Raw genomic sequence first — 72,089 nt, 5'->3', positions numbered from 1 at the left:
ATCTCTCACTATTATTATTATTAGTATTATCTAGAATATTAACTTATTCCAATAGTATGATCTCTTTCAATCAGTGCTTTAAAGTGACTAAATTGAAGTAAAATATGATGTAAATAAAAAGAAAATCGCTAATGAAAACTAAGTTCTAAGACAGGATAAATAGATTTAGAAAATCAAGAAATGAGATTCGACAAAGTGGCATATTTTGGCAGTCCTCCACGTGTGGTCAGTGTTGCATTGTTATGCATCCCAGTGAGAAGGAAGTCTTGAGCGTTTTCAAAATAATCAGTTTATATTCATTTAAGCTTATTCTGCTTTTAATTCTTATGTTATCTTTTAACGTTTAACAGGAACTTGAATTTATTGTCGTTAGTTTTCATATTTTTGATGATTGAAGTTCTTGTAGAATAGTGGGCATTTCTTGAGAACACTGTTGAAGTTCATAAAAGAAATTACTATGTAGCTGTGAGTCAAAAACAGGACACTTCTGTTTTTCTTTTTTAGAAAAAAATATAGACATTTTGCTCCTAGTTTGCGTATTCCTTGCTACACCGGAGAGTTTCTGAAAAACAGGGACAAAACTTTTGAAAACGGGACATTTGGTCTCCTGCATCTAAGATACAATGCGTTACATACTATTAATAATAGTTTGATTATACGTAATACAAAAATTTTGTGAATTGTTGTTAGTATGCCAGTGATGAAAGATGGAATTTGAGTCTGGATGTAGTACTGTTCAAGAGACAAGGGAATCACTATTGTCTCTCTAAATCAGTGTCAAAGCCACAACGTCCATAAATAACAACAGTCAAGATCATGATTTTGTGCATGACGTTTTCAATTTCTTCTTTAATTGTTCACTCAAATCTACTGTAGAGAAATGGAGGTACGTTTACCTTTTCATAAAATCTCGTATATTATGTACAGAGAACTTCCTGAACTTGCGTTTGTTAGAGACACTCTTTCAAACTACTCAACCGGTAAGGACAACTTTTCCAAAATTGGAAAGTTCGTTTCTTTTTTATGGTCGCGGAATACCTACTTATTCTTCAGTTACTTGGTACCAGCCAATAATATAATCAGGAAAGTTAGGAAATAAGGCATAGAAAAACGGGATATTGCACGGAAATACTACAATTTTAGTTTTTGAGAAACGATAACAGAGAAAGAAGTATGGTGAAGTATGGTGGTCGTGAAAATATCAAATTCTAAATTTCAACGGATTTTTTTTACATTTCATGGTCTTTACATAACACAAAAGTTACTTGTGGATGTTTCTCCGGTTATTCGTCCTAATGTATGTACCTAACCTGAGGCCATACATTTCAAAGTATTCGGACCAAATTTTAAACTCACGGTTTTTACAAAATTCTATAAGAGAAATTTTTCGTATGTTCTTTCCACAACTAAATGCAGGGTGCCCGAGAAGATGGTCATATTCTGGGAAATGATAGTATGGGTGATTCTAAGCATATATATGAACATGAGACCGGTTTTAAACGATAATTTAGATACGAACAGAAATAAAAACGAAGTAGAAAAACGTAAAGAACAAGAGTAACATGTAAAACATGAAGTTGTAGACATACTTTTGTAAGTAAAAACTACAAGAAGAGTAGTGAACTAATTGTTATTGCATTTATTTCTGTTGTAGCAGCAATCAGTACATCGTAATTCAGTAAGTAATCAATGGTCAAAAGTGGAATGTTAACAACGATGGTCAGTACTGACATGTACGATTGTAAGGAGGTGAAAAGCCCTCATAGCAAATCGCAGCAGATTCTCAAAAATGCAGCCACCAACATTAATGCACTTGTGAGCATATCAGAGGACATCTTGCGTTGCTCTACGAAACTCCCGATGATGTTCGCGGCGGATTAACTCAGCAGCATTCATAATGTGAACGGGCAGTTCATTTTTTGTATTCATCCTTTCCTTGTAAACCTCTTACTTCATCCACCCCACAAACAGAAATGAAAAGAGGTGAGGTCAGAAGAGCGAGATGTCCAAGTAACCAAACTAGGTCTACTATGACCAATCCATAGAATATGATAGGAGGCATTCAGATGTTCAATGATCAACCGACTGGTGTTAGTTAGTGTTCCATCATGCTGCAAGATGAGATTCCGTCTTGTATACAAAGGAACATCATCTAACTGATCCGTCAAATAAGCATGTAACAGATGAAGGTATGCTGCTGTGCATTTAAGCGTTTATGAAGGATAAAGTGGCCAACACCACACCACGTTTAAGTATTGCACCGGTTGCTGAAAAATGGATACGGATTGTCCGCTACGTGTGCATATGTGGAATACCGAGACGTATTGATATTCATCTGGTACTTGTGGTAGGGCTTCATTGCACCGGGGCAATTATTTCCTTCCATTCTTTCACATTGTCTGGTTTCACGTTTTGAAGTCTCTTTAGTACTGAGAATCTGTCGCATGAGAACCAGAGGGACGTAACTCCATTTTCGTAGGTTTACAGGCAGGCGAAGACAAAAATACTATTTTCTTAGAAAGATGTGTTTTTAATAAGATGGTAATTGAACTACATTACAACAGATGATCGACAAGGAGAACAGATGGCATTCCATTCTATTTAAACCAAATGGGGCTTTAAAGATTATGTCCAAACATAAAGAAAACGAAAACCGCACTTTTGGAGTTACGTTCCTCTGGTTTTCATGAAAAGTATTGTTCCAAACTCGTACAAAATGCAATATCCACATACTCCTATGTAGCTTACAATAACAGTGTATGAAAGGCTTCGGAAACAACCCAGATAATAACAGCTCACAGATGTGTACGTGTTCTAAATACACACTCTCCAGCACTGTAGCACTGTATATAGAATGATTTGATAAGTAGTTGTCAGGTGTGCTGCCACCTGTTGACAAATTTAAAAACTTAGTATGAAACAATCCTAATCGGCAATTATTATGACAGGTATGAGCCTCGAGAAAACTATTTAGTAATTCTCAGAAAATGTCCCTAGTCGTGACCATGTCCTGACTATTAGCTTAAGTATGCTGCTAGTGTTATATCAGATGTAATTTACTTATGCTTTTTTCACAGGTAGCCAAGAGAACATGTGGCGATTCCTTCCATTAGCAGACCCATTAGTGGACGTATTTGTAAGCAGAGATCTCGACAGCCGGTTTTCTAGCAGGGAATTAGCTGCAGTCAACGAGTGGCTGGAATCCAATCTTACATTTCATATTATGAGGGATCATCCTGTTCACACTTCCAAAATTCTCGGTAATTCAGAAATAATATAGCATCACTAACAACACTTAATTATCTAGACAACGAGAGAAAAGTTTAAAAGTTTCTGCCAATATAAATTGAATTGTTTTTTTTTCTTCTGACAAATGGTCGATAGTCAAAATGATGGTTTGAGGAAAACGCAATTAAAAGTTGGTATTAGTTTTATTCAACAGGACTTAAGTCACATCAAGTCACATAGATATAATAAGCACTTTGACAAAATAATTCTTTATATATTAGTGACGCATTTTGGATTTTGTTTCGGGGGCTATGCACAACACGAGGAAGCAGGGGGCAATTACCCACCTGAATTTGAGAATTAAATATATTTCAATCGATTGTCTACTAATATACTAGAAAAGAACGTGAAACTCGTATGTTGGTTGAGGATCTTACTCCCTCCTCTTCCCCAGGCAAATCTAAAATGACGCTCTTGCAAACACATGTTGAATATTTCTAATCTCATTTCAACTTAATGATTTCATTTTAGAAAAAAAATGGAAATATTCAGTTTTTATTTATCTGTACCTGAAAGAAAATGCTGAGACAAGTTGAAGCTGAAATATACTGGTTGCAGTTTTAATGGCAAGAATTACAGACTGGTGAATCTTATATGATATGATACCCACAAAAATTTAGCAGTGAATCTGACCTTTTATTATATTCATAGAAGAAAAAGGAAGCATCCTTTTGACGTACCTAATTTCAAGGGCTACTTATTCCCTCCTCTTTCTTTTCTTTAATTCAAACATTTATTTTTCTTTATAACTAAACGATGTAAAATATTCCTTTACTATAATAACTAAAGTCCCGTTATGTTGATATCAGTGCAAGTTGGTGTGGAACACCAGTTTCGCTTATAAGCTTCTCTCAGTTTTGGTGTTACCGACGACGGCCGACTTGATTCACAACTAGCAACGGTCGAAAGTATGATGGTAGCAACGAAAGAAAGTAACAACTAAGAAAAAGAAACAGAAGAGTAGAATGGACGAAAGAAAGAAAAAAGAATGCAGTTCTTACATGGAATGGAATCTGACAAATACAGTATTATTTCTGAACAAACAGCATAGGAAAATAGAAAGTCAGTGAAATTCTTAGAAATGGTAAGAAGGATTATTATTGTTGTACGTGGAATGCGAAAAACTAACAAATTCATCTCGAGGGGCTTGAGCCCGATAGCCCCCTAAATACGCCACTGGATATATATTACATACTACAACATATTTTGTGTTCTTTGCCCTTGTTCCAAAGAACAAAAATAAATAAATTAATAAAACGAAAAATAGTACTGAAATTCAATACACGTTGTACTGAAAACTACATGAATGTACAGAAAAGAAATATGTTACCACATTTACATGTAATTTACTAGAATTTACTTCATAACACAATCGATTCACTTCCTGTCTGTGGATAGTATGAAAACTCAATCTTGAATACTTCCACTTTTGCCAGATTAATGCTACTATAAGGAACCAGATTCAAGAATATAACTAGGAATGCAATGGATATACCCGATTGCAATGAAATGAGCTGAGCGAGCTTAAACTACGTAATCAGGAAGCGTTTTTCGGTGATTATTCCTCGATGGTACATCGGATTTTTGATTTCGACCTATGTTGTCACTCAGCACGACATACTCTATCAGCGTGCTAAGTTTGGTTGAGATCGGCCAAACGGTCTAGGAGGAAGCGTTTTTCGGTGATTATTCCTCGATGGTACATCGGATTTTTGATTTCGACCTATGTTGTCACTCAGCACGACATACTCTATCAGCGTGCTAAGTTTGGTTGAGATCGGCCAAACGGTCTAGGAGGAGTTCGCGGACAACCAAACGGCTAACCCGAGTATAAGAGCTTCGCTTCGCTCAGCTCAATTACATCTGGATTTCGTCTTTCCCATATTCTGAATGATATGTAGATTTCATTGAAAATCTTGAAAACAAAACAATGTACCAACGTTTGTGTACTTCATTTAGATATACATTCGGACCTGAAAGATGTCATTCTTAATTATTATTTTTTTTTTTTTAAGAAGAAGTTTCAACACTTCCGTCCAATTCTTAATAATATCCCGATCCATTAGACACTGAAAGGTGAGAGATAGAACGACATCCAATGGTAGCCAGAATTGACGGTAATCGGTCAGTAAATGTGATCGTAATTGTATACAATGTATATCGTAAATTTTCATCGCGGATTCTGTAGTATAAATTATATCGCAGGATGTCCCTGTTTTTTGTCGCAAAATCTGGGATCCTTAGAAATAGAACCGTCATTATCAACTATCTCATCATTATCATCTTCCTTAGCATTGGTGCATAATCGTGGGATATTAAACTACAAAATAAGCACCCACCAGTGAGTAAGTAACTGAGAAAATCTATGAACATTATGATAACAACCGTTAAAGAACTTCTAAACCCTTATGGCTGAAATTAACTTTTTTAAGCAAAAGTACTAATTTTTTTATTGTTCGTTTTAGCAGTTTGAATGCAGGGTAGTATATATTTAAATTATTTCTGTATAAATCATTACTAATGTACAGAAAAAAAGGTAGAAAAAAATATTGACTTCTATCCTGAGTTATCTCGTGCCATTTACTTCAATATGAGTACTAAAGAAAAATACAGTGTGTCTATAAAAGAACTCCGGGATTTTGAGGCAAAATATTTTAATTAAGTAAAAAACGTACATACATGTGTTATACATGATTGGAAAGCTTACATTTTCACGTTTGTTTTAACAATTTAATAAAGTTCAATATGAGCCCCGTTAGTGGCACGGCACACATCGTAACGGTACTCTATCTCTTGCCATGTCCTGGCCAGCATGTCTGGGGGGACGGTTGCCACGCAATTCACTATTCGTTCGATGAGATGGCGAACATTACGAATTTTCTCTGCATACACAAGATTCTTGATATGCCCCCAGAAGAAAAAATGTCCAATGGAGTCATATCAGGGCTCCTTGGAGGCCATGGAATAGGTCCCTCCCTTCCAATCCGTCTGTTGCCGAGCCGAGCGTCCAGTGCTTCACGCACACGCACACTTCCTGTTTCCCTGAATGCAGTTAACCATTGACGAAATTTATGCATTGTGGTAAATTTAAGCACATACTGGTGAACCTAGTCAATTTCTCGCTTACTCAGAGCTGGAGCAGACCGTATGTCATCTACACGAAGCAACTCACGCCTCTTTAAGACATTCATAATTTTGTTTCCCATGTAAATAGTGCAAAGAAAATTGTCTACGTCACTAACCTGTACAAGATCATGACATATATAAAATTTCAGTGTTCAATATTAAATCTTTTATGAGATGAAGGGTCGTGAAGGTTCAAACAACTTAAAATTTTGGCACTCACTAAAACCTATTGGGTACTTCTTGTAAACGTGGACAATTGAAATTTGGCACAAACTGCCCCCCCCCCCCCCCCCCGTTTTTGCCTTGCCATTGTAGAAGTCTATGTATAATGGCAAACATTGTTATATCATTATAATGGGCGAATGTTACTATTAAAAAATAAAAGATGACAAAAACCAGCACTTTATTTTGGCATTTATAATGTTTTTCACACACTTGCTCATCGATGCAGCTGATAACACTTCAATTTCTCGCTATATCTGCTCAGGTTTTTGATTTTAGAAATCTTCAAAGGAAGTATTCACAAGGAATAAGGGCAGATGACCCAGCTGGCCAGATCTGATAGCCATTGCTAGAGAAAACTCAACCTGGGAATTTCTCACGCAGAAAGCGATCATCTCGTGGGAGGTGTGGCAGGTAAATCCATCTTGTTGAAACAACACGGAAAGTGTATTGTTGAAACCACACGGAAAGTGTAAATTAAATTTGATATTCTTAAACCAAAACATTTACCCGTTATAATGATGTAAAACTATTTGTCACTCTTCCTCAATTAGGTATTCAGTAATCAAACTAAGTTCATCTCTTTTGCTGGGGCACCTCATACAAAAAAGAAATTTTCTCTCCAAGGAAGAAAATTAGGGAGCAAAGGCAAAGTGACATATAGTTACATAACATAACTCAAAACCTCTAAGGTGCTTCTTGTAGACAAGGGAACTTGAAATTTGTCACAAATGTAGGATTTGTGATGCAAGTAAAGGGGGGGGATCTGAAAGCTGGAAATCTACCCCTCCAAGGAAAAAAAATTACAGGGCAAGGGCAAAATTACATATAATTACCTCCTTGATTCAAAACCTCAGTCTTGGGAAGTAACGTAACGCACGTAACGCGTTACTTTTTAAGTAACGTTTCCTAGTAACGCGTTAAATTTTTTCCAAAGTAACTGTAACGGTAACGCGTTACAAATTTTTTAAGTAACGTACCTAGTTTGAGTTACTTTTTCGCGTTACATTTCGGATGAGTAACTACAATATATGTATACATTTTTTCGGAAACAAATGTTTCTTTCCTGTAAGTGAATTTCTCAGAATGGAACAATGGAGCATGAACGATGTCAGTGACCGACGATTCCTGCACTGTTCGTCTTTTCCAATTTCGCCTTATGACCTCTAGCAATGAAATTTGCACGTAAAACCTGTTATCACTTTTCATCTTAATGTAAGGCGGAACGGGAAATCTCGATGTGCATTTTCCCGTTTCGACTTACGAACTTTACGTTGGTAGGCTTGCAAATACATTCATAGATACAATTTGATTTGTTTATTTATATAACAAAATATAGTGCCGCTTGCTGCTTTCGGAAGATGAAGACAGCCTCAGGGAAATAACGTGTACTGATTGCAAGCACCTGGAAGATTTTGTCTTAGATTTTGACAGCTCCAAACCAATACATTCAGTGAGTGAACTACGAGTGCAATGGTACTGGTAGTCTGTTTTACTTTGTTTGGTGTTGTTTTTATAAAGATGGAGAACGAAAATATTTTATCGTTCGAACATTTGAAAGAATACTTTCTCTTAAAAGCTGAAGATGATAGTGAACAGAATTTAAAAGTAAAGTGGTGCCCCGGAGGGAAATATTTATCAACAACTAGGGTGTCATAATTAACGACATTCAGTAAGGGGTTAATATGAATAAACTGTGTTCTGATGAGAGGGCCTACTTTATTGATGGTATGTAATATTAGAGTTCTTTTAGATCAGTTTGCAAATCCTAAAGTCCCGTTGATTATAGAGTTTGGAACTACTAGCTTTAAAAAGCATGTATCGATTTTACAGTTATTGGCAAGTTTCGATTCACCCCCAGTTCATGTGTTCTCATTTTGTCAGTTGTAGTGTAATGTTTCTCTATATTCTGTATTTTTAATTTTACATAGCAACATTGTTATTATTATATAATTAGTTTAGCAGAATAATAATAAGCAACTATTTTTCTGACGCATAGGGATGGGCACAAGTCAAGCTAAAACTCGACTCGAATCCAAGTCGAGTTTCGAGTCGATTTAAAAGTAATATTCTCGAGTCGAGTTCCGAGCCAATTCACTGTTTTTGGCGTCGAGTTTCGAGTCGAGTAGAGTTTGATAAATGGCTCGATCGTTTTAACTTATTTTGAAATCATGGCCTGATTACACTGGAAAAGCGAAAACCATGAGAAATGTAAGCTAAGCAATAATATGGAATACTTTTAGTGTAGCTCACGAGAGGGGATACTGCTCGCATCTCGTCTCGTCTCGATAGCGAGACTACAAGAGATTTTTTATAACAAACTTAGCTCGGCTCGGCTTAACTGAGCCGATGGCTCGAGCCGGCTCGCTTGGGGTGAACCATCGGCTTGAGCTGGCTTGGTTGGGATGAGCCATCTTCTCGGTTCGACTCAACTGAGCGAAGGGCTCTAGCCGACTCGGTTAGATGAGCTGTTGGCTCGGCTCACTCCTCGGTTTGGGTCGATAATGAATGAGCTGTGAGCCGATCTGCTCGAGTCGTTGACTATTCTAAACCCGGGCCGAGCAGTTTTGAAGATATTTGGCCACTGACCTATAACTTTTAACAATGTTTGGCTTGAGTCCGAATACTCAACCTAGACTCCCAACCCAAATTCAGAAGCTCGTGAACAATGTCCTTGACTCCTACACTTCACGACTACCGAGGTTGGCATTCAACTATTTTTTTTAGTATTCAGATATAAACCGCCTATCTTTCATGTTTATACACAGTGTAATAATAATAATAATAATAATAATAATAATAATAATAATAATAATAATAATAATAATAATAATAATAATAATAGCGGTACTAATAGTAGTACGGAAAACTGAAGTAATAGGATTTTTTCACATATTCAAAGTTTCGGACCTAAAAGTACGGTAACGCGTTAGTAACGCGTTACTTTCGAAGTAAAGTAACAGTTACTTTTTTGAGGCAAGTAACGCGTTAGTAATGCGTTACATTTTAAGAGAAAGTAAAGTAACTTGTAACGCGTTACATTTTTACAAGTAACTTACCCAACACTGCAAAACCTATAGTGTATTCAAAACCTGCAGATATGAAAACTTGAATTTGGTACAAAGGTAGGATTTATGAAAGAAGGGGAAAAAATCTGAAAACTGGAACATTCCCTTCCAAGGAGGAAAATTCGGTGGAAACGGCAAGATTATAAATAATTACGGCATTTGGAACCTATAGTATAGCGCCTGTATACAAGGAAACTTGAAATTTGGCACAAACATAGGTTTCATGGTAGGCTATAAGTAAAAAAAAAAAAAAAGAAAAAAAAAAGAAAAAAAAGAAAAAGACTTGAAAATTCGTAATTTCCAATCAGTGGAGGAAAGTTAGGGGAAAATGACAAAAATTTCATATTGTTAGGTCACTTATGGAGACGATTCAAAATTTGTACGATACCTTCTGTAAATGCGCACAATTGAAATCTAACACATACACACACACACACACACAAAATACATAAGCTGCAAGAAAAGTAAAAAAAAAATCCTGTTCCAAGGGAGGATTAGTGAAATAACAAAATCACATTAACACTAACTTGTGAAAACGATTAAAAACTTACAGCGTCCTTCCTGTAAGCATGGAAACTTTCAGGTCTGAATCACTTATAAATAATAATTCAAACACGTAAGTTATAATAGGATATTTCCTGTAAACAAAGAAATTCAAAATTCTACACAAATGTAGGTATTTGTTCAAACAAAAAGATTTAAAAAATCTAAAAATGTAAACTATACCAATTTTCGGAGCGCAGATACGTACGTACTTAAAACTGGCACTGCATATTGGGCCACTGATTTTGTGTCCCATATGAAAACCAATAAAAACTTACAAGGCACTTCCTATAAATTAGAAAATTTGAAACTAGACACTGAAAAGTAATAATTGTATCACTACCACTATTTAATCCAAGAGTAAACGAACGCTGCATCTGTCGCTTTAGATATTATTATTATTATTATTATTATTATTATTATTATTATTATTATTATTATTATTATTATTATTATTATTATTATTATTATTATTATTAATTATTATTATTTTCATAAAGTAGAACTATTCTCCAAAAACATAAATATGTTCTGAGAACAAATTACCTGACAAAAAGTCTCTCGAGGCCATACTGTATAGAGATTGTTCTCAGCGCTAAAGTTGAGAATTTCATTTTCCAATTATCCGATTACACTTAAACTGGACATCATGTCAGATTTTTAAGCAGAAGCTTTCCAATTCTGAAAATCTGATAGAGTATCACGTCAATCAGGGAGCTATTTGTAAGTTTGGAGATGGTCTTGCTGTTCCATTAGAGGCGCCACATGACTCGAACCAATTCTGATCCACTCTGTCATCCTTTGAAATAATCCGTAATTTGTTAACTGACGTTGCTTATACTAATATACAATCTAAATAGATTTGTAATAACTCAACCTTACGGTAAGATGATAAGTTAGAACAAAGATTATGCTAAAATATTCTATTGTCATCGGAGCTACGTAGTTGTACAAAATTCTAGGACTCTAATTGATACGGAAGTGCGTAAAATTTAAGTTCTAAGTTTCTAAACCAGCGTTTCCCAACCGGTGTGCCGCGGCACAGTGGTGTGCCGCGAATGGGTCGCTGGTGTGCCGCGAGGAAATCGGAACAAAATTATTAATTCTATAGCAATCAAATTGCAAGACATACAGAAAAAGGTATATTTGTATTTCAAATTACTACTATGAATCTAAAATTTAAAGTTTCATACTGTGTTACTTTTCTGTAGAACATTTTTCTGTACATTTCTAATTTTGAAAAAAAAAGTATTTGTTATCATTGTTATGACCATTATTGCTTCTTTATTGTTGCAGACTATTTCGTAACTTGAAATTTTAAAATATTATTAAATCCTTCCGGCAAAGTAAACATGCATACGAATTACCTATATTTGTGTTTTAAAAGTAAAAGAGATTCGTTTGTTCGTTCGTTATTTAGTGATCCTCCTTCTTAATGAAAGGTTGGATAGAGTTTTCGAAAAAAAAAAAGTGTATTTTTAACAACTTGAGCCCTATATCTGATTGTAATTGTTTTCTATTTTTAAATTAAAATGAAAAATAAGCATAATGATTTACCACGGGGAAAAAACAGTGGTCTAGCTTTCTTCTCTGTGAGAAGGATGTCAGTAATCAGAAAAAAATACTACAGTATTTTATATTTTCAAAAAAAAAATAATAATAATAATAATAATAATAATAATAATAATAATAATAATAATAATAATAATAATAATATGTGTGCCGCGAGAATTCAAGTTACCCTGAAGTGTGCCGCAAGTTGAAAAAGGTTGGGAAACGCTGTTCTAAACTAACAAGTAAACAAACAGAAAAGTAACTTAAAGCACTGTGAAAGTAGAATATATCAAATACATAAACGTAGTGATACGACGTGAAATATTGCAATTCTGATTGAACAACTAGAAAATTGATAAATATGGAATGTGTGAATGTTTGTATATTGCATACTAGAAACGGGCTTCCAATTTAAGAAGTAAGATTTTCTCATCATCCATTTTTGGATTGATTAAGTTTCATCTGTCAGTCAAGTTTTGTCTTGTACAGTTCAACTACGTAATTTAGAAGTTTGATCGAGCCTATTTGGGTTACCGTAGATTGTCACAAAGATTGAAAACCACTGAAGTTTTGTTTCAATATTGTTTGTTGTAAAGCAATCATGTTCCGTGACATACATACATATATATATATATATATATATATATATATATATATATATATATATATATATATATATATATCGGCCGCCACTTCTCCCTCAGAGTTCAATTCTCTTATCCAAAGAAAGTCTCCAGACGTCTGTCCGTAGTATCGCAGACCATTCATAAAAATAAAATACTACCGCCATCAGTTCCAAACTTATATCTACATTGTAATTCTCTATGACTAGGAATTCCACATAAAAAAAACACAGAACGTACCTGTTTAAGAGTAAGTATAGAAGGAATTAACATTTGTTAGGTCAGACTTGTTGCAATTACTAAACATTAAAGCGATGTCGCTAAGATCACTACCTGTAATTACCAGAAATTCTATTAAATCACTTATCAAATTTATTCAACCTATGATTGTACACGACGTGAATACTTTGAAAAGTACTACAGCACTCTTATCTTAATATCACAGTATATAGTAACATGAATCAAACTACCCATCTCAATTAGAAAATCGACATAGCAAGTAAATATATTTTACTGTCTTCCACCAGTCGACTTACCTGCCACTAAAACAGCAGTTATCTGTTACCTCGTAATCCTCACTATTTAATGTCAATGTATAAAAGTTACAAAATTTTAATTTGTGTTTAAACGTTCTAGCTGGAATGTGGGGTGCAGTGGTAAAGACTAACAGATCGCAATTTACGAGCACATGGGAGCAAATGTTAAAAAGAGGAAGAAAAGCTGGATGGAAAGGATTGGATCAGGCTATCCTTGCGGGTATTCTTTGGCCTGTAACGATTGGTGAGTAGCAGTTTAAATTACTACGTATTTATTAACCAATTTTATGCGTTAACATACTCCTAAACTTTACAGAACTTACTTACTTGAGTTGTGTACTAAAGTTTCACAGATCTACATATATGTGAATCTGTAATTAAAATTTGATAATAGATGTTTACTCGCTGACGCTCGCTGGGGGCTTCGCCCCCACACCACCGCTCATGGCTTTGACATGGACTGTGTTAATTTGTGAAAAAGTAGTGTAGATGAATTTACATCCTTTTACTGCAGAGACCTCTCACCAAACACACTTCAATTCAAACTTCATTATTTCCTTAATATCATCTTGAACTGCTAGTAAACAATGTATTCAAAATCCTTTACAACCGTTAACAATGATTTAGCGTGGATGAGCAACGTAGAACTGGGACATGCTCAAGAAACTTCGTATATAGACAATAAGTAGGCAGAAAACTTTAATTGGTTTATGTAGTATTGAATTATCCTCTTTATTATTTTCATTTTTAGTTCTTATTGTTTGAAGCTATTTATAATATTTAATTAGATATTCTTTAGAAAACGCATGTAAAAACGAAAATACTTGGTTCGCGCAATACAAACAAAATCTTCTTTCCTAATACAAAACAATCGTGATAGGGAAAAAAATCAGACAAACAAGGTTTTGCCGGAATCGAACCCAGGCCGCCTATTTAGTAAGCGGATGCGTTACCTGTGAGCCAAGCTACTGCATTCAACATGGCGTCTTTTCCAACGATTTGTTGCTTCACTTAAGCTGCCCTTCATCCTTAATTATATACCGTACATAAGCTTGATTGATTTACCGTGAGCACAGGTTACAATTTTCACGGTTACAAACTTTTGACCCGCTTATTGAATCGAAGATGAGGACTTGGCCAACATGATCGATTTTTTTCCCTTACTTACACTTTAATCTGCACATTTGAACGGAATTTCGTGTTTCCACCATATCTGCAAGTAGGCTAGAATTAGAGCTCCCTTGAGTCTTTGAATAGACAATCTTACACCCAAAATGACTATTTTTTCAACTTTAAACACCGTCTCGCAAACTACACAACAGAATAAACGTGAGTACGAAATTTCGACTTTGTAGTAACAGCCGTTTCAAATTTCACATTTTTTCGACTTGAGCTGCCAAACGAAAACAAATTTTAATGCTGTTTTTTCAAACATAAACGACGTTTCTTTCTTCGCCGTTCCCGTTACGCACACCAACACGTTGAACATGTGTGTGCAATTTGGTGTTTGTATGTTTTCGGAAAGTATGAGAACAATTAACTATGACAGACTATAGATATATATCACAATAATAATTCCCTACAATTATACAATTTACTCATCAACAAATATTAAATAAACACCTGGAATTTCACTATTCCTTGCAATTACTTCATTTGACACCAAATACGAAAAGTCAAACGCAACGTTTCTCAAATAAAAATATTCACCTATCAAACCAAAACTTATTAAACTTTCATCTACGATCCCAATTTATATATGCAAACCATCTTTCATACAAAGCTAGAATGAATAATCAAACAGAAGTACTCACATATTTGACCTAAGGAAACACAACAATTGAAACATTATGATCACCGACAAACATCCATTCTTGGAAACAATAAGAAAGCAACAGACAAACGATCATACGAAAATATACAAACACATCAATCAAACACTGCAGTGCCTCTCCCAATTATTAATTACATATAAATAAAACAATACTAGCATACTGAATAACTCAAACTGCCACTCATTTGACACCAAATACGAAAAGTCAAACGCAACGTTTCTCTAATAAAAATATTCACCTATCAAACCAAAACTTATTAAACTTTCATCTACGATCCCAATTTATATATGCAAACCATTTTTCATACAAAGCTAGAATGAATAATCAAACAGAAGTACTCACATATTTGACCTAAGGAAACACAACAATTGAAACATTATGATCACCGACAAACATCCATTCTTGGAAACAATAAGAAAGCAACAGACAAACGATCATACGAAAATATACAAACACATAAATCAAACACTGCAGCGCCTCTCCCAATTATTAATTACATATAAATAAAACAATACTAGCATAATGAATAACTCAAACTGCCATATATTATTACAATGAGTTAACAAAGTTTATAGAATAACGATATTTTAAGAAAAAAACTCATATATGGGTCATGTCAAATCACCTAATTTTAAAACATGACCGTGCTTCAATGTCTCAGATTTTCTTCAATTTTTTTTCGTACATTAATACCAATGAAATTATGCTAAATTATTTTTTTTCCAATTTTTTGGATGAGAAATGGGCAGGGGAGATTGCTTCAATTTCACTTTTTGGCACTCAGCATCATGGAACTAAAATTACCATAACTTCCTTATTTTTGATGTTATTGGGCTCATTTAGGTGTCAAATGAAAGCTTAATTTTTGCTCTTTCAGTAGATTCTAAGTAACCTTGCAAAACTTTAAACTGTCAAACATTAATGGGCATACAAATCAAATTTTAGGTTTTTTTTTTCTTTTAGAAATTGTGCCTTTGCTCAAAAGTTACAACTACGAAACTTTTGAAACTTTCTTGTATATACATATGTGTGTGTATGCATGTATGTATGTACAATACCAAAGAAGCTTAACTGTTATTTGCAATTGATCAATAACATGAGAATAGTGAAAGCAAATCTCACCGTACCAACAACAACGAAAAATTTGTAATTTTTCCTAACTCACTAATGCTTGATCCGTTGTTTTTCTACAATCTAAGAAAAAAGTGAACAATTTAATGTCATACAATCCCATTTTCTTAATCTTCAAATTTTGAACTGTATTATAATAATAAAATGTTACAAAATTTACATTCTGTGATATCATGTTGTAGCAACGGGAATTACTTTTCCTATTATCAAAAGTATATCATGTACTCTATTTACAATATTTATGCTTTTAAGATTAGTTTTAAAAATTATTTACTTAACTATACAATAATATTCCTACTTATAAAAAAGATTATATGTTATTTGTAACTGATCAGCCTACATTTTTTTAAAATTAACAGGCAGGTCTCTCCAGCATGACAGCTACAACTGCAACAAGTTTAACGACACGTCACCTTGGCCAGTAAAACGGAACGACTCACTTTTCAACTTTGTGGGATCTAGAATTGCAGTTGATCTGAAACCTTTAAGAGTTGAATGTCCAGTTGAATGCAGACCGAAGGAACATCCAGATTGGAAAACGTGCTGACGCAATTATTTCAACGATCTATGTGTGTGTACGTAGAAATACTTATCAATTTAAGGGGAAAACCTGGAGTTGGAAACACATTGAATATATCGGTTGGTAACGGCGAAGCGGCGATTACAACGCCAGACCTTTGGTAGCGGTGTCTTAGGGTAAACTCCGTACTACATAAGGAGTAGTCTAACGGTAGTGTGAAGTGAGCTGAACATACGCTAATAATATAAAAGAGGAAATATATATGATTTCCAAATTATAGATTATAGAGCTAAAGCACGACACCAAAGGTATCTCGAACACACTACATGCACCGCTTTTGACTGGAAGCATGTGAGATATGATCAGATAAGCTATCGTTCGCCTTATTTCAAACTACGAGCCGTGTTTCAAACTGCATGTGTGGCAAACACATGCACCCAAAGAAGCATATAATCAGCAATCTCCGCTCAACCATGAAATATGGTGGCGGTTCAGTGAGTCTCAATATCCTGGTTTTCAATTGGACTTGTCGGCCTCATGACTACCTCTAAACATATTGTCACTTTAGAAGAACATGTGCATCCTACAGTTCAGATGTTGTTTCCGGGCAATGACGCCATTCTAGGATGATAATGCGCCCATCACACAGTTGGCGCCGTTGCCGCGTTGCTTCAGAAACATCGAGATTGTTCAACACTTCTCTTGGCCTGCCCAATCACCGGATCTGAACATTTTTGAACATCTGTTTTCCGTTTTGGAGACACAAATCTGACTCAGATTTCCATCTTCCTCCTTTCTTACAGACCTGAGTAATGTAGTGCACACGAAATGGTGTAATATTCCAATTGCTAGTATTCGCAACCTTTATAACTGTATCCTACGTCTCTTAACAACCGTGCTGAAAGCGAGACGTGGGCCAGCACCATATTCATCTGGTAACTTCAACTTCTTCAGGTATTTCCATTAAATTGTTAAGGTATTTGCATATTATGTTGAGAAATCATCTTAAATATACACCTGTCATCTGCTAAATACATTGAAATAGAAATACACAAATCTGATGGAGACATTTAGGAATAACTCAGATCAAGACACGTCATGATACCACGATCAGTTGTGTTCTATTGGGCCATTCATAAATTTGACAGTAGTTATATGAGACATTAATCTACAATTAATGGTTCTATTACAACCACAGTAATGCCTTCAATGTTCTCCTACCCGGAATCGAGCCGGGGACCACATGCACGGAACGCATGGTCGCTAATAATTTCTTTTTAAGCTCTCCCCCAACTCAGAAACTTGTCTCCATGTTCTTTTAATTAACTCTATTAAATATTTTACTTAATCTACCACGACGGAGACACAAACACAGACATTGTAAGGATAGTTAAAAACGACCCTGCTCTTTAGTGTAGCTCGAAGCCACGATGGATTAGGCCAGGGGCAGATCCAGGAGGGAGTTTTGGGAGGCGGTGGGTTGTAATGCTGCTACTTAGAGCTACTTTTAAGAGCTCCAAACTCTGGGATGAGTTTTATTTATACAAGTAATAAGAAAGTTTCCTCTTCTGGGGGGAAGCGATCGCCCCATCCCCTGGATCCTCCCCCTGGATTAGGCATAGTGATCAGAAACCAAACGCCTGAGACACTCGGCTATTGCCATCGGCAACAAGACCAGCAGGGAGAGCTCATGCCCTGTTTGCCCTCTTATGAAGGTTGCCATCTTATGGATAACCTCGTTATGACATGGACGGTTATCCATGTGAGTACTAACGAATGAGTATTATGTCTGTACAAACAACATGGTACTTGTATCTTCATGGAAAATATGGATTTTATTACTTTTCTTCAGTTGTAAAGCATTTACTTATTCATTTGTAGTTATAGATAATGCCATGAATTTTGTCATTCAGCAATGTGAAAATGGCCATTTTTTCTTACTCGAACACGCATGTGGTCATACTCAGAGCCGTGACAATTGGTGGTGCAAGCGATACAGTACACTGTGGCCCGTGGTCGAACGGACCACACACCCTCTCTTTGAAGCTCAGAGTACTTACTGAATATTTAAATGGCCTGTTATTCATTCTAGGTGAGATTCGTATATTATAAAATTTCGGATTAATAGCAAAACATGGGTTGGTCCCTTCTTCCCTCATTGTTAAAATGCAAGTAATGTTCAAAAGTAAAAACCATTTAAATATTAAAAATGACTAAAAGAGGTGGCATTATATAAAGGTAACCAAGAAAGTTCTATCGCTTTTTCACCCACTACCTTCGAACATCGATATATCACCTAAGACGTACCTGGAAGATCACAAATAGTCCCCATCAGCATCAATCACCTTCTGCCAACGTTCTGGAAGGCCATGGATTCCATCGCGATAGAACTTGGTGGACCGTGAAGCAAAGAAGGTATCAAGTGCATTCTGCACCTCTATTAGGGATTTCAACTGGCGTCCTCTAAGGTGATTCTCCAAGGAATGGAATAGGAGATAATCAGACGGTGCAATAGTGTTTCTCGTGGAGTATGGTGGATGTAATCATGTTTCCCATCCAAGGCGTTGAATGGTGTCTCGGGTCATTCTAGCTACGTGGGGCTTAGCGTTGTCATGTAACAGGAAGACCCGTTTGAAATTCAGAAGTGCTGGCTCCAGAGTTTTGAGTTTTTCTTGAACACGGATCAACTGCTGACAGTACATAGTTGTATTGATTCTCTGACCAGTTGGTAGCAGTTCCCAATGCACGATGCCGCGAGCAGTACAACAAACACACAGGAGGGCCTTCTTCTGGTGCAGTGCTGGTTTCGGCTGTTTTGGAACCGGTTTATGGGATCTAACCAATGATGACGACGCCGTAGAGCTCCTTACAGGACCCACTTCTTATCAAATGTCAACACCCTGTCCAAAAATGGTTCCTTCCTCAGACGAGACAGTTAAGAAACACAGGTGTCTGCTCGCGTTGCCTTCTGGCCCGGAGTGAAATCAGTGGGACCCATCAACTCAACTTGTAATGCTTCCCAAGTTGATGAAGGTGCTGTCGAATGGTTTCTCACTCACACTGAATTGTAGTCCCAGTTCCTCACATGTCTGGCCACTATTCGCCTCAATTTCTGCCTGAAGATATTTATTTTGTACATGTATTGTTCTTCCGGCTTGCGTCTTCGAGTGTTTCGTCACCGTCCTTAAACTGGTTAAACCACCGCTGCATTATCCGCGTAGTCTCGACACCCTTACCAAAGGCTTAGCATATCTTCCGGCCTGCTGTAGTGGCGTTTGACCCCAGGTTGAACTCGTATAGCATGCACGTCCTTATGACGCTCTGTGGAGGTCCCATATTCACTCTGTCCTTACCCAAGTTCACGGTGTAACTGAACTACCACAACCAGGTATTATGTTGGATATGCCCACACAAACAACTAGCCTTCACCTTAGCTCCATGGAACATACACCTCCACAAAAAGTGGCAGAACATTCTTGGTTACCTTTATACAGTATACAATATCTTACAAATATCCCGCTTAGACTTGGCCCTTGAATATAGAATAGTAAGAAGGTAGGCCTATCTTAAATATCTTAAATGACGGCGAAACCGATCATCAATATATCCCATAGAACCAACAAATGAACTATATACCTAGGTATATATAAAACCAATTCATTGATGCAATTGTTATGGCTTCTAGCAAATGGATTAAGCTTCAACTGTCAGATTTTCAAAATAACTTGCTGATTGGGTTGAGCACAAACACTCTTCTTCACCTAAGTTCCAAAAAGATTTGTTGCGGTACTAATCAGGCTTACTATCCTAACCTCAATGACATTTACGTTCTGACTGTCATTCCCCTGAATTCGGGCTCGATACACTTAATTGAGACTCGCGTTAACTTTATATCGTACTCATAACTTCTGTCGGATCGCGCTTTCTAAGGGCTACGGCTCGCACATTCTTAATAGATGGGTCAGGCACTTTATCGGTATGCGTTACAGTACAGATACGGCCTTGTAGAGTTCGTAAAGAGTATTCATAGAACATACGGAAGGTTGCGATTCCAAGTTACTCGTTTTAGTACTGCTCTAGTTGTCAAGCTAACCCCTGAATACACATACAGGTATCCAAGGATCGAATTGCACTGTTACTCATTTCAGCACGTGACGTAAACACTGACACTGATAATAACCTGTAGGTATATATGTGAAGGAACTCAATATATGCGTATTGTCAATATTGTTCATTTCTTGTACTGATATTCATCCACTAATATATTTTCCACATGTGGTATTAATTATATTATCATCGCAAGAAGCTTTAAGTTCAAAAATAAAATATTTTACGAACTTCTACTATATGAACTTCATTACTATTAATTTTACCTTACTTTACAAGAACACAATTTGTATTTACATTTTCTCGTAATTTCACTAATATGGAGCGTTCAGAGCACAAGGGGATTAGATGAAATTATCCAAATTATGAGAAACAGTGACATGAAGTTGGTATGTGTCGTTTAATACAAAGGAAAAAAGTTAAATCTTTTTCAATTATAATTTATTCACAATATCTGAACAATCTTTTAAGAACTCAAAAAAAGCTTATGGTAGAAATCTGATGTATGAAATATGCATAAAATGACTAAAAGTGGACTTGATTGCCTTATGCATTGAATGCCCCGTATGTTTCACTGAGAGACAAATAATTTATATTTATTAATTTATTGTATTATTTTGGATATTCCTTTCACAATAAAGCCCACAAAAGGGTACGAATATGGAAACAGTCACACAATTAAACGGTGCTTTCTGTAAGACATTAAGAATTTGCTCATCAATGTTGCTTGAACGAAATCTTCTTCTTCAATAAACTTATTGGGTCATACAAATAGGTCCCAGCACAGTAATCCAGGTCGACCACATTACTAAAAGTGTCTTGTGCAGAAATTGTTTTATATCATTAATTGGATTCACTAGGTATAGTCTATAGTGTAATCAAAATGGCACAGACTTTGTCGAATTGTATGTTTCTAGTAGGTAATGCTAAATACTAACATTGAAGTTAAATGCATTTGAAAGTGGCACTATATGAGTGAAATTAAAGCTCATAGGTTGACCTAAAATAGGATTCGTAGCTAGACCTATAATAATTTGAACATAAATTTTCTTCTTGTCTTTAGAATCGATAAATGTTTTATATTGTTAAATTTTTACTTTGTATAGAAATATTTTATAAATACTTGTTATTTATTAATGTTTCATTTGTTTTAAACAACTCTTGGATTCATCATTGAAAGAATAAACCAGTTTTTCTTAGGAGTGAATTGTTCTTACTATGTTGTCAAGATCATAATGTTAAATTATTTTCCTGCATGAATTGTATCAACAGATGGTACTATAAGCATAAGACTGACTGTCACAGTATTTACATATTTTATGTAGTTTTTCAATAGCTCCATTCTATGTTCTTACTTTTTCATCTCACCATAGATATTTGTATTTAAACCTATATTAAAGTAAATTTAATTTAACAAGCGTAAGAGCCCTATTGAGCAGGAACCTGCCTGAGAGAATTGTCCTGGATCTTGACCACTTTGAAGCATCATTCGCCATGTTTGTATAATTTAATTCAGTAATTTTCCAATAATGTTTGCCAGGGTTTGTTCTATTTTTGGTTTTCCATTGATGAACTTTATCTCTGGTGAAATCATTATAATGTTCTTGAAGTTGTAATTAATCTGCCCCACTTTGACGCTGGTTCGGATAATTTATCGATTTGCTCATTCAAAGTTTTACCAACGTTAGCTTTCAAACATACGATATAAAAATTGCTAATGAATAAATATTGTTCAATTGTTTTGATGATGTGTCCGGAATGGGACTGACGGCTTTTAAAAGTGTATAGTTTTAATATGGTCAGAAATACAGAAGGAAAAAACATTTATTTTAAAGGAGAACTCAAAAAGTTTATTTGGTCGTACTTACAAGTCATTCTAACTCAGTGTAACTCCACGTGAGCTCCATTTGTAACTCTTACAATATCTAGCCTGAACTCAATCTCTCTCCACGTATTCTGTAATATCTGAAATGTTATTGAACCAATCGCATTCCTAATACGGTTCTTCATCATAGTTACGAACCTTTTCACCAGAATACACAAGGTCTTTCACATACCCCCAAAGGAAGAACTTGAACAACCCTTTTTGTCTCTGCAAACCACCACATGCATTGCGCCTTTTCGATTGCCGATGCCATTTCTGTTTATCGGAGATACTAGCACAGTCACCGATAGTTGTTCAAGTATGAAAATTTGCTGAACAAAACTTTTTGAGTTTCCATTCAATATGTTTTTCTTTCTTTTTTTTTTTTTGTATCTCTGACCATATTAAAACTATAGACTTTTAAAAACCGTCAGTCCCATTCCGGACACCCTGTATTTCATAATCAATTATTATACCAATGTACCTTATTTAATGTTACCATTACACACAATCCATCTGAGCATACATAATAGTGTATTGTTTAATGTTTTGTGGTACAAATGCCACTCCTTCGATAATAGAGAATGAGGTAGGTAATTTCAATTGTTTAACTATATTAATGTATAGAGGTTTGTTTGGCTCCTTTGAAGCGGCAGTAAATATTAATTTGCAGTATTTTGGCAACTAATAAGTGTGGTAATGCTATATATATGTTTATATAGTACGGCATGTGTTCGTCAAGTTTTCCTGTCCATGCAATTGAATATAATTTAGAATTATAATAGGAATTTTAGTTAAATTGTTTCTGTATTGAAATATAAAGGCAAGAGTAGAAGGAAGTTTAGATATTTTCGTTTGTAAGTGAATTAACAAGTGAAATTGTCTTGTAAATTAAGGGAATATTTTTGTACTATGGCAATTCCTTTCTTTGCATTGATTATTTTCATATTTTCCAAATACTGAAACAGGAAAATTTTATTAGGAAATTCTGGAAATTACAAAGTTTGTAATTAGTTTGTAAATACTTATTTCTCTTAATATCAGTGTCATTTATTATTCTCTTCTATTAATACTTATTTCTCTTACCATATTACCAGTGGCATTTATTATTGCTTTTTTCGGACTGTGAGTGAATGATTTTCATTGCCTATCTTAAATTGATACATGGCAAAATTTAGTCCTTTCTTTAGTGGTCGTATATCTCACCAATGTACCTTTGGATGAAAATACTACCGGTTTACTAAAGAAAGGGCTAAATTTTGCCATCACACCGAAGAAACTTCTGGGCATAGACATCATTGCCAGCATAGAACAAGCAGTTAGCAATCTTCCCAACGATACAACAGAAGAAATACGTCAGGAAGCCAGCGTGGTCCTGAAAAGAGCCGTCTTGCCCAGACCAAACATTAGCAAAGCAGAATGGATCGCACTTAAAGTATTAAGAGAAGACGCAAGTATCACTATTCTACCAACGACAAAGGAAACATGACTGTAGTGCTTCCCACAGATGTCTATCAAGAGAAGATTTCACAGTTACTTCCAGATCCAGCATATACCACCTTGTCACGAGAGCCAACGTCTGCAGTAGAAAGAAGAACAGCCTCACTACTAAAGAAGTCGGGACTGGACGAAGATACACGCAAACAACTTACACCACACTGCAGCATACCTCCGAGAGTATATGGCTTACCAAAAATACATAAAGAAGGGATAACCCTGAGACCAATTGTTAGTGCAATAGGAAGCCCAACCTACTCTTTGACCAAGTATCTTACAACATTACCCGACCATACGTGGGCAAGTGTGAACACCATGTGAAAAACTCAACAGAGTTTGTAAAAAGCCTGAAGACGATGAAGATCTCTTCCAAAGATCTTATGGTTAGTTTCGACGTGGTATCATTGTTTACCAGAGTTCCGATCAAGGATACAATACTGCTTCTTGGGAAACACTTCCGGCCTGAGATATTGGATCTCTTTCAACATGTTCTCACTTCAACCTTCTTCCTATACCGTGGTCAGTACTATGAAGAAACAGACGGCGTCGTCATGGGTTCTCCACTCTCAACTGCAGTAGCCAATTTTTATATGGAGCACTTTGAACATGAAGCACTGAAGAAAGCACCATTTGCACCCACACATTTCTATAGATATGTTGATGACACGTTCACCATCTGGCCACATGGACGCAACTCCTTACAGGAATTCCTGCAGCACCTCAATAACCAGCATCCAAATATTAAATTCGCGATAGAAGTTGAACAAGAAGGACGTCTACCATTTCTTGACATCATGATATTCAGAAGACCGGATGGCAGCCTAGTCCATAGCGTATACAGGAAACCAACACATACAGATTTATATCTGAACGCAAACAGTTTCCATCACAAAGCTCAACAGCTTGGAGTTCTCAACACTTTAGCACATAGAGCATTCTCCAGGTCCGACAAGGATTGTTTAACAGAGGAACTTAATCACCTTCGCAGCGCCATGCTACAGAATGGATACTCAATGCGAGATATAAATATGGCCCTGAAAAGGACCAGAACGAAGGACACTGACAAGGACAAAAGTGCAGAAGAAACTGTGAATGAAGAACGGAAGAACACAATCTGCCTCCCATACGCCGGGAACACTTCTGGAAAGCTTAGCAGACTATTTGCCAGGTATAACATCAGGACAATACGCAAACCTCCAGCAAAAATAAAAAAACTTAATACGACCAACCAAAGACGACCTGGGCCTCCGAACTCCTGGAGTTTACCGCATTCCGTGTGAATGTGGTAAGTCATATATTGGACAAACAGGACGAACCATTGAAGCCAGATGCAAAGAACACAACAGTTACATCAGACTAAACCAACCAGATAAATCCGGACTGGCTGAACGTAGCATCAAACAGCAACATAAGATTTTGTTCACAGATGCCGAAATAATAGCAAAATGCTCAAGAGTTTGGGACAGGAAGATAAAAGAAGCCGTTGCAATCACACAAGAAAAAACGAACCTGAACAGAGACACAGGATTCCAACTGAGTAAAACATGGACACCAATCATATCCCGCCGTTTCAAGTACCAATCAGAAGCCATTTCAACCACCAATCAGAAGAGTCCAATCATACATACATGAGTATATATATTCCATACACTCTATTGCACCATCATATTCGCCTGAAGATGAAGACGATGTCAGCCCTCGAAACGTCGCAAGATATAACAGTATTTACCTGGCTGCTAGCCCGAGAAGACCTGTTCACAATACGTCGCCAGGAAAGCTTCAATAAATACTTTAAATATATTGTTATATTTGAATGCTTCCTTTGTGAGATATTGCAGGTGCGACTTCCAGGTTCGTTTTTGTCTATGTTTTGTCTTAGGTATTCAATTTGTTTTACATATGATAAAATATTGATCAACATTGAAACTGTAAGCAACTGTTGAATGATTTTCCTAGTAAATATTGTGTAGGAAGATTTCGTCTAATTTATTTCTAAGCCATTTTCAACACAAGTATGTTTTTAAAAACACGATGTGTTCAATTTAGTATTTTTCTTGTTTAATATTACTTGATATTTCATTTTAAAGAATTACGTCATCACGTACAAAAATATTTGTTTTATTTTGCAGACACTTGACTAAATCTGTTAGATATAAGTCAAATTAAATCAATCTGCCTTTGATACCCGATATAAGGTTCAAAGATGTGGTTCTTAGTGAAGAGTACTTATAATTTTTCTTTACACAAACTAATCTATTGAAAAGAACATTATGAAAACTTGAATAAATTTAGATGGAATTTTAAATTGGGATAGTTAAAGGAATAATTAAAGGTTTGTATCGTATCATATTTCCTGAATCCAGTGATATACACAGGTAGAATTTGTCGGATTTTCACATACCATTGCAGTCTATTTAATCTATTGCTCGAATATTTTAAGATAAGAGGATACTAAAGCAATAACAATAATTATTTTTGTTTATTTAGTTTCAATATCGGTTATAGAGTTTCAATATTCGTTTTGTTATATACCTTTTCTCCAAGTAGAAGGATTATGACCACTTTTCCAGGTATTACTGTATGGTGTTAATACTAGTTGTCATCGTTTTTGGTGCATTTTTATAATGTAGATCATGTACTCCTTCGATACAAGATGTTGAATTTTTCATAAAGTTTTTAAGATTAATTCGAGTTACAAAAGTGAAAACAAAGCTTCTGTATTTGTTGTTTTATTAATATTTTTAAAAAAATGCTTTTGTAGAATTTCTGTCTCTGTTTGAAATTCGCCTAAGCATTTGATGAAAATATTGATTTCAACTATCACCTCTATTTGTAAATTGATATTGTTGATTTTGACTTTAACGTTTATTTAGATGTTGATTTAAATACTTCCATATTTTTGTTTTCACAATTTAACGGATCGATTATTGGAAAAGTGTGCGTAATTATATCTTTTAATCTGATTAACTACTTCTTTTGTTACTAATTTAATTCTTTTGTATGTGATGAAGTCTAAATATTTTTTTGATTTAGCAAATTTTTGAAAAGATTTCTCTCAAAGATTAATTCCTTTCTGTCCATTTTGAGTTTTCCAAATACCATATAAGTTTTTATAAAATCCTTGGTTGAAAGGCAAATCACTAGTATGGGACTTTACGTGTTCAGATACATTTGCCCATTCAAGTCTCCCTTTAGCTGTTATGAATGCTGGAGCTGTTGCTAGTCGTAGAGAAGTAGAAAAGCAAAGGAAATATAACAACCTCCTTGATAAATTTATTTTTGCTCCAATTGCCATCGAGACTAATGGTGCTTGAGGATCTGCAAGCCTTGATTTTATTAGAGAAGTAGGCAGACGCATTTCTATGGTTACTGGAGATATTCGTTCAACATCTTTCCTAATTCAACGCATATCTATTGCTATCCAACGTGGCAACGTGTCGTCGGTTCTTGGCACCTTACCACATGGAAAAAAAACTAGATGAGGTATTTCTTCTCTAATACAAAGGACAACACTGAACATTTATACAACTGGACGACATACTATACAAATAAGGTGTAATATCATTGGATGGCGTAGAAAAGCAGACAGTAACACTCGACTATCGAAATATATTTCCTGTTGACTTCATTATTTTTTCTTAATTGTTTCGTAAATTTATTTAATGCAATTGTTACAATTTTATTCAAATTATTATATTTTTCTGTTATTCTGTTAGCAATTATTGTTTCATTCCTCATTTATGCCTGTTGTTATGTTAGTTGAATGTCGAATAATTTTGAATTGTAATAAATTTGTTGGTAAAAAGTTTTTATGAATCTTTAGTGTATTTTTAATTTTTATCTCTACTAATATTGCCAACTTTAGGTATAATTTTGTTTGCTGCTACTATACTTGTTATTAGATTATTTACGCCATTTACCTTATTGGAAGAATCTAATTGCCTTTTTTTTCTTGTAATTTCTTGCTAAAAGAAGAGAAATAATTTTGAAAACTATCACACAGCCCACTTTCAACAATTCAATTATTATATCATATTTATTTAACAGCACACTTGTAAAAACTCAGATTGTTTGCTCCTAAACCAATTCACATTCTGAAAATAAGACGAAAAAGGTTTATTTCTCGTTTGAATTTTGCTTTCACTCTTTCATTACTTTTTTCTTCAACACGGTCACACGAAAGATAAGGTAGGTGGGTTTGTTGTTTGTACTTGCATGTAACAATTCCGTGTGGTATTTTTCTCACCTTGTTCTGTCTGATTTCCGCTTGTCCAAATTTACACTCTACCCCCGTTGTTTTGAGGGAAGGAGACGAGTTAGGGATGAGGCAATTTTAGGTTTTTGGACTGACAGTTGAAAGTTGAACGACCGTGACCTCTGGCTTGTCAGCTGGCGACACATGTGTTCTATTGTCTTCGCGCTCCAGGTCTCTACGACCTCCAACTCCCATAACGTAAATTTCCTCCCGTCTATTTATAAATACTTGAACTGCAGATATACATAATTTCCTACTCTCCTAGCATCATTTAAATAAAACTGCAGTTTCCTGCGTTTCTGCCTAGTTTGTCAGAGTAATCTGCTGCTCAATATAAATGTTTGAACCTTTCAGCTTGATCCTATTTCGTACTACATCCTCTTTTCTCTTGTCGCTTAAAAGTTACAATTATAAGACGTTTTCCCGTTTCGGTCTTTTTCACTAATCTAGGTCGAGACAAAGTTGATTTATTTCCACTTCCCGTCTGTTCCGTATAATCTCAGAAACTTTCCGTTCACTTTCTTCACATGTTCCATGAGCACTTTTACTGATTCCATAAAAAAAAAAAAAAAAAAGTTAAATTTTGTCTTCTGCTTCTATTTTCAAAGTCTTTTATTTTATTTCAAAAAACCTCGTCTAATCTTGTAACTCACCAATATCCTTTGACATTCTTTCAAACATACCCTCACTGTTTTCAAGTCTGTGCACTAGTCCAGCCGCAGTCATTTAATACTTTCACTTCTGACTATTTGAATTACGCAAAGCACGAGAGTATATCTTTAATCTCTGTTACATCATTTTTATGTGAGATAGGGGTATAGGGTTCTTTATTCCTGAAATCACTAGCATAACAAGAACCACAAATCCATACACGTAGTATGCTTTATTAGATTTTGAGTTACTACCCACACCTGGGTTATTACGCAATATTTTCTTCCCAGTATTTCTCAACAAGTCAATTCTAGTCCTCCACATACCTATTAATACTCCCACTCACACTTCACTGAACACCAGAGCGTTAAGCAAACATATCTTCTCTCAGCTACTAATGCTACTTTGATTAAATGGGTATCCTAAGAGAGGAGAACAGTAATATCCAAGAAGAGAACATCATAACAGGCTGGACATCACAGAAATAAGCAAAGAAAAGGAAAGGTACATCTAATAGACAACAATACCAAACACAACAAACTTGCAGAAAATACATAGAGAAAAAAAATTAAAAAATACAAACATTTAGACCAAAACATAAATGAAGAATGCAAGACCAGAAATACGGAAATAATACCAGTTGTAATATTGAATACCGGAGGGTTCCATAAGACGTTGAAAAATGCACTTGAAACAATTGGAATTGATGAACACACGTAGAATTGTAATAAACTTCCTGCAAACCTCAGAGTAAAAAGGAAAAACAAAGAGGAAAAGTAATATACTTGGTTTACTCGTATATTACTATATAGCCTGCTCGGATGAGGAGTGGAGAAAATTTATATTTCTATTAATAATAATATAGTAATAATATTAATACTAAATCAATTTACCATAATAGTCATAAAACTGGTTATTAAATAATTTGAATGACACCATTGCCAATAATTCTTTCCTACAATATTCAAGCCGACTATACCATGAGCATTTATCCATTTCCACTGAATTTCCTCAACTTTCAACCAAGTACTATTATCACGTGACCTGGTACCAACATGGTCCAAGTTCTTACGTAGTCAAAAACTCCTCATGCCACAATTATTTCTTTTTCTCTTTTCCTTTATCTACAATCTGATGAAGGCCTGGCGAAAGCGCTTTTCTCTTTGATTTCACATGTTAAGTGTTTTAAAAATCTTGTGGTGTACTTTTTATAATTCTCATTACAGGATTCTTTGTTCCCACCCTATATAGGTGTGGTAGAAATGAATGGACTCCGAAGAAGCAACATTAAAAAATAGAAGGAATCCAGTTCATGATTTTCTTGCTAAAATCCTCTCTTATCTGGCCAACTATAGTCTAGTTGAGGTTTTATCTCCTGTCATCGTTTTGTTATTATTTATTTATTTATTTTAGAAAATCACAAATTCTAACTAGTACGTAAAATTCGCAACCAACTAATTAAAAAGATTCACTTTTAACTTCATTGTTAGCAATACCGAGCGCATCTCTGCTTTTCTCCATTGCTATTTTAAGCCGAACGTTCGGAGTTTTCCACTTACCTCAAACGCATAAGCCATTTCCTCTCTTCACTTAGGTGTTGATGCCTACTACCTAGTGTCATCCTAGCCTTATTGGTGTAACTTCATTATTAGAGACAGAGACAAAGGTGTTTAGGCTCTAAAAGAATGGAAAATAGGCATCTATGATCTAATTGGCAGAAGGTTGACACTAAAATATAGCTTGAGATAATAGAGATAAACATTCAATAACATATAAAAACTGAAATAAACTCATATGAATCTTCTTTCAAATGGTGACTTTCACGTACCATAGGTCCCGGAAGAAGTACGGGAATATCTGAACGTGTTCATAGTACCTTTGCACAAGCTTGAATGACATGAGATAATCAGTACCGAAAATTAGCAAGGACCCACTGGAATCCCGGTGGTTCCCGGATTTGGTTTGGACTCTGTAAGGTTGTGGTCATACAGTGGAATTCGGTACCTTGATGTTTCTGTACAAGAGGGAAATTAGTTTTCCTCAACACGCGGGTACCAACACTGCTTATGACGGTTGACTCCTATTTGCTTGGGTAGTCCCCTCCACCAGTAACTGGGAGAGACTCTGGTTTCGACCTCTCGCGAAACGGGCGTATCTTATTCCCCTACGTCGTATGGCAGAAAGATTTCAGAGACTAGCCTAGCAGGTGCACCTTGTGCACAACAACCATTACACAATCGTGTAACTGCAGGCCAGGCGCATTACAGAGGTACAGATCTTCAAATAGGGCTACTCCTCGATAACCGTCTCGATGCGAAGAAAACACGTGAGGGTAGACCACATGATTGCTTTGTTCAAATGACCTAGAAAGAAAGGCCTACCTGATCGTACTTTCTAAAGAATCTCTTGTTTTAAAGAAAGAAGAATATTGTTCTTTACGCTTATATCTAATAAATAAATAAATAAACTATTTTCTACACATTATTACTTCTTAAAGCAGTCCATTGATTTCCAGTATTTATCACTACACACAGCAGTATAATGTTAAGCAGCTGTTTACGCATAGCAGTCCGAAGAAACAAATCGTTGGCCTATTTCCAACGAATTGAAGTTTTTTAAGCAATTCACAGTGATGTCCTACTTGTTGGTGTATTCCACGAAACTGTTATACTGTTCAAGTACAGAGCAGAACAAACGTAGTATCATGGAGTAAACTAACGTAATTGAAGATGGCAAGATTTTAACTTCGATACAAATAGACATAAATTAGTAAATTTTCGTGAACATAATGAGTGCGTGGACATATGTTGCAAAGATACCGTAAAAATGAAAGTAAACTGTCGGAACAACCAAAACATCTTGAAGTATACCGCGATCTACCTGATATGTACCGTCATCGACAATCACGCTTGTTGTTGCAGCTGAGGTTCAGTGGCGTACACGACGATAATATGATGTCCATCGTATCAGCTGAGTCTACACAGCAGCTAAGGTTGTCAGCGTAAGTCTCCACAGCAGTAACAGCTAGGGTAGACAATGGATCAGTTATCGGGAATATCAGTCAAGGGACATCTTTATTTAAATGTTAATATTTATGTATTTATTTGTTTATTGCCAATGGAGTTAATGTTAATATGGTAGTATGCTTCTGGTGGATTGGTGATAATACTTATTTAATACTGCTCTGTTCTAAATGTAAAAGATTACAAGTTGCTGTCGATTATATTTTGTGCTGGAGTTGCTTAGTGCCAATTGTGATTGAGACGAATAAAATAATTGTGAGTTTATATAAACTGTATTGCATGGTCGCAGCAGCAGAAGAAATGCGTCCAAAAAAAAAGCTAATTTACTTAAAAATATCAGTTTATCAACAAACGTTATGGCTTGAAAATAGATGATACTGCACAAAATATATTGACTCAATTGTCTAACAAAAACTGGCACTTACAGTGGTTCTTCTCTTTAGCCCTGGATGAGTCAACAGATTCAGATACTGCTTAAGTGTTACCTTTTATTCGAGATATATATAAAAATTATGAAATATATGAAGAACTTCTTGATATTCATAGCAATCCCTGCACGACCACTGGAGAAGATATTTTTAATGAAGTTGAAAATTCTGTTCAGAAAAACAATTTTGAACGGGAAAAATTAAAGTGTATCACTACTGATGGGGCAAAAGCATGTGTACAAGCAATCAAGGTGTCATTGCTCTAGTATCAAAAACCGTAAAACGTGACGATGGCTCAAAACCATTAATCGTACATTTCATCATTCATTAACAGTGTTTGTGTGGAACATACTTGAATATGTCAGAAATTTTAAAGCCAATTGTATCAGCTGTTAATTAGACTAGATCATATCCAGCGATTTATTTGTGAATTTTGTAGAAGGGGGGAAATATTTATGAAGGATTGCTACTAAAACATGAACTTGAATTATTGTACTTCAAAACAGATTGTGTAGCCTATGAAAGGGGGAAAATATCTTTCCAGGCTGGGAAGACTGAATTAAACTTAGAGACAGGGAAGTCAAAAGTTAGAAGGAGGGAAATTCCCAGACTTCCCTGGCTACAAATAAATCCCTGATCATATCCGCTCAATCATTGTCTGTTCATCGAGTTTATTGAAGAGATTGGAGAAAATGACATATCATATTACATTGCAGTAAGCTGGTTTAGCTGCGGAAAAGTTTTAACATGACTTTTCTTTTTAGTTCTGAATAATAACGAAAGTTTCTTGAACGAAAGAAACAATAGTCTTCTGGTTAGTTACACAACAATGAGTGGTTATCAAAGTTATCATCTTATACAGATTTAACTCAACATATATGAATGACCTTAATTTAAAATTTCAAGGAGACAACCAGCTTCTGCGTAATTTATACACTCACATTAAGTAATTTTGTGTTCTGTTTCAATGCCAATTAAAGTTAAAAAAAAAATGTTTCACGTATTTTAACACATGCCAAAACTTCAGTCAGCAAACTGAGACTCCATTTCCAGTAGATTTTGCAATTGAAGCTTTGAGTGCTTTAAAAATAAATTCGTTTTTCGTCTCGTTTTTAGATTCGGATGAAACTGCAAACGATATCAAGTTCTTTTTCTTAAAAAAAAAAAAATCTTTTTAACGCCAACATAGAAGCTCTTGACCTAGAACTTCAAATGAAAATGATTAATTTGCAGTGTAGTGGCATTTTTCAAGACATATATTTAAATTTATAATTGCTGGAACTTTATAACATTCTTCCACTCACACAGTTTGATCAGATGTATAAATTTGCTCATCGTACTCTTTCCACTTTCAGAACTACTTATCTGTATCAAAAACATTCTCTAAAATGAAATATTTTAGATAGATAGATAGATAGATAGATAGATAGATAGATAGATAGATAGATAGATAGATAGATAGATAGATAGATAGATAGATAGATCCAAGTTAATGGACGAGCATTTAAAGTCGCTGCTGACAAATTTCCACTAGTAAACTTGATCCACAACTTCAAACAATTGTCAGTGGAAAGTACAGCTATATAAATCCTATTAATCATATTGTAATATTTAATTTCATTACGTTAATTACCTATATATGTCACTTGTTGTAAGTTTTTAGGATAAATCTCGTATCTTTAATTACAGTTAAAATGTTCAATATTATTATGTATGTCAGCTATTGTGTTTCTTAATTGGTCGTACAAAAACATCTGTTTATTATTTTGTGTGACTTACTTAGTAAATTTTACAATTTAATCAAAATAAACTGTGGCGGGCTGTAGTTCGAAGACCCCTAGTTTAAATATTTCAACTTATAACAAGCAATTCGGATTTAGGTTTGTACAATTTTGTTACAGTATATACTCTAACTATTGTTACAGTATATACTCTGCAATACAGGGTACAAAATTTATGAATAGGGTACCAATAGACATCCAAAAGTTACCGCTCACTCATTTTAAAAGCAAACTGTATGATTGGTTAATTACTGTACCATATTATAATATTAAGGAATTTGAAGAAGATAAGAGTATATTGAAATAAGGATTTAAAAAATAGTTGTAAAACTGCATTTGACGTTGTCTATTGTCTGTATACAGACTTAACGACAATAAAAATATTCTATTCTATTCTATTCTATTCTATTCTATTGAAAGTAGTTTATATTTTAAACAATTTTTGACATTCCTACAATCTCAGTAATATAGTCGATCTGCCTCTAATACCACGACTCGAAATATTTCTAACTAAAAAGGATTGGACAAGAAGTAGAAAACTATATACTAGCATTTCCAAAAATGGTTCTCGGATAAGTACCAGAGTTTTAAACTCACAATTAATTAAATTTTATATTTTAAAACAGTTTTTACTTTAAACAATTTATATTTTCTTGTGAATTTTATACACATAGTTCAACTAAAACATATTAGGCACGATATCAATATTTATTTACAATAATTCAATAATTTAAATATTTCAACTTAAAACGGGTAATTTGGACTCGTGTTATTATGGTTGCAGTATGTGCTGTAACTATTGAAACTACTTCATATTTTAAAACAACTTCTGATATTATAGCACACTCAGTGATATAGTCAATCAGTCTGTAATATCATGACTTTAAACATTTTTAATCCGATATGGGATGGAGAAGAAGAAGACCGATATTCATCATCATCCACAAACCTTTATCAAGGATGTTATAAAATAGCATCCTATTTTATAACATCATCCTTGGTAAAAGTTTACATTAAAATTACTATATTACAAAACATTTATTTATAAAAAAACTCAGTAATACAGGCGACTGGGACCTAGATCTGTACCTGAAAATATGAAACCTCAATTGAGGGTAAGAAGAAAAACGACACTCTAAAATATCTACAACTTTATTGAACAATCTTTCTATGCAACATAGTTGTGCAAGTTAGACCATCAATACGAGCTTTTTGTTTCTTTTAATAGTTGTAACGATAGTTATAATACTTCTACATATTCATATAATTAATGTAGTAATCGAAAAATAATTTGAGTACAAAAGCAAAGGTTCTATCAAGAAAGAAAAAGATATTGGTGCAGAAAATATAACATGAAATATACTCTTATTACATGAAAATCAGCTTTTAACTTGTCAGTTCTAGAAGAAAAAGTAAAATATCTTGGGGTCTTGAAGTAATAAGTAGTAAAGTAGAAAATAAAAATGTCGATAATAATTCACCAAATAAATCTCAGCAACTAATAAAAGATAAAGAACAAAAAAAAAAAAAAATGGTTGATGATAATACTCTAAATAAATCTCAACAAGTAATATTTGATAGAATGCGAGGAATCGAGCAATCAATTAGTCCTTTTATTGAATCTACTGAAACAGTAAGTGGTGAAGAACATGAAAACGAATCCTCCGATAATTCTCAAAACGCAACTCAGGAACTAACGAGTTGTATAGAACGAGAAGAAAATCTTGACGACTCTCTAAATGTAAACAAAAATGACTTGATGATCTCGGACTCAAATGTAACCTCATTGAAATGCGAGGAAGAAAACAACGGTTCGGACGCTGCTTCTAGTACTCATCGCGTTGATAACGGACAACTGTATTCTTTAAAGGGAACTAAAGGAATGCCACTATTTGCATATATTGATGCTCACTCTCATCGCTCATTTGTTAATAAAAGAGGTAGTTTACCGTCTGTTTTACCTTCTCAACAGAATTTTGTAAGATCTATAAATAGTTTCTTGAATAAATTTTCAAAATCTACTAGTAATATCAATAAATCTACTAGTACAGATGAAAGATCGTATGATTCTTACTCAGCATCAGAAGAAGTTTTCAAACATTCTTCTCAAGAAGGGAAAACATCACAGTCAAGAGAAAGTTTAAAATTCAATATTAATTTACAAACTGCACTTTTATCAGACGATTCATTTCCGGATGCTTCAATATCACAAAAGAAAGTATGTACTGTTATAATCTCTGAAAGGGATGAACCTACCGAGTTTCTTAAAAAAATTGGCTACACGGAGAAAGAGGCTATCGAATTGATGAGTGATGAAACTATGAAACGCAGAATGAAAACAACATTGGTTGCGGTATGGATTAAATTTACAAGTAAATAAATATAGATTAAATTTAAATTTAAATGTATCTGAGGAAGCATAGTGACTAAGTGAAGGAGTTTTCCTGTTTTATATAAAAAGTCCTTTTTTTTTCAGAGATCAATCGTTTCTTTCTATATTCTTTTTACACCAATTTCTCTTCCATAAACAATCTCTTGCATTATATCAGCTGCCTTCTTTAGCCTACGAGGCATAAGCATAGAACTTAAAAGAACGATTTAATTTCACTTTTAGATGTTTCAGGCTCTTCTTTCTAAAATAATGTCAATCTTACATTCATAGCGTTAAATGTTTCAGGCTCTTCTTTCTAAAATAATGTCAATCTTACATTAATAACGTTAAATGTTTCAGGCTTTTCTTTCTAAAATAATGTCAATCTTACATTAATAGCGTTAAATGTTTCAGGCTCTTCTTTCTAAAATAATGTCAATCTTACATTAATAACGTTAAATGTTTCAGGCTCTTCTTTCTAAAATAATGTCAATCTTACATTAATAACGTTAAATGTTTCAGGCTTTTCTTTCTAAAATAATGTCAATCTTACATTAATAGCGTTAAATGTTTCAGGCTCTTCTTTCTAAAATAATGTCAATCTTACATTAATAACGTTAAATGTTTCAGGCTCTTCTTTCTAAAATAATGTCAATCTTACATTAATAACGTTAAATGTTTCAGGCTCTTCTTTCTAAAATAATATCAATCTTACATTAATAACGTTAAATGTTTCAGGCTCTTCTTTCTAAAATAATGTCAATCTTACATTAATAACGTTAAATAATATTCTAGGCTGGTTTTTGATAGATTGATGAGAGAGATACGGTGGCTTAATGGGTAGAGCGCTTACCTCTGGTACGTGGAGTTCCTGGTACGATACCCGGTCAAGTAAGCTCGTGGTGGATAACATCGTGTCCGTCGATTTTCTCGGGGGTACTTCCGTCCCCACTTTCTCGTTCCACCAATTCTTCCATCATCATTCACTTGCTTTAATGATTCGTTTCCTTTTACCTAAAGAGCATAAACGTGGGACGTTAAACTACTTTTTTTTTAGATTGATCATGATTCTTTAGTATTTCAATTTTTACATAGGATAAGACAAGGGAAAAAAGTTATTTTCACCAAAGTTAGAAACGGAGACAAACAATTATTATTATTATTATTATTATTATTATTATTATTATTATTATTATTATTATTATTATTTCACATTTCTTTAGAGAGTTTGTTCAAAGTAGAGACCATTAATCTTGATACAGAATTTACATCTTTCAATCTCCAGATCACAAATGACAGAACGTAACTTCCCATTTGTATCGAATCTCTCAAGCGACAGTTCGATCAACTGTTGCAACTGATGCATATTTGGTTGTTTTTGAGCAAAGAAATCATCTTTCACGATATGCTGTACCAAAAACTTAACATGGAGTTAGGTCGCATGATCTGAGTAACCATTCTATTGTTCAGCAATGACCAATCTGTTTATAGAATGCTGGTTTAAGAAGTTCTTCACCTGAACACAAAAATAAGGTGTTCCATCATGTTGCCTTATGAATTGGGTTTTGGCATTTATTTATTTATTTTTATTTTTAATATATATATATAAGTTCCGGAGTAACCATCTCTTATATCCTCTCAAGATATGGATAGTTGGTACCGTTTCTTCTTAAAATAATGCTCCTGAGACATCTTCACGCCAAATGGTCACCTCTCATTGTCACACCAGGAATGCGTAGTTCCCCGTAATAATTTCATATAAATTTTGCTACTCAGCAAACGTAATTCTGCTGGTTTACTCGGTCATTCAGCTTAAATGAGACTTTATCAATCTTTACAATTGATTTACAAAAGCTAATATCACCTTCATGATGGACTAGAAACCATTTGCAGAACGTCAAACGATGAAACGCAATATTTTTCTTTTGTAATTGCTATACGGCTATAACTTTTACTTGCTATACTGCTATTACTTTTACCATTAAAATAACTACTTCCAAACTAAGGTACTCTTTATTTAAGGACACGGGTACATGCACACAAACTTCAAAAGTACTTTACTAATTTTTATCCCCATGCTACTAATTAATATTCTTCACATTACTTCTAACAAGCCCACTTGCATACTCCAACTTCATTCTTGGACACACGAACTCTTTGACTCATGCCAAAGCCAGCCATCCTCATGCTCATCACAGACTATTCACCTGCTATACTTATATTACTTTTACTATTGAAAATAACTACTTCCAAACTAAGGTAATCTTTATTTACGGACAAGGGTACATGCACACAAACTTCAAAAGTACTTTACTAATTTTTATCCCCATGCTACTAAATAATATTCTTCACAGTACTTCTAACAAGCCCACTTGCATACTCCAACTTCATTCTTGCTCCCACGAACTCTTTGACTCATGCCAAAGCCGGCCATCCTCATGCTCATCACAGACTATTGACAGTAGTGTCACACTCTTCACAGACTATTTGCTATACCACATTCTCCACAGATTACTCACTATTTAACTCTTCCACATTCTTCACAGATTATTCACTATTACAGTAATCTGTATAGAAGTTTCAGTCGATATGATCTCAGTTCCTGATCTCGTAACAGCTTTCTTTACGTAATCTTTAGTTCGATGTTTCACGACACAATTCTCAGTAACGAAATGAGACTTTTCTCACGTTCGAACAGTTAGTAGTCGTCCTCTTAGCAGCAGAACCATAACAGTACCAGTTTCCTCAAATCGACTTTTCGAATTTCTCATCATTCGATGTAACAATGGATGGACATTACGACTTTTTTTCTCAAAACCTTGTTTCACTAACACTGAGTTCTTATTATGCTTCAACCAAGATTATAACAGGAAACATTGCTCTCTCCATTTGTTTATAACACACAACACAATGATCTATATACTAAACTGTACTGTACTGTGTTGTACAACATATGATATACTACATACTAGAGATGTAAGGACTCGGTATTTTATTTATAGGGAATTATTATTATTATTATTATTATTATTATTATTATTATTATTATTATTATTATTATTATTATTATTATTATTATTATTATTATTATTATTATTATTATTATTATTATTATTTATTTCAAGTTTACTGAAGAAATAACAGTAGTTCTACTCTCTTTTCTCATTATAACACAAAAAATATTTAATTACTCTATTTTGAAGAAAAAACGCAAAAATTCAAGAATCAGAGAAAATCGGTCACTCGATAGGAAATTAAAAAGGCGAATCAGTAAACGCAGTAGGTTTCTAGTTCCAATGAATTGTTTGAGAACTATTAAAACAATATTCAACAACAAGAATATTTTAGTAAGAAAGATAAGTGTTAGCAAAACGGTTATGAAAATATAGTAATTTCTAGGAACAACATTATTGCTTATGATTTATGCACAAACTAAAACTTCAGTTGATAGCATTTTAAGGGCTATGTTTAGATGTGGGGGCCAAAAGTAATTAAAAAAGAAGGTTTACATGAGAAATAAGTTGATGTTATATAAGGGTAATTGATTCGTGTATAATTTGAGAGGTCAATTGAATAAAAATACATTGCATGGAAGTGAGATATACACAATTTTTAAAGGCAGTGTCCGATTTATACAAACCGTGAAGGTAAATGGAAATTCTGGTTAAATCTAACCTAACCTAACCTAACCCGAGGACAACCTAAAGTCAGCGTAATTTTAACTTTTTCTTTAAAAAAAAAAAAAAAAAAAAAAAGGATGACCCCCGAAACTAAATATATGCCCATTTTTAAAAGCTAAAAACACATTTTATGTAGAAAATTATGCGGGACAAGTATATGAAGATCATTAAAATTTGAAGGAGAGGCGGTTAAAAATGTAATGCTAAAGTGAAGTGTTTTAAACATATTGACACGATATAGCTGTAAGAAGAAAGTAGTTCTGTGAATAATGAAGTTTCACTACCCTCAAACTGACATCAAACCCAAAACTGCAGTCAATAGCTTTAATTATATACAATGAAGTACAAATATTCTATTAGAACCTAATATAAGTTAGAAAATCTGAAGCTCCAAATAGTGTTTCCTAACGGAGAACGAAATTTACGCAAAATTTTATATCAAAATTAATTTATGTATCTGATTCTTGGTTAATGATGCCTTTCCTTGTCTGCAAGTTTGACTTTAGGTAACCCGTAAAATACATATAACAAGATATATATATATATAATTTTCAGAAACTTGATAAATTCTTGGGTAATCAACCTGATACTAATGTTATGTTAGGCTGCATAGCACACTTGATGGCAAAGACAGCCCCAGGTTGAAATTAGGACTCACAAGTAGTGAATGTTGTGAAGGTACTTTTTTTTTTAATTGTAGAACCCACTGAAGTAAAACTAAGTTGGTACTTAAATAAGAAGGTCACAAAAAACTAAAAGAAAAAGACCAAACATTTCCGGGAAATACTCAGCTTTTATGAAAAAAATCTCTTGCTGGCTTTTCTGCATCTTTCATAAATACACAATAAACAATCTATCATCACAAAACAAAACATGAACAATCGCCAGGTTTCCAATCCAATACCAGGAGCATAGACATTAAATTATGTGGGAACCATCATTCAAATTACAGATTTCTGTAATTCCTGAATATATTTATATTTTTCCGAGCTTTCGACTCTCCCTGTAGTCTTAGTCAGGAAAGTTAAAAACAGGAAGAAAAAGAACAAAAACATCAAGGAATAAAAAGGAACGGACTTACCAAGGGAAGAGTTGTGCTGGAAAATATGTTGTCAAGTACGCTGGTAGTCTTCAAATGGTGATGATGCAACCTGCAATATGACTTGAGTCTATTTGTGAACTCTTTTGTTCTTTGCTGGAAGGTTGACAACTCGTAATATTATTTTTGTTCTTATACCAATGCTGTGAGAATTTTGAAATTATCGCGTCCCATTCATCACTTACCCATCCCTTATCCAAATTTAATTTCGTTTTTTTTTTATATATATATATTTATTTATTTAATGAATAGATAAATTTTCAGAAACAAATATCTCTACTTCATTTCTAGCACTCAATAAAATTTTTGAATCTTCTACTTTTTGTTGTGTTTCTTTTACATGTCTTGATAAACCTGACACCAAATTTTCCGCTTTTAAATCTGTAGCATGTTCTTTGACTCGGACTTTCAGATTTCTTTACCTCATGTAACTCTCAGGCAACTGCATTTTATTTCCTAAATACCCGATTTTTCGTTGGAATCCGTCTAATAACTCTTAAATTGGGTGATATTCTTTTCTAAAGTTTTGGGGGGTTTTAAAGCTGTTCTAAAATCGTATTATGTGTAAATCTTATTCAATTCAATTATCAATCTAGGAAAAATAGGCAATCCCACCCATTTTTGTCTTTCCTCCCGATTTCAGTTTTATTGAAATGTATTGTTCCTATATTGACAACTGCATTGAAAAAGATTTATACACAATACGGTTTTCGAACAGCTTTAAAACCCCCAAAACTTTAGGAAAGAATATTACTGAATTTAAGAGTTATTACACGGATTCAACCGAAAAATCGTGTACTTACGAAATAAAATGCAGTTACCATGAGAGATGCATAGGCAAAACGAAAAGAAATCTAAAAGCCCAGTCAAGGAACATATTACAGATTTAAAAGCAGAAAACCCGGTATCAGGTCTATTAGTGGCGTAGGGAAGGGGTGGGCCCAGGGGGACCGGGTCCCCCAAAGGATTTCGACAATGTACTTTGGTACTTTGATGTTCGTAATTTTTTCTCAGAAGAAATAGCAATTGCCTTTCATGTACTCTATTTGAAAACAAAATATGTCACTAAACAGTACCTAGACAAGTTATGTTCGCCAACGTCGACTTTATTCTTTAAAAATGTTTGCATTTTGAGAAGTATGGAAATTGAGTTCTCCAGGAATCCCTGTTGTTCAAAGGGAAGGAAGGAAAGAGAGTGAGGGCCTAATGCATACGGTGACCTTGAAGTTATTGTTCTACTGTTTGACGTAGAAATGACCACAGTTTTCACGTGTCTTCTTTGACCCAAAGCCTTTCCAGACTCATCCAGGCAATACTGAAAAGAATCAGTTCCTTTCTGATCATAAAAGGAAATTCCAAAAAAAAAGTTACTTTACTTTAGTTGAAGGGTTAAGAGGGAGTGGACATGTTTGAACACAAGAAACCAATGGCCTCGATAAAAATAACAAAACACGTGACCTGTCATCGTCTATTTTGAATCATTCACCGCCGTTCGCAATAGGATTAACTACAACAAACCTCGGTTTAATACCATTCACTTCTAACCGCAATTAACATTAAAGAAAGCGGTGATCAATGAATTTCAGTAAATGCTCAGCAGCTAATTTAGTTTTCTTAACTTACAAGAAGAAAAAATGTGTGACTTGTCACAGCTTGATGTTTGATCAATTAGAGCAGTTCAGAAGATTTGCTTGAGAGACACCTGTTTAGAGTGTCGAAATAAGAAGTTACTTTGCAATTTGAACCGTTTATTGAATACTTATTGAAAACGTTTTGCAATATTGGTTAAAGTGGAAAAAAGACAACTGTGTTAATTTCGGTGAGGAAAATATGCAATCAAAGAACCCCCTCCCCCAAAGAAAGCAACGGAGAAAAATCTAAACAAGATATTAATTCAGAGAATGAGTTGAAAAACGCTGTAGGAAAGTTGCTAGACGACAGTAGTGGTGGTAATTTTTGCGAAGAAAATGTCCAGAAACAGCAATCGAAGAACAACAACGAAATATCTAAAGAAGCCGGCACTTCAGAGAAAGAAGTATTACAAGCAAACCCACACGTCCTGCGCAAGCGCAGAACACTATTATTGTCTGAATGATTGAATATGATACAAAATTTAAAATATTTATGGCTAACAAAGTAGTTTTAATTAAGAATTTTTCTATAATTGCTCGAATTTAAGATGTCCTTGAATCTAAGAAGCACCCCGATTTCACTGGATTAAACTAAGGAAAAATAGTAATATGTTCCGTTTTTACTATTACTAAAGCGGTCTTTGTTACTGGTCATTTTCGTTGATTTTTTATATATCCCTCTCCCCTCCCCATATTGCGGGGAACGGCATCGGAAATATCATTGTTCATCTCAGCGACCCCAAAAACAGAAGTGTCACTGTTCATCTCAGCGACCCCAAAAACTATAGATTCGACACTAATATCGGTCATTTTCGATCATTTTCAAATGTCTCTCTCCCTCCCTTAAGTTACACGTCGAAGTGATATGTTGAAAATTTGATCGAGATCGGTCGGGTGGTTGAAAATTTGATCATCTCCTTTCACTCCCCTACGTTGAATCGTCAAAGTTAAATGATAAAAATTATCTCAGGCCCGAACTTTTATTTTATTTTATTTTATTTTATTTATTTTTTTTATTTTATTTTATATTATTTTATTTTATTTTATTTTATTTTATTTTATTTTATTTTATTTTATTTTTTTTTTTTTTTTTGCATATATGTCCCACGTCTCCTCATCTACGTTGTGCCGTCAAAGTAAAATGATGAAAAATCCCAGGTCCGAACCTTACCTATGTTGAAAGTTTGATCGAAATTGGTCGGGTAGTTCAAGAGTTATTTTTATTCATTTTCATATATTTACCCTTCATAAAAAAAAAGAAGAAAAAAAGAAATTAAATTAAATTTGGACAAGGGATAGTTAAGCGATGAATGGGATGTGATGATTACAAAATTTTCACAGCATTGTGATAACAACAAAAATAATATCATGAGCTGTTAACCTTCCAACAAATAACAAAAGATTACACAAATATATCCACTATATTACAAGTTGCATTATCACCATTTGAAGGTCCTCGGCGTATTTGATAATGTGTTTTCCAGCACAGTTCTTTCCTTGGTAAGTTCGTTCCATTTTATTTCTTGATTTTTTGTTCTTCTTCCTGTTTTTAACCTCCGTGACCAAGATACCAGATGAGAGTCGAAAGTTTGGAAACATAAAGCATATTCAGGAATTACAGAAATCTGTTAGTAGAATGATAGTTATAATTCCTGAGCATGGTGTTACATTGTATGAGGGAAGAGTTTGTATATCACTATTTAAATCTGAAATTATGAACGAATGAGTGAAGCAGCTCAATACTCATCCTTTTATAGATTATTCCAAACAAGAAATCTTTAATTTCAGGATATGGTTGCAACCTCTACACTGTTCCATCTCCTTTCAACACCATTTAAACACCAGAAAACTAGAGCTGGACCTCGTTTGATAGGGGGAAAACGTAATAAAAGATTGTCTATTGCCCTCTTTTCTGCAGAAGTTATTTATGTCTTCATTTTCTAGTTGTTTTCTTCATTTGTTCTTAATATGGTTTAGAAAGTGACAATGTTCAACCGCCACTGTCCTAACAAGAACTGGGCTGCGTTTTCACCACTAGTGTAACACAAGGGTTTTAAACTTTGAAAAACCTATCCCTGCTTTCTCATAGGTTCCAAAATATTTTCAACAGACGTGAAAAGTTAGGAACCAACATACGTGAAAAGTTAGAAACCAACAGACCTGGAAAGTTAGGAAATTTTTGTTTGAAAAAACGATGAGGATAAATTAATGAAGTTTTTATACTTCATAAAGTTGACTAAATTCGTAACTAATTTAATTTATCAAGCCTTTACAGAAATTCGCTTGAAGAATTAATAATTTCAGTTCAATCTTAAACGATAAATTGCCACTTCCTTCTGCATGAAGTACATGACTGAAGATTTACGTTCTTAAATAATGTTTAGAATTGTTTCATAATTATGTTCATATGATTGTATGACAATTACTAGGTCTAAAGTGTTACTCAAGTATACGTATAGCAAAAATGAATGAGAACCAATATATTTATATTCTTTAATTGATTGAATTTATTTCCTTAACCCATTGCAATCATATTTAAATGTTCTGCTATTTGCATAGAAATAAGATTTAACACTAAAATGTAAACATTTTCAAAACATGCATGTCTCCAAGTTCAGTGCTGCAACGAACAAAACAAGCGATTGTCAATTTGCAGCACTATCTGCTCATGCAATAATCGACACATAAAACACTGGAGATTTAACGTGACAGAAAAGATATTTGCAATAGTGTCTGTCAAAGCAATGAACGTATAAAAAACGATTTAATTAACTTTCCAGATATGAAAAGCAGCACATTAAAGGATTAGGTGTCCTAGGAGTCTTCACTGCATGAAAATACAAAGTAAAAAATTTATTTTATATCCCAATTTGTTTTGATTTTTTTTACTTTTATCTGTACTTCCGTTATATACAAAATGAGAAATCAGGTTTTTGTATCTATCTCTTTATTGTCTCCTCGAATATTGACGTTGCAATGTCTCTATATTTGCACCAGCACAATTGTATTTTAGATTTCACATTTGTGATATAAAAATAACCAATACAAAATATCGTTTAATTTCACCTGATGTGTTGGACCATTTGTCACTGTCCTCACTGTCTATGCGCATAGTCGTTAGTCTTCTCCGAAATCTTAGAGAACAATGGCTCTATATACTCAAGAAATACAGCATATTTGGTAGGTGACTGAGACACATTTAATAATTAGATCTTCGCAAACACCCTTGTATTCACTAAAAGGTTTATTGCGGGATCGTTTTCCTTTTGGCTCCATTTCTAGTCATTCTGTTTATTTTTGTCGCAAGTCTCACATGTTTAGACGCATCGGGCGTGTCATCCTCACATCACTTTTTCCATTAATCTGATCACTTAACTCTTCCTTATTGTTTTCAACACGTGTGACGGTTACACTGTCATTATCAGAAGAATCATTGCCTTGAAAATCACTAAACTATTTTCTAACACTTTCTATGAATACTGCTAGAGATATTTCTTCATTCTACACACTTTTTTGATGCCATGTTGAATAGTAGATATCACACACAAAATACAGTCATTTCTTTATAATAAAACACATGACACCTAAGAGCCAAATCCCCGACCCACGTCTCCTCTATAAAAGAAACTGAACGAAAGAGACATTTTTGCGCAGAAAAATATAGCACTTTCGTTTATGTTGACCGGCTACACTTCGAGAGTTATTGTCGTCCGGCATACGACTTAAAAGTTTAAATACTTTGAAGCGATCACAGCTTGTCATATGGTTCCAATGGGTTAGGAACAACTTCCAAAGTTAAGAGTGTAAATATATAAGTTGGTTTTATAGTCTCGCCTAATTTGAAAGCGTCACTAATTTGTACTCATCTCTCTTAGAAAACTCATTTCTTGATCTACAAGATCTTCATATTTAACATGCATCGATTTCTAGTTGCGAAGGAAGGGAGTGTCAAAATAAAAATTAAAATACTTTTTAAGCATGATTTAAACGAGAATATTAGAAAGTTATTCAACACGTACAGATCGTGAATATGCAAGGAATTTTATAAAGTCTGCGAGAATACTTGAACGTCGATGAAGTAGTTAGAGGTCTGGCGTTGATACAGTTGAATGTCAATGTCAAAATCTGAAGTTTTCCAACTTGTTTCAAGATGATACGACTCTTCATTTGGAATTCATAATGGTTTCAAAATTAGTGAGATTTGGAGAATATCTTCTGATATAAATGCATATCAACTGTGAATAATACATGTTAACTTGTATGCTTAAACGTTTTCTTTTAGAATACACAGACAAGGATGTTAAATACCTAGTTAATACATTATTACGAACGATTTTTATAGTTGTGCCATTATGTATTTTCTGAAGTTTTGCGAAAAGTATAATAATGCTTTAGTAACAATGAATAGCAAATATCAAAACTAATTAAATTTTGCACAATAACTTAATGTGCGTTCAGTCATATTCAAAAGTACGTTTCCCTCAAACCCAATTTTATTTGGGAGAAATTTATTATTTCAATTGAACTAAGAAGAAATTAAAATATCAGAAAGAGTATTCATTCTGTTTAGTAAAATTTCATTTCTAACAACTTTTACATGGACTTATCATTTCTAGCAGAATATTTTGTAAATTAAACGAAGAATAAGTTAATTTGTACTGTTTCAATTTATTCAAAAGATAAATAGTTTTGCTGTGTAAGAATTCTAGTGTGTTATTTCAGCTCAAGGACTTTTCAACACTTTATCGTCATCAGTTATACCATGATAAACCATAACTTTATTTTTAATAAAAATCGTAAGTATTTTATAGGTTAGATTTCGCCGAAGGTCAAAATTGAGAATCAAACTTAATTGCATGGGAGCGCAATCGTATAGTAAACAATGTTTAAAGAAAATACATATTTTACAAACTACCTGCATGTGGTGCAAACTAAACTAATTACTACTATTACAGTTCCGAAAGGCTATGGCTAGCCACATGATTTTTTAATCAAATTAAGTCTGATCTGTAAATTAATTCCCATAGCCGTTATTTATAATAGTTAAACTAAACTCTCTGAAAATACCTAGAAACAATTCATGAACATAATGAAATGGCGTATATTCTGTTGAGTGATGGCTGTTGAGTGAGTCAGAGCTACTAGTTCACAACTGTATTATTTGTAACTTGAACAGCTTCGCTACCTTTAAAAACAAGTAGCTCTCTAATCGCCTTACAACCCTAGGTTAACACGGAAGTTTCTGGGATCGACACACACACACGCACACACACACACACACACACACACATATATATATATATATATATATATATAGGTTATCAAAATAATAGAAACGCTTGAAAAAGTGCAACTTAAAGTTAATATGACATTGGATCACCTTTCGCCATCAAAATAGCTGCTATGGTGTGAAATAGAGTCATAAAGGTCATGAATGGCTGCAAGTGGAATATTACACTATTCTGCGTGTAGTGCACAGTTCACTTCCAACGAAAGGATGGAGGCGGAATTCTGCGCCGGATTCGTGTCTCCAAAACAGACCACAGACGTTGAATTATGTTCAGGTCCTGGGGTTGGGCTGACCAGATGGGGTATTTAATTTCATTCCGGTGATCCTCAAATCACACCGAAATAGCTCCATCTGTGTGAATGGGCACATTATCAACCTGGAATATCTTATTATTGTCCATAAACATCTGGACCATAGAATACACATGCTCTCCTGAAATGGTGACATAATGACGAGCAGTGACGCGACCGTTAAGCGTTAGTGTAGGGCACACTGAGAACCAGGTTAATGGAGTCTACAGTATCGCAAAGTTCCGCCAGGTTTTACTGTTAGGCAAGCCCGTATTTATATATTGTGCGCCCCTGTGCTCTAAATAATTTGTCCCTCTCCCTCATCGCACAAACTTGTGTCTCAAACAAGGAAACAAGCCGTGATTTTGCAAACATACCAGCTCTTGTTGAGTAGCAGTTTAAGTATTACAAGTTACAAAAGTTACAACGTAATTTTAAATGGCCTAAATGATAAGAAAAACGATAGTTTACATTATCGTCAGTAATGGTTTAATAGCATCTATATTAATAATATAATAAGCTGTCTGTCTGTAGCGCTTTTTAACACGAGAACCATAATAGATAGAAACATGAAATTTTAATATGTTTTAAAGCTCTCAGAGAAATGATCCAAATGACCTGTTCCAGGTCCCTAAGTCACACCTGAGCTGAGATATGGAAGTGCAAAGCTCCCGTAAGAATAACATGGAGCAATTATAAAAATAATCGGAAACGACCAATATTAGAGTTGAATTCGTAGTTTTTGGAGTGGCTGAGTTTAACGGTATTAGTTTTCATTATGTTGAAGTTCATCCTCACCCCTTGGGGTTGGGAGTGGGAGAGGACGAATTTTAAAAATAATCAGATAAGCTAGCTACTTAGTAACTATTGTAATTAGAGCGAATTAAACACATTAACATATTTTCTCGCGCTTGGTGGGACTCTGTGGGTTGCTAGTTTTAAATATTACTTTATTGTGAATCTAAAAAAATCCAAATTTTTGCCACCCCCTAAATTCTGCCGCCCTGTGTTCGAGCAGAGAATAGCACTTACCTAAATACGGCCTGCTGTTGGGCGGAGTCACTCTGGATCATACTTCTTTGGGTGTCTGCCCACATAAACACTACCCGAGACTTGAAATACAGTGAACAACGACTCATCCAACCATGTCACACGTTTTCAGTCATCAGCAGTCTGTATGTTCATGGCATCATTGTCTCGTGCTAAAGCGTGATGGTCCCTTATCAGCGTTTTCGCCCGTGTAACTTGATCCATGTCACGTAACTCGCGGCGGACTATGATTGTCGACACAGACTGTGGGAGGTGCTGCCTGAGTTCCTCCGTCATTTACACCGCAGTTGAATGAAAATTCGCTTTAATGCTCATGGAACTTGTCATTAAAGTTTTCTTCAGGCCACTGTTCCTCTTCGCCGATATGAATTTGTCGTGATTATTCTAGACCGTCATCACCTCGGATACTGTCCCCAGCGACATATTCTACACACTTAGCACTTTCGTCACGCTTACATTGCATAATCAAGCGCCAACAATTTGCCCTCTTTGGAAATCAGAGAAGTCTCCCATTTTACACTATTACTGTTTGCATACTACCGTTCTACCACTCCTCACGTAGTACGAAGTTTCTCTTACAACACCGCTACCAACAGCAGATCACTCCCCTGATTGTTGTCAATCCAGACGTGTGACATGTTTCGAACTCCATATGTTTCTATTATTTTGGCAACTACATCTGTAGATAACTACGTTATAAGCATTTTTCGTAAAATACTTCATCGATAAGGAGGAAAAAATTATAGAGAGTATTTTATAAGATATATATTTATATCTTTACATCTTTTCGAACATTTCATATGGAACACCATAAAGACAATTCATTGAGTCCAAAACCATCTCAGGGTGTTATTTACATATTTAAACTGTCCTTCATTTCTGCATTTTCATAATCTCACTAATTTAGGAGCCTTGTGAAAACCGAAAGTAATTATTAACCAAAGTATTAATTCACTACATACATGTTGATTAAACTACTTAAAAACTATAATTTCTATGGCAGAAGAATTAAAATCTTTCTACTACTTCTTACAGTTAAACTTCTCGCATGTAAATGAATTAGATTTGCAGTTACTAATTCACGTACAATGTAATTTTCTGAAAATAAAACTTAGAATGAATATTAATTCTGTTCTTATTATTTACATAGTTTTTCCTTCATTTATCTAGACTTGTATGTGGACCAATAAGTTGAGAAAGAATCAAGCAATCCTATTACATACTTTAGCTACTAAAACGACAGACAAAGTCATGAACTACTTCCTAATTTTGGTAGAAGCCATTGTACATGATAGAATATCGGATGAAAACACACTGAACGGTACGTACACTATACTCTTTCAGTAGAGTTGACTTTTATTTTATTTATTTATTTACGTTTTATTTTTTATTTATTTATTTGGAAACAACGTACAAATTCTAATCTGAAAGCTGTAGAGCTCATTCTGGCTAAGCGGTTAGCATACGCACCTTTGGCGTGGGAGACAGTTCGATTTCCGGCGAAAGCTCATGTGGTTCGAATTTCACGTTAATCAGTAGGTCACGTCTCATATAGCCTCTCTGCTGAACTGGATGTAAACTCAAAATCAACTCAACTCAACTATAATCTGAAAACTATTCTTTCTTTATTAGCTTTGTCACGAACTATTTAAAGAAAATTCCACATATTATCATATATTTTTGTGTCATAATAAGTGTTATAAGGATACACTTAAACGGTTACCTTATCCGCTTCTCTAACTTGGCAATTTTGTCTAAGTCAGCGTGCTCAAACTGCGTTCCACTGACCATAAAATGGTCCTCAAGGTCTGTTTTTGCGATCCGCTTAGATTGAACATTGGTCCAAAAATGAAAGTAAAATAAAACGTAAATGGTAGAAAGTAGATCATGTGTATATTGGAGTGTGAGTAATTATCATGTTAAGTTTATTTCTTGGGTATATAGAGAGACGCATTACCAAAGTGTTCTAGAGTTCTCTAAAAGTTCAAGAATCAGGGAAGTTGGTATGAAGAGTCTCACAAATGGAGAGTTGAAGCAACCTTTTAACAATACTAAAGGCAATGCGCACTTTATTATTCTCTAACTTATTTATTAAAGAATAAACTAATACTAATAATACTAAAGCTAATAATAATACTAATAATACTAAGAATTAATACTAAAACAAGATATTAACTAAAAGGAAAATTCCAGAAGTTAAGATAATGTAATAGAGCGAAAGAATAATGTATAGAATTATCTTCAACAACTAGATGATCATTAAATTACTTCAATTATATTCTCAGTTAAGTCTTTCTCAATCCCATCGTACGTAATTCATTTTTACCAATTTACTTACTTTTTTTTATCTCTACTTGATTATTATTTTCAATACATTCTTTTTTTTTTGTTTGTTTTTTGTTTTAACCACTTCTATTAACAACGGATGTATTGTGACACTCAACAGCATTAATAAATCGAAGATTTCCTTTAGGATACCAGTGGTGTATTTTCTGAGTTATCCGGCCTACCGGCGGTAGCCCTAGAATACTACAAAATAAAGTGATTATAATATTAACTAATTTATAATGATAATTTTATACCTTAACCTACCTTATATACCTTATATATTTTCTTTCAATGATATAAGTTTGAGAACTTTATGAATTTAGAAACATCCACTAGTTTCTTTGCACACAGTCTGTTTCGCTTCTTAAGAGATCGACATGACAAGCTAGAAGAAACCTCTTTTCTGGTTACTCCAGCAACAATCCTAGTTATTACCGCATTCTTCTTCCCCCACGCCTCCAACTCCCCCCACAGCGTACGAACGGGCTGCCAGGTAACACCAGTTCCTTCTAGAGAAATCGATTTCTTGAGCGTGAGCGGAGTTGTATAAGAATTTTTCAATACCTTATACGAGTAGTGACAGTGCATTCTGGAGGACTCGGGGAATTGCCCCGACATCTTGAGCCTCGTTCCACAGTGGTTTGCCTCAATGTAACGCAAATTTTGTGTTTTACTGTATTTTACGATAGTCAGCATAGCTATTATATATACTTGTTTCATTATTTGTATTACGTTGCGAAGGGTCTTAAAGACTGAGGCTCCTTCATTGGTTAATCACCTATTTCAGTGTTCTTTATCACTAGCACAACTTCCACTTACTCTAGTAAGTACGGTTATAACCAGTGGTGCTATTCAGCCGGTTCGCACCGGTTCGCTAAAACCGGTTGTTAAAATATTTCGAGTTCGCAGAACCGTTTGTTATACCAAACACACACACAGACAGAGCTGGAGACCTTGTTAGATACAAATTGTTCACAGTCAGAAACAATTGACGAAGTTAAAGAACTTTGCTTTGCTCTGTACATACCAGAAGATTAATGGCAGGATGGGGGAACAGTAAATTTTATCTTAAGTGTCTGTGTTTTCAGAAATTATTATAGTTATAGGTTAAACATATGATCTCTCGGAACACTAAAAAGTGTTTATTCCTTAATCTCAAATGCTCAGATATCAAGAATAAGAACTGGGGTTAATGAGTGAAGTGGTGAGCATTATTTATATTTGAAACATACATACCATTATCAACAATTGTCGATCCATTGCAACATGAATGTTTTTTCCAATACTTTTTGACAACCGTATATGTTGGACAAATGGTTTCCAATATATACGCAGTGTTACATGATTTCCTCACACCACCTTGTATTAGGATGCTGTGTAAGTCACAATTTGTCACTTGTGTTATCCAGTAAAAACTTCTGTCTACGTTATATGGTTTGTTTCCTAAGATAATTATATCTATCTTCTACCTACCCACCTACTATCTCTCTCTCTCTGTCTCATATATATATATATATACATATATGTACAGTGGCGTATTTGGGATTTTGTTTCGAGGGGGCTATACACATTCTCCTAAGTGGATATTGTATACTTGCTCTATGCAGTAGCTATACAGTTATATAAACTATATATATAAATTTATCAGTTTCGGACGGTGCTTGAGCCCGATAGCCACCCCCCTAAATACGCGACTGTATAGGGCTTTATCCAGGGTTTTCTGATGGGGTGTGTACCAATAAGTACCAGTACATTTTTTAATTAAATTTGAATTTTTCAATACCTTTGAGCATCTGTGGTGTGAATGAGCAGGGTGTCTACATTCTGGAAAATCATGGAAGTAAAAATGTGTCAGAAAAAGATTGGAAAGTAACAGTAGATGGTCAGGAAAAGTCAGGGAAAAATCGATTTAGGTCAATTGTTCAGTTACTGAATTTATGAAATAGTGTTAATTTCTTTACTGTTACTGGATTACTGGATGCAAGATGTGATAAGACGGATCCCAATTATGATGTTGAGGAAGACAGTGTTCTCTGAAATTGTTGTTGAAACTAATTTTCTGCGAGAAACACATCTAACTCCGTCCTGGCATTTTGATCAAAAGAGTGGATGTTGTTCTGCATGGTGCCAAGAGGATATCTGGACAAGTGGCTGAAAACGCGAAGAAACAGTGTCTCCAGCTTATAGTGAAGTCTCAAACTGAAAGATTTAAGGAGCACTTCAATGCTTTAATAGCCAAGGACGGAAATGGTATTGGACTTGAATTTTTTTTCTTACTCTTAGGAAATGAGAAGAACTTCGTTCACTTATGATCTGTTATGAAGCTGTGTTTTATCTTCTCTCACGGAAACGTATTTGTTGAAAGTGGTTTTTCAATAAACAAAAATCTCATGATGAGAACTTACAAGAAGAATCTCTAATGGCTCAATGGATCATATATGATTCTTTGATGAGAATAGGTGGATCGTCGTGAGAATTAACAATTACAAGAGGTATGATAAATTCAGTGAGAAGTTTAAGAAGACAGTATCAGGTGTATTTGGAAAAGAAAAGAGAAATGAATGATGCTGGAGAGGAGAAGAGAAGAGGGAAGCGGAAGATTCAGCAACAACTAAAGGAACTGGAGGAAGAAGAGTAGAAAATAAACTGTGGAGACAACAAGAAGGATATTCAGATCAATGAGAAGAAAACTGTGCGAGAAAGAATGAAACAAGTTGTTAAATGGGTTGCATTTAACAACTGCACCGGCAAGTGTGTAACATATTTTTTTTAATGATCAGTAAAATCATGTATGAACTGTTTATTACTATAAGCAATATTATAATGCTTTGTAATTGGTATTATAATGTGTAATTTTTTCATACCTTAAGTGCTCTGTATACTGCACACTTTCGTTTGTAACTTTACATTTTGTGTAATATGTAATCAATATCGGCCTAATGCATATATTTGTAAATTTACATTCTTTTGGATTAAAGAAAATTGAAAAAAGAAAGAAACAAGATGGGAGAGAGAACAAGGCCAACTATGGGGAGGGTAGAGGCTGGGGTTTCTTTTTTCTATACTTTTAAATTATAGAAAGTCAGGATTTTTTTTTTCGACAAATTGTGTGGACACCCTAATGAGGAATTGCTCTGGAAATGCTAAGTGTTTGGACTCAGTGAATAGTTTTTCTTCAACCTTCAGAAAATTGACTTAAACAATTGCTTTTGCAAAACTACGTTTTCTTTTATGCACCAAACGGAAACATGACAGCAGGAATTTTCAAAAAGTATTGTTTTTTTCACTGCTAGCTTCTCACTTGAAATAGCGTATATTTACCACAAAAGGGAGGCGAACGTGCACCCTCCTAAATCCAGTCCTATATATATATATGCATGTATATAGAGAACCGGCTGTTAAAAATTAGAATAGCACCACTGGTTATAATCTATCCAAAGCAAAATGTAGGGATACTTCATGCGGCAAATGAAGGTAGAAATGTACGATCGTTTCTCCGTAATGACTAATAAGATAATGAAAGTCTTTCTAGTGAAGAGCAAATCATGTTTATTTACTTGATAAAAGGACAATGTGTTGTAAGTTCTTTTTCTTATTTTGAAAATTGTATAATAACGTGAAAAGTAAACGCCAATAATAATAATAATAATAATAATAATAATAATAATAATAATAATAATAATAATAATAATAATAATAATAATAATAATAATAATAATAATAATAATAATAAGAAGAAGAAGAAGAAGAAGAAGAAGAAGAAGAATGTCACCAACTTCATCAATAAACATGAAAGTCGGGATATTTTAAAGTCGCGACAGAGCCACTTCGGGAGCGACTCATTTTCTCCGAAGTCGGAATTGTCTCGACAAAATCGTAAAGGTGGTGAGTGATGTACGAGTTATGGTACCTCCTGTAGGAAAATGAAAAAGCTATAAATAAATTAAAGAAACAAAATGTCTGTTTTTATATTTGGCATTCAATAGAGTGGTTACAGAAGCAAGCTTAAAAGTGAATGAAAGACTGTGAAGGTAATTTTCGAATAACAAAATCTGAAAATAATTTTTTCGAGTGTACCAAACAATGTGTAAAATAAATTTAAAAAATAAAAAATACGAGTGTAAAATAAATAAAAATAAATAAAAAGTGGTGCAAAATAGCGTCAGAGGAGGCAATTAAATTTGTACTTTGTGTTTTGAAGTAGGGTCCTGTTTAAGTGTAAAAACTGAAACCAAGTTAATAAATTGTTCACTTCTGTTGTGATATTGTGGAGGAAAGAATGGCAGAGCAAATTTCAGGAGGGGTTTCTATTGACAATTACTGTATTATAGAAAGTTTATTAAATATACAGTCGTACATAACTATAACGAAAAACTAGAAATTGTGAAAATGTCAAGACCAACTCCTGAGTTAAATTTATCTAAGGATGTAAAAGAACAACACAGTGAATACATATGCCATTTTACATTATGTTCGTATGATAAGTTTAATTGTCTGTGTGGTAGCTCTAAGTTGTCTAAAATATTTTGTTGGTTATATTTGTTACTCAACAATGTAAATAGGTAAGTAATTGATTTATAGCAATATTATTTGCAAATTACTACGTATTTTTATGCATTATTGTTATTCTTGTTTGTTTATTTAATAGAAGTGCCCCTTTGCAGCATCGAGACTAAATGAGACATAGACCGACAGTCTAAGGTAGAATCTTATACATCGTAATGTGGTCAACACTCTCCCGCTGAGAATTCAATCCGGAACCATGTGCAGCAAGGGCTCGCACGCTAGCGACTAGACCAGTAGGGAAAACGTAGGAATAACTAGGCCCCAAGCAATTACTAATGACCCCAAAGAAGGAGAGCTCGTATTATTATTATTATTATTATTATTATTATTATTAGTAGTAGTAGTAGTAGTAGTAGTAGTAGTAGTAGTAGTAGTAGTAGTAGTAGTAGTAGTTGTAGTAGTAGTAGTAGTAGTAGTAGTAATGTACAGGTGTTATAAAGGATAGCGATACCCCAAGCCATCAAACCAATATACGCCACTATAGGATACATATGTATTATACCGTAAAGTGATAAGTTTAGAGAGAAGAATATTTTAAAAAGCAGCTAATAATTTATTGACTTCGTTTTACAGGAAATCATTTTACAGGAAAATCAATGAATTTATTGACATTAAAAATTATGTCTTTATCCATATATATACATCCTATAAAGATCTATGTACCACATGTTGTCAGTAAATACAAAATCAATAAACAAGCTAATGATGTAATTTTTAAGATATGGAGAAAATACTTATGTTACTTAATAACAGCCATCATTTAATTTACTTTTTTATCTTTCTTTATTAGAGTACATTAATCGCATTCTTAAGATGGATACCAATGCATTCTTTAGAACAAATAAGTCCACAGAATATTATCACATGGTAAGGATGTAACAATTTTTTTCAATACGTTTTATAAATACTTTTATTCTGCGAACTTCTTGTTAAGTACTTGTGAAAATTCAATAAATGTCATAGAAAAAAACTGACTTACAATATGTTTTTGTGCACATAAGACAAGAGATTCTCCTACAAAAATGAACAACTTATTTCATCTTTCTATTTTGTATAATAAATTTTAAAAAATTAAAGTAATTGATATTACTAATCCTATGATAATCTTTTCCTCTCTTTCAAAGAAGAATGATAATTACCGTACCCGTTAGCAATTTAAAATTTGACATTACTTTTACTAAATCTTTTCAATACTATTCCTATATATCAAAACAGGATTAACTTTTGCTTATACTCAGAGAATGTGACAGAAATCTGAAAAATATCTTGTTATACATTCATGTTCACAGAAGTATGAATATTTGTTTTCCTTGCACAAAATAAAATAAGGCTTTCTATCAACTAACAATGAGTAAAAACTATATTTGTTTGGGATTTATCTAACGAGATTTACATTGAACTTGTTAAATGGATTCTAAAAATGGATTTTTACTTCATCTTTGAATTAAAATGAATTTCAAAGAATGTTATTAAAGCTCTATCCTATTAGATACACCTTTACACAGAATCTATCCATATATAATATTGTAAAAAAGTTTGAAAGAGAGGAAAGTTCAGTTTGTACAGAATCAGAATAATTTAAAATTTACTGTAATGTTTAAAATAATATGCTTAGATCTCTAGAGTCATCATCATCAGCAGCATCATCATAGGCATTCTGCCATTATTGGCAGGTCACTTGTTGCAACTGAGAAGCTTCCATGCTCCACGGTCTTCCGCTAACCTCTTCGTCTTCACGTACGATTTCTCTGTTTTGATAACATGCATTAATTGTCGGCTCCCTCTCTTTCCTGCCACCATACACCATACTCTCTAAAACTTCCCTCATAATAAAGTTCCTTTTTACCCAATGTCCCAACAAGTTTCTCTTCCTCTTCTTAATACAGTATTATCTTAAATTGCTGTTTTCTCCCCCACCATTTATAACATCCTCTCATTCGTTTTCCACTCGACCCATCTAATTTTCTCCATTCTTCTTCATAGCCTCATTTCGAAAGTTTCCAGGTTTTTTAAAATCATTTTTGCGTAATGTCCATGTTTCTGACCCATACAGCACAATACTCCACACGAAACACTTTATGAGTCTTTTTTTCTCAACTCTTTCTTCAAGGTCCCACAAAATGGTATTTTTTTCCTCCTAAATGCTTCTTTCGTCCTTCCTATCCTTACTTCTATTTCACATTCACACTTCATATCATCCCTAATAATACTACTCAGGTATCGAAAACTAGTCAGTTGCTCTATTTTCTCCCCTCCTACTTGTATATTTGATACCGATTCGTTCCAATCACCATAGCTTTTGTCTTTCTAACATTTATTTTCATCCCATATTCTTCATAGCCCTTCCTCAAGTTTTCTAGTATCTTATTAATTTTCTCTTTACATAGATTCTGCAACAAGTGTCATATCATATCTGCAAACCGTATACACCTAACCATTCTACCTCCTACTGAAATGCTGTCTTCATTCTACAGGATCTTTTCCGCTATCTCTTCTAGATAGAGCTTAAATAATATAGGCCAGAGACAGCATCTCTGTCGAACTCTGCTTCCAATTCCACTCTCCTCTGTTTTTCCTCTCCTATTCTAATAGTTAATTGTTGGTTGGATCTGTGGAGTAGCGGCTGTTATAAAATTAAAAATCTTTATTATTCCACGACAATGCTCTGTAAACTAAAGAAGACTTAAGTGGAAATCGTTGCCTTGTTTAGTACTTAAAATCTGACTAAACCAGTCACTTATTATTACTAATCTGTGCTACATTTTCGACGATACATCAGTGCCTTCATCAAACACGACATCAGATAACATGTTAGATGAAGATAATAATTATTGCCGAAACTGTAATACAGATTAGAAATAATAAGGGTTTGCTCTCATCAGATTTAATCCTTAAAAAAAAAAAAAAAAAAAAAAAAAAAAAAAAAGTTTAGTTCCAAAGTTGGAGTGAGCAGAATTTGTGGAGAGAAAACATTTGAGATTCCGGATTCCGTAATCTGACTCCATGAATTCTTTAGGTCCGATCCTACTGGAAAAAGAGAATCAGAGTATCTTAAAGTATCTAGTAAAAGCTAGCACTATTAAAAAACTCAGAAAGCATTTATAATATATCTCAGTTAAGCGTCTATCTTTTTAAAAATGTTGATGTAGTAGGAATACTCGTGTTGTTGAACATTTCTTCGCCTAAGCTTGTAGTGTTAGGGTACTTAACCTGAAAACTTACGTTTTAACAATAGGAAGCAAATCGACAACACTAAATATTTTGCTAAATAGAACATTTGCTAAATAGTACTAGAAAACTAGGGAACAAGATGACTTAATGGTAAAACACTCACCTCTGGTACGACACGTCACTGGTTTTCATTCACCCAGTCATATGAGTTTGTGGTTGACAATCTCATTCGTGGATTTCTCAAAATTCTCCCGTTATCTCATACATTCTCATTCCATCAAACCTTTCATAATCATTCTCTTTCACTAATCATCCATCCCCTATAACCTAACAGTTCGGCGATAAATCAATCATTTCATTTTTCACTAGGAAGCTGCAAGTAACTTTATGGCTTAAGAAACCAGTACATCATCACTGCAAATTTGAAGGCTCACCAGTGGACATCAAGTCAAAATTGTTATTCCTCTTCCAAAGATCCTACTTTATATTATCCTCAAGTCGTCTTCTACCCTAAAAAAAAAAAAAAAAAAAAAAAAAAAAAAAAAAAAAATCCTTTTTTACAGGCTTTTCAACTATAAAGCTATGCATATTTCCTATACAAGTACACCAAGCCGCCATCTTAGATATCACGGTCGTAACCTAGAATGCAAAACAAGGGTCAAAAATGACCCAGTACATGTTATATTGTACTTTTTTACTTTTATTCTTAGTACATTTGTATATTTTTACGTATACTTAGACATTCTTAGTACATTTTTAGCTATCCAAGATTGTTATGTTTCCCACTTAAAAACTATAAAGTATTTTAAATCAATTTTCAGCAAGTTAGTATATATTATGAATACTTCATTATGAATACCTATTATGTATACTACATATATTGTGTATGTAGTATGTATACATGATGGGTGTCATTTTTGACCCATAGTTTATTTTGATGGCATAATAGTTTTCCTGCATAGAATTAGACAAATCTTAATTATAATAATAATAATTATTATTATTGCTCTGAATCAGAATAGAGTAGGAAAGCCTGTTCATACAAATGTGTACCTTCACATGAATAGCCTTTCCAATTGGTCAACAGATGAATTTCATTTAAATTTCTCTCTCTCTCTCTCTCTCTCTCTCTCTCTATATATATATATATATATATATATATATATATATATATATATATATATATATATATATATTACTTTCTACTAATACCCATCTATGTATCAAAAATCAAAGATACATTTATATTTTTTATTTTTTCTTATCCTTTCATTAATGCAACATTACTGTTCTTGATTACGTAATACTTACAATCTGTAATAAGTTCTGCGTCTTATTATATGAAGTATTTACCTTTAAGAAGTTGTTCCTACATAAGTGAAAATATCAATTTTACATAAGTTATATTGTGTTACGAAAAAGTTGACGTGTTCGTACGTGCAGTATCAAAATCGTAGCCAGGAAGAAGCTAAAGGCGACTGTCTCTGCCCTAAATTATTTCCTTGTCCTCTCTAAAACAGAACGTTGTACCGAATTTTTGAATCGAATCAAATCTCATATTAAATTCTTGAGATTTTATTTACCAAATTAATTAAGTTTAGTTCAATTTACTCGTTTTTTGGGGTAAAATAAGTAGATGCTAGATGCCCCAAACATCTCTCATTGGCATCTTCTTATTTCAAAATTTCAAACCCAATTACCTATTGTTGCATTATGATAATTATCCAAGCTATGGAAGTAAATGCACTTCCAAATAAAAAGCTAGTTGCATCGAGCTTAACAACGTTAACTTCGGACATAAATAAATTATACTGGTTTTCATTCTCCCAGTCATATGAGTTTGTGGTAGACAATCTCATGTTCGTGGATTTCTCAAGATTCTCCCGTTATCTCATACATTCTCATTCCCAGCGAGGTGTTCAACAAGGCGACCCCCTAGGACCTGCTTTATTTGCGTTGGCACTTCAATCTATTGTCAGCAACATCAATACTGAGTTAAACATTTGGTATCTAGACGATGGAACTATAGCTGGAGACAAGGAAGATGTCCTGGAAGGTTTGACAAAGATTCATAATCAATCTCGCGAGATTGGATTAAATCTCAGTTTCAGCAAGTGTGAAGTTGGTTTCCTGGGAGTCTCAAACGAACAGGCTAACACCCTGTACACCTTTCTCAACGAAGTCGCACCTGGAATTCAACTTATATCACCAGACAGAGCCTCCCTTTTAGGTGCAGCACTAAACACTGACACTCGACGTATCGTATTACTAGACAAAATATCCAAATTAGATTTCTTTTTCACTCGCCTATCTAAGATTTCTGCACACTCAGCTGTCTATCTCTTACGGGCCTCATTAGCAATACCTAGACTGTTATATTTCCTTCGTAGTTCTCCATCCTGGCGCGAGACAGATCTTCTGAATCAATTCCATCCAACTTGGCCTAGAATCTCTTCTCAACTGCTCTCTTACGGATAGGTCATGGCTACAGGCATCTCTCCCAGTGGATCACGGAGGTCTAGGTATTCGTCGAGCCCTTGATTTGGCCACTCCATCTTTCCTTTCTTCCATTCATAGCTCTATGCCATTGATCACTTCTCTTCTTCGCCAGGATATTCATCAAGATTCTGAAGCTGAGATTAATGATTGCATCTCCCAGTGGAGATCGTGCGACGGACTTGCTCTACCTGATCTTGATAAGAGAAGTTTACAATCTTCATGGGACGCTCCTCTTATAAACTCCAGATTTTCTTCTCTTCTTCAGTCCTCCACCAATCCTGAGGATAAGGCACGTCTTCTAGCTACTTCATCCCCTGAAGCAGGTGCCTGGATATAGACTATTCCATCTCCATCCCTAGGACTGCATCTTCCAGACGAAAGTTATCGAATCGCTTGTGCGTTACGTTTGGGAGCAGATGTCTGCGAACAACACCGGTGCCTTGCTTGCAGAAGTTTAGTGGATAAGAAAGGTATACATGGCCTCTCATGTCTCCACAGTGCTGGTAGATACTCTCGCCACTCAGATGCCAATGACCTCATCATGAGAGCCCTCATCTCTTCTGGAACGCCTTCCGTGAGAGAGCCAATGGGGTGTAGTCGTTCTGATGGCAAGAGACCTGATGGAATGTCTTCGGTGCCATGGAAACGAGGGAAGGCTTTAATATGGGATTTCACTTGTGCCGATACTCTAGCCCCCTCTAACATTCCTACTTCTTCCACAAAAGCTGGGATGGTGGCAACTCGTAGAGAATCTGAAAAGAGACGAAAATATAACAACCTCCTGGACAAATACCACTTCATCACCATCGCCATCGAAACTTGTGGGTCCTGGGGTCATGAAGGACTAAATTTTATTAAAGAAATTGGACGCCGAATAACTCTCAAAACAGGCGACACTCGAGCTTCAACCTTTCTTATACAGAGATTAAGTATGGCTGTGCAAAGAGGGAACGTAGCAGCGATGCTAGGAACGCTTCCACCGGGAAAGGCACTTGAAGAAATCTTCCTTCTGTAACCACTCTCCTCTCACCAAACTCACGCAATTTCTGCCTGAATATCATATTCCAAATAAAAAGTATTATTTTTTAAAATATATATATATATATATATATATATATATATATATATATATATATATATATAGTATTTCTATTTTTAGGAGGTGATAAGTTGAGTCGAAACAGTAAATAAATTTCTGTTATGTGTTGATAGCACCGAAACTTGCCATAATATGAATGTACAAATTTATAAAAGAAGGAATACTCCAATTTGAGTGACTAATAAGAAACTAAAATATCTAGTAAAGCGCTTGAAGTAATTGAAAAATGAAACAAAAAAATAAGGATGCGGTCTCTTTTTTTTAATGGAATTAAAAACCGACAGGACAGAAAAAAGAAGTGCAAGCTTTGTTGTTTGAGGATTTGAAGAGGAACATTTTATTTGTTCAGTGTTTCAATCAGCAGCTGCATTTTGTTGTTGCTAGAGCGATTGTATCAGTTCCTGAACTGAAAGAATTCTTCGATATTTATGCACAGCTCTATTGGTTTTCTAGGAAATATTACGTTGTAACAGAATACGTAAGGGAAAGGTTTAAAATGATTGTTGGAGTCAATAGTGCACACAGAATTTCATCAAGCTCCCAAATCCATATAATCTCAGGATTTTCGTGTGCATTTGATTTTCTGCTTCCTTCCAAAACTAATGCTCAAGGTGCTTGGATATCTGAAACGGGCCAACGTACTTTTGAAAAGGAGAGTTTTAGACTTTAGTACTGTTGTGAAGTTAAACTCTGTAATGGAATTGTTCAGATTCCTCCGGCAAGATAAAGAAATATTTAGAAATCTTCCGGAATGCAGTATTTGTACATTATAATACTGTCCTCATTAATTCTTCCACCACTAAAATAGAAATGCACACTCTTCATAGTCTCACTGATTCAGTAGTTGATTTAAAAAGGCATAAATCCGAAAGAATGAAAAGGAAACGACAAGGAGCTGTAAACATTGTTTTACGAAGTTCCTAATCTGTATATATTGAAGAAAATCGCAGCAGATTCAATCAGACAGGAAAGGTTGTGGTTGAAGCCATTTAACATTTGATTGGAACACGAGTGAGGAAAACAAATTGAAACCTCTGTGCAATGTTGTCCAATATAAAGACCACAGTTATCAAATAATTCGGAATTTGAAGCAGGAAATGCGTCTGGCACATCGACTAATGAATGAGACCATATCGTTGAAGCAACTCTCAGAACAAATTGGAAAATACAGTGAGGCTTCTCCAGGCTAAGAGCGTTTATAGTAGCTTTTCTACTTATTCCGTCTTCCACAGCCACGGTCAAAATCTGTTTTCCACAACTAACAGATCTTTCCCAACGGCTTTCCATGAGACATCACCGAAAATCAGAATTTGTTTTCTTACTTTACAATAAAGACATTTTGCGTGCGCTAGGTCTAGACCACTTGTCATTAAGTTTGCGAAAGGCTTACGTAAACTCTTTCTCATGGAAGAATATTGTGTAAGAAATGTTTAGAAAATTTTATTTGTGTCTTTTACTGCGACACAACTGCTTCCTCAGTTATTTTAGTTACAAATATCTCATAACTTAAGTTTTTTTTATGTAAGTTTGTACTTTGTATTTTACTATACTACTTAATATATAAAAAACAAGAAATTCAATAGATTTAGGTATCATTGTATTTTATTTTATTTATTTATTTTTTATGTATGTTAATGACGAATTCCGTAGTCGATTTGTGCTGTTTTTGATTAGTGATAATACACTAGATATTATGATGAAATTTGTTGAATGCAAAAGAAAATAGTAATATTTCTAGTGAAGAAAGGAAAACAAAAGTTGGATCATCTGAAGAAATCGTCGCTTCTAATCAACCAAAAGATGAAGGATCGGCACTATTCACTTGAAATATGTATATCATGTAGTGATTCCCGAAGTGTTCACCAAAAGTAAACCTGCAATGACTTACTAAAGATTCAACCTACAGGTTAAAGATTTTTCTTTTATCAGCAAACAACTGAGCGGATGTACATATATATATAAGAAGATTCTCTATTTTACAGAATCATAGACAGCACTACGGAAAAAAAACTAATGTATGGAAATTCCAATTAGTGCTTTGTGCAAAACAACTATTGAAAATATGCCAAGAGATTGCAACATGAAAAAAATGTAAAAAATGAATTATTAGTTTCTGGATAGTTATGACAAGCCAACAAGGAGTAGCAAATATATTCAATTCTTAACGTTATTTACAAGAGGAATATTGGAATATCAAGAAAAGTTTCATAATAGTAGTTTTGAAAAGGTTTTTATTTATGTTTTTTTTTTAATGGAAGAAAAAAATTATAGTGCAGCGTTTGTTGCTGATATTATTGATTATTTGCACATATTTTTATTACTAGAAGAAACGTTTTGGTTTCGATATTTCTGAACCTCAATGATGGATGTCATGTTACGTGATAAATTTACTATTAATGTTCTATGAAAGAATCACTGAGAAAGATGGGGGTTCCATTTGAAAAATTTCGGCAATTACTATTTGACAGACGTATGCCAAGATTTGTCAAAGTGAATATTTATAGTCAGTTTAGTTTCTTAAGTTGTTAATCTGACATTATTTTCAGAACTTAAAACTGCAATGAATAAACAAACAAGAAAGGAATTGCTTGGAATAAAGTGCCGCCGAATATTACAGCTCTCAACGCCTATACTTTATTTAGTGCTCTCAACAATAAGTACAACGAGAAAGCAAAGTTATTTTATCAGAGATGTGGCTGCTATCAGTTATTTTACAAGGTGATTGACTAACTTGTCAAGTTCTACACCATCATGAAAAGGGTACTCCTGCATTTCACTTCTGCACTTCAAAATCAACTTTTGGTGGCCATGGAAATATGTGGAGTTACCTGTAATAGCAATGGAAGGCTGTAAATACAAACAGAAAGAGGACGAGGTGTCTTACAATCATCGTCATCATATATATATTTTGTCATTATTGGCAGGTCACTTTCCGCAACTGAGAAGCTTCCACTGTCTTCCCCTAACCTCTTTGTCTTCACGTGCGATTTTCCTGTTTTGATATCATCCATCACCACCCCCCATCATTCGCCCCTCCCTATCTTTATTGCCACCATATCCTCCAGTGCGTCCCTCATGATACAGTTCCTTCTTAACCAATGTCCCAACCAGTTACTCTTCCTTTTCTCAATAGTATCTAAAACTATTCTTTTCTGCCCCACCATTTCTAAGACTCTCTCATTCGTTTTCCGCTCAACTAAACAAATTCTTCCTATTCTTCTCCACACTCACATTTTGAAAGCTTCCAGTCGTTTTTCATCATTTTTGCATACTGTTCATGTTTCTGACCCATCAGTACAATATTCCATACGAAGCATTGTATGTCTTTTTCTTAACTCTTTATTCAAAGTCCCACAAAATAGACGCTTCTTCGTCCTAAAGGCTTCTTTCGCCATTCTTATACTTACATTAATTTCACGTTCGTATCTCCTATTGTCACTAATAACACTAACCAGGTATCGAAAACTAGTCATCTGTTCTATTTTCCTCCTACTACTTCTATATTTGACACCGACCACTTCGTTCCAACTACCACGGCTTTTCTCTTTCTAACATTTACTTTCATCCAATATTCTTCAGAGTTCTTCAAGTTTAACATCTTGTTGAGTTTCTTTTCAGATTCCGTTACAAATGCCATATCATCTGCAAACCATATACAACTAATCATTCTGCCGAACCATATCATCTGCAAACCATATACAACTATCCTACCAAAATGCCGTCTTGATTATGTAGGCTCTTTTTCACTATCTTCTAGATAGTTATTAAATAATGTTGGCGAGAGGCAGCATCCCTGTCGAGCTTCCCTTGCAATGACACTCTCCTTTGTCATTTCCTTCCTTATTCTGAAATTTCTTTGTTAGTTCATATATAAGGTTACTACGAGTCTTCGATCTTTCTATTCCAACCCATTCTTTAGAACTCCTAGTTTTCAATTCAGGCGGTCAAAAACCTTTCCTAGATCAATTTGTCTTGCGAAGAACAGAAAAATGTGTTTGCACTGAACATTCTGTTGCATATTCTAGTTGTAAGGGCTGCAGCTAAGTACTGTCCTACCTAAGAAACAAAAATGATAACATACATACAATATTGTTTATTATAGATTTCTTTTTAATAATTGCTCTTAGAAATTGTTGGCATTGCAGAAGACTACATTTTTTTTACTTGATCAATACATTTCGTTTTCATTTTTGTCTGTAATTTCATACATTTGCTAGTATCTATACAATTTAATGAGGTATCCAAGTTACTATTTTGAATAAATGACTTAAATAAAATTTCAAAAAAGTATGTTATGAATAGGTTACTGAAACTGAAAATTCAATGAATGAGTAAGTATAAACTAATGAATAAGCATGTCCTCAAATGACTAGTTTCTAGTAGACCTACAACACTGCAATTGAGGATGGGTCGTAAACGATCCTATGTAATTTAAACTACGGTAAAATTTATATTATGCGTTCTAGAGTTAATATCTGTATTCCGTAAGATATTCAGTAACAATTATGTATAGTGGAATTCCCAATTATGCGACTTTCTTCATTAATCTGATTAATCAATTCATTTAGCACCACCATATTTACTTTTGAAAATATTTAATCTGTTTTCGTTACGAGTTTAGAAATCATTCTTCACATGGATTGATGTGCGTACTACGAAACATTTTTATTTTTAATGTTTCTTTACTTTACTATAAAATTACAGAGAGAGAAACTGAAATATATATTGTTTTATTTCTGTTATATAACACAAAGAAAATATGAAAAAGTATAGCTGAATTATTTTTCAAATTGAAGTCTGTAACTTCCCACGTTTTATGACCTTAAGGGTGAGCGACACGGATGATTAAAGAAAGATAACGATGGAAGAATCGCTGGAATAAGAATGTGGAAGGAAATTGGACTACGTCGCGAAAATCCAGAGAATCTTTAATCAAGAATCTTTAATTCAGAGAAAATCTTGGGGAAATTCACATCGGTAAAGATAAACTTCTTTCGGCAGAAACTAAAAGAAGAAAATATACCTGATGTCCTAATCCCTATAATAATTAGGACTTTAAGTGTTTATTTTCCTTAGCTTGTACCAATGAAGTTTAATTTATACCGATGTGACCTCCCTTAGAAGCCGCCATTGCTTAGATTAGAAAGTTACAGACAAAATAGTATAATTAAATATTATTACAAAGAATATGCCTGGTGACATTGCTCACATAAAATCGGAGGAATACTGAAAATAGTATTTTTTTCATATTTATTTTTTGACTGGTAAGAGAAACTTTACGGTTTAACTCAACAAAAACCTCTTTACACATACTTTTCCTAACCTACTGATTCTTGTTAAAATTTGTTCTGAGAGGTACATATTATCAAATAGGAGTTATAATTTATTAAGGACAATAAAAACATTTATTATTTTCTCTACTTTACAATTTGTATATGAAAATTCATCTTTCTCCCAGAAACATTCCTCTGACGAATCATACTGCCATAAGAGTTTATATTTGATATAATAATAATAATAATAATAATAATAATAATAATAATAATAATAATAATAATAATAATAATAATAATAATAATAATAATAATAATAAAATTCAATATTTTCTTTTTGCAGGAATCCTACTGATCTGGAGAAATCTATTTCTCTAACTTCCCCCTGACCTTTGGCAGGAAATTTCCTGACCTTCATGACAGGTGTCGGATGACGTTGACATATAAATAGGAATCAATAACGATGAATATTTATATACGAGAACATTTACTCTATAGAGATAAATAGTAATCAATTGCGCATACGTACATTCCATTTACCTCCCATAAAAATCTGGGGAACGTCCCATACTACGATCATTAATCTCTACCCACAAACGACTGACGATAAATTACTCTGAAGATACGATACTTCTTACACATTCATTTGTAAAATTTCCCTGACTTTCCCTGATTTTCAGCCTTTTTCCCTGAACTTCCCTGACTTCACTGATTTCCCTGACCAGTAGGAAACCTGTTTTAACATATCAAATATTTTTTCCAGTTTTCGAAGTGGCAGATAATAAATATGAAATTGTTTTCTATAAAGTTCTTTCTTTCTCTTCTTCCAGAGAGTGCGTAGACGAGGTTGGAGAAAATAAATTAACAGTAAGTGGATCAAATGAAAAAACAACTCTACAGGATTATTTGTATGAGAAGCAGAAGAGACCACTTAACTTTTAAAACATCACGATCTCTGTAAGCGTAAAGTAGAGAGTATAATGAAATTTAGTGTTAAAAATGTATGGATTCTCTGAAGAGGTACTGGATAGAATAGTGATTCAGTTACAAGTCAGAAACTCAGATTCGATTTCACTTTTTAATTCTTGGAATTTCATATCCGGACTTATTATTTCCATAAAACATTACTTTCCACTGTATGGATTATGCAAAATTTATTTCTACTCCAATTATAATTATATACATCCACAGTGTGAATCCAACCTTAATATTTATTTCAGTTTAACGAAGAAATTTAAAAATGATATAAATTCTATCTGAAATAGCATCAGGCTCATGTACTGTATAAAATAAACTTAATATTCTTATAAAATATCGCTATACGGTGTAAGTTGAATTTCACTAATACAATATTTTTTCAGAGCAAATTCATGCTCACTTGTTGCTATGACTTGATTTCAAACGATTTACTTGTCTAATTCCTTGCTTTTCATCAAACTAAATAATAAATTTAGTTTCATAACGTACTTAATCTGTAAATTAGAATGTTTTTGTGATTAAACTCTAGCTGATAATGATAAACTCTACGTTTAGTTTATAGATTCATACCAGAGGATTCAATCAAAAATATTTAAGAAGAAAGCTTTTAAATTTTAGGAAATTCTTTCTATAAAGTTTTAGGAAGTTTCTTAATTTAAATGTTTTTTTTTTTCCTTTACGTGCACCATGAGTAAAGGACAAATTTTTTAGTCAGCTAAAATAGACTATATTTGTTCTTATATTAAAAGGTTCCTATAACCATTCTGAAAATATATATATATATATATATATAAGTAGAAATCTCTTGTAATTACGAAACTATATTCTTTCACGTAACAAAGAATATTGTAGAAACTGCCTTGTTCTTTGCAATACTTCTTTGCGTCTTATATTTCGTTTCGTAGTTCTATCAATTATTTATAGCGAAAATCTGCAAATATTGAAAGACAAATTGAGTATTTCTTTTCGTTTATTGTATATCAAAATTTTCTGTAAGAATACATACATTGTTACAAAGTGAACTTCGTTTCAATCTTCTAGATAAGTTTTAACTTCCATCTTTCACTTTCTTTTCGTTTTACATTTCCTCGAATAAGACAATTAAGATACAGATGATACTTATAAGAACTGAAATCTAAAATTACTTAAATTACCTACCGTACGAATATCAGCATGAAGCATTCCAATTACATAAATGCAACTTCTGTGACAAGTAGAGTATTAACAGAAGAATGTAATTTATAGAATGTTTAGATTGAATATGAAAATTACCTATAACTTTAAAGAAATACCCCCTATAAATGTAATTATTTTTGAAATTTGTTTAAAGTGCACAATTTATTTATTAGGATCCTTAATTTTGATTCTTTAAAATTTATGGATCACTAAACACTAAACATTTTAAAACAAATTTCAAGTGAATTTCTAAGTGCCTCTCCTATTTATTTTTATTTATTTCTACTCTCAGATCAGCAATATGTGAAGCTGGAAACGAATGTTTCTTCAAAGTCAGAAATTAAGTGAAACAATTTGCAAGAAAATGTATGATTAGTACTCCGCGAAATTATGATTCAAATTTGAGTGTCACTTTACTAAAATTAAGTAACTTCGCATGAACATCAAAATGAAAAAAAAAAACAGTTTATTTATTGATTTGCCTGATGTTTTCAAGTAATTAAAAACTGCAAATTTGTTACCTGAAAAATTGAACTTGTGAAATGAGATATAATTAATAATGAAGAAAATTTTGTTTCATAGAAGAAGTATATAGTAAAGAAAATCATTACTAAGACAACTAGAATAAATTTGAAAACTTACTAAAATAAAAAATCATATTTTTTGATTAACATAAATGTGTTAAATTTTAATTAGGTTAATCACCCATTCACCCTCAGATCCAGAAACACTTGAAATATTTTCGAGGCAATATACTTTCAAATATACTTTAAAATATAGGAAAATAGTGACTATATTTCCAACAACCTTGACATAAAAACTTATATTTGATAAATATTAAATATATATCACACAAATACGATACTATTTACATGTTTTCTATGTCATATTTGAGAATTTGGATATTTATGTATATTTCGTATTCAGGAGTTTAACATTAATGAAAAGTAATAACCTTGTTAATAAAAGAAATCTTGATTACAATGAGTATTTCAAAATATTTTACATTACAGAAGAATGAAAGGTTTATTTTACAGTATGAAATAAGGAAGTTCACTCTATATTTAATGACAAAGAACAATATCGTTCAAGTTCCTGAGAAATTTGTGTTACAATAAAATTTAAAGTTAAGAGAAGTAAATGACTACATTATGATTAGCAAGAATTTTTCATTTATATGGAACATCATAAATTTTTGCATGTCGTTATTTTTCTATACAGAAATGAATTATACATTGAATTCCGTTTACATTACTTGCAATCTTTGGTATTTAGGTATCAATACTAATTTTTGTTTTCGTAAGAAGTTAATATCGTGGCTTGGTTATTAACAGGTATCTGTCAAACTAAATAAAGATGTAAATTCACTGCCATAATTTAATGTTTATTTTGTCACAACAATGCTCTATCCACTTCAAGGTTCCACAAAAATAAATATTTACCTTATACTGCATTATAAAAGTCTACTGCATTCCATGAGGGTGGGGATGGGTATTCTGTTAAAATCTTTAGAAAAAAAGTTGTAGTTTTCGAATG

The 72,089-nt window shown here is 33.9% G+C and overlaps 2 protein-coding genes across 2 annotated transcripts in view; both read left to right on the top strand.

Annotated features, from left to right (window-relative positions):
* LOC145679502 (uncharacterized) overlaps positions 1-16,473 on the top strand; it is a 17,289-nt gene extending 816 nt beyond the window's left edge. Inside the window, exons 3-5 of the mRNA XM_081750081.1 lie at positions 3,078-3,260; positions 13,061-13,204; positions 16,286-16,473. Coding sequence (XP_081606207.1) covers positions 3,078-3,260; positions 13,061-13,204; positions 16,286-16,473 — 515 coding nt within the window. The remainder of the gene's footprint in view (positions 1-3,077; positions 3,261-13,060; positions 13,205-16,285) is intronic.
* Positions 16,474-35,217: 18,744 nt separating this feature from the next.
* On the top strand, positions 35,218-71,676 carry LOC145678655 (uncharacterized). The gene is made up of 4 exons (XM_081749031.1): positions 35,218-36,405; positions 50,634-50,784; positions 57,148-57,224; positions 69,230-71,676. Exons 1-4 carry the CDS (start codon positions 35,584-35,586, stop codon positions 69,257-69,259), a joined length of 1,080 nt encoding a protein of 359 aa, XP_081605157.1. The 5' UTR covers positions 35,218-35,583; the 3' UTR covers positions 69,260-71,676.
* Positions 71,677-72,089: the final 413 nt, after the last annotated feature.

This window comes from Thermobia domestica, chromosome 2 (assembly GCF_964235325.1).
Source record: "Thermobia domestica chromosome 2, izTheDome1.hap1.1, whole genome shotgun sequence".
NCBI classification, from domain to species: domain Eukaryota; kingdom Metazoa; phylum Arthropoda; class Insecta; order Zygentoma; family Lepismatidae; genus Thermobia; species Thermobia domestica.
The sequence above is the reverse complement of the archived record's forward strand: the minus strand, read 5'-3'. Positions and strand labels throughout refer to the sequence as shown.

Bases quoted from the DNA above. Each gene is read 5' to 3' on its own strand.
- LOC145678655 (XM_081749031.1), top strand. From the start codon at position 35,584: ATGGTTGATGATAATACTCTAAATAAATCTCAACAAGTAATATTTGAT. The intron at 50,785-57,147 runs GTACGTACACTA...TTTCTTTATTAG, and splicing joins GGATGAAAACACACTGAACG to AGTACATTAATCGCATTCTT. The intron at 57,225-69,229 runs GTAAGGATGTAA...CTCTTCTTCCAG, and splicing joins CCACAGAATATTATCACATG to AGAGTGCGTAGACGAGGTTG.